Source organism: Coenobita brevimanus, chromosome 52 (assembly GCF_032717465.1).
Source record: "Coenobita brevimanus isolate Jiangsu-jjx chromosome 52, ASM3271746v2, whole genome shotgun sequence".
Lineage (NCBI taxonomy): Eukaryota > Metazoa > Arthropoda > Malacostraca > Decapoda > Coenobitidae > Coenobita > Coenobita brevimanus.
Window position 1 is genome coordinate 2,324,246 of NC_137005.1, and position 72,089 is coordinate 2,396,334.

Sequence of the window (72,089 nt, forward strand, 5' to 3'; positions counted from 1 at the left end):
CCTCCATCCATTTATAACTTCCTTACTACTCGAACGTTCTAGGTACTCTTAGTAGCAACAGTTCTGAATCAGAGATATCCAAAATACTCCAGAGATTTCATACATTAGATAGCACTCTAAATGCTTTCGCATACGAACTGAAATTAAATCTGAATATTACATAATTTAAGAATCATCAAAGTAAAACATTATAGAAGAAAAAATTAAAATTAACACAACTTTAAAAAATACCTCCTCTCACAGCAGTAGGCTATCTGGCAACTCCGACTAGCAACTAAAAATCCGAGAATTATCCGTAATTTTCCACTCCCACCTGGATAGCATTCCTGCTTCTTAACAATTAATATAAACGGATCTCACCAGTACTTGATATGATTTGGGTAGAAATCGGCACATGCATTGTGTTTAGGTGTGGGGTGACATTCGGTTTGGTGTGCATTAAAAAATAGTCAAAGTGTTAGTTGGAATTCACTACTAAAGTTCCGACCAGGAGAGGATTAAGGAAGATAATCCATTTTTGCTAAGTCCCAGTCTTTCCATAGAGGGTGACTAGTTTTTCACTCCCCCAGATAAGCTGACCTACTGCTGCCAAATGATGTTCCTGTGTGTTCCTGAGAAGAAGGATGTGTAACGACGATAGGGATGTGTGCGTCGAATTATCATCATCATTCTGCTGCCGACAAATGTTGCTGAAAAGGATTAGTGACGATGGCGGTTGGGTTGTGTGTCACTGATCAGAATTTATCATCACTACCACCACAATCATCATCATCATCATCATCATTACTCATCTGTGTGTGCGGCTGTATGTGTCTGATCAGTGTTTATCATCACCATCATATTCTTCCTCCTCCTTATCATCATCACATCATATCATATTACATCATATTACAATATCATCACCATCAGTTATGAAATTAGATAGACCTACAGATCTGAGAAGTGAAAGGGAAATCAAAACAATACCAAGACAGTTACTAGACCTGCTGCTTCTGGAATTTGCGGAGTTAGCTCTAATAAGGTACATTATTCTTCAGCCTCTTAATGCTAAGTCATACTCTGTCACTCATCATCGACTCTAGTGCTGCTGGAGCCTCATCCAGTTCCTTGTTTATATCCACCGATGGGGAAACAACAGGACAAACCATCTTACTATCAGCCATGAGGATGCCCACTCTCACACAGTGCACCCGTCCCGTGCCTGAGTCCCACTTTTAATGATGGTTCACCATGAGTTTGCAATTGAACGACATGATGTTCTGGGCAGCAAGAAGACGAGCAGAGAACTATCACCCGACTTAACCTGTTACTCGAGACCAGCTTTTTCCAGAACAAATCCATCCATCCTCCACTTTCTGATCGGCTGCAGCTTGTCAGTCTGCAGCAGCTCGTCTGGCTGTTGTGAACGCTTGAATCATGAAGCCCTGACTAGTTACGGCTTGGTGAGCTGTGGGAGCTAGTTTGGTAGCAGTATTTCACTGATTCATGAAAACCCAGTTGAATCACTATCACTTCAGCATCCTGGCCTAGTACAGGCCTACTACCTACTGGACTACTGCATTTTTGCCAGGCACTGATTCCTTAGCACCTGCCATGGGTTCTGTCTTCACGGCAGAGGAGAAGTTACCACTCAGTTTTTTTCAAGTGGTTGCTAAGTCGAGATGCCCATCAGGCTGTAAGCGTGTTGTATATATATATATATATATATATATATATATATATATATATATATATATATATATATATATATATATATATATATATATATATATATATATATATATATATAGACCAGTCATGCAGTACATATATTCCTACACAGTACACTCACCCTCGGGAATTACTCACACCGACTTCCACCCCATTTTCTATGGCAGGACAGTGAAAAACACACACACACACACACACACACACACACACACACACACACACACACACACACACACACACACACACACACACACACACACACACACACACACACACACACACACACACACACACACACACACACACACACACACACACACACACACACACACACACACACACACACACACACACACACACACACACACACACACACACACACACACACACACACACACACACACACACACACACACACACACACACACACACACACACACACACACACACACACACACACACACACACACACACACACACACACACACACACACACACACACACACACACACACACACACACACACACACACACACACACACACACACACACACACACACACACACACACACACACACACACACACACACACACACACACACACACACACACACACACACACACACACACACACACACACACACACACACACACACACACACACACACACACACACACACACACACACACACACACACACACACACACACACACACACACACACACACACACACACACACACACACACACACACACACACACACACACACACACACACACACACACACACACACACACACACACACACACACACACACACACACACACTTCACACATACGAGTATTGGTCCCATCGCACTCGACGTTCAGGGAGTAATCAGTGAACGTGAGAGGTGATGCTGTTGGTTGGTAAGGACATCACTGAGAGAACTCTGGTAATTCCGTGTACAGAATTTAACCTTTGAAGGTCTCACCTGTCCTTGTGAAGTCACTTACTTTATATATCAGGAAACAGAGCGTATGTCTTCTACTTCAGTACCTGCAGTACTCTTCATCTGTCATCATTATCATCACCATTTTGTTGTTAACACTTTTTATTTCTGAGAACAAAGCAGGCTGACGATCTCTTGGCCATGTGTATGTCTAATCATCATCATCAAAATTTCTCCTTGTGCTCGGTTCATGTTTAGTATAGTTACCACATCTCCAGGTCTGGTATAATTTTAATTGTTTATCCACAGTATATGTGTGCAGTATTTTATATGTAGTATACACACTTGTAGATCCAGCTACAGTTGTTTTACGCAATTTATATACCCTAATTAAACGTGTCATTGTTTTCCTTCTCCCGACCATCATAATCATCATCATCATCACTCGAAATGGAGAAGGAACAAGAGTAAAATTGCTCTGGGACCTGCGGCGAGGCCTCATTGGGCTTAAATTACGCACTTTTACTTAAGCTGTGGCTAGATGGCGCCACCTCAGGTGTCAGCTGATGGCAGATTTGGATTCTTCACTTCAGATTACTTTATATGGTACCACTTTAATGTCTCCAAGGCCTCCTTTTAACAAATCCGCCAGAAGCAGAAAAAGAAGAATGCTGACCACTCATTGACCTGCTGGCTATCACCGCAGGTAAAAAACGAAAAAGCACAAACGTATTAGCTCAAAATTAGAGCGACTAACGAAAACCGACATCTACATTCAGTCATCATGCAAACCTTTTCCTAAATCCTTGGTTGACAAAGCCATCTAATAATTATGCCATAATCCCGTGTGTGTGTGTGTGTGTGTGTGTGTGTGTGTGTGTGTGTGTGTGTGTGTGTGTGTGTGTTACAGCCAAGACTAGAAAACGGATTATGATTAAACTTGGCAAAATGGGAGGAGTTGGATCCTAGAGAGACCAGTTTTAATTTCATGTCTGTTGATATTTTCTGGAAGGGTGTGTTGTCCCCTAATAAGTGTCCCCATTGGTGTTACAGGGCGTGTATGTGGGGGAGAGAGAGAGAGAGAGTAGGTCTACATCTACACTCTGATGTCTGTTACTTCATTGCTGCCACGAACATTTGATTTTATTCAGCAAAAATGGTGGTAGCTATGTTGATGATGGTGGTAGTGGTAGCTTTGGTGGAGATAGTGGTAGTTGTTATGGTGGGGGTTGTATCTGTTTTGGTGGTGGTGGTAGCTGTAGTGGTGATGGTGGTAGCTGTTATAGTGGTTGTAATTGTGGGGTGGTGGTGGTGTTGATGGCTTTACTGATGGTGGTGGTCTATGCGGTGGTGGTGGTGGTGTTCATGGTAGCTGTGATGATGATGGTGATGGTAGCTGTGATGGTGGTGGTTGTAGCAGTTCGGAAACGGCTCTCCTTTGGGCAGCAAATCACCTGCCCCAAAGAGAAACTTGGTTCAGAGACGGTTCTTGTTCTACCCATAAGTCGTTAGCGACACAAGGCTAGGATCAGCGAAAAAATGTAGGTTACCTTTCTTTTGTAAGCAATTTATGTTGATAAAGTTCAGTTTCATTTTAAATGGGTATTAAGCGTTAATAGCCTACTGTACATGAGTGATTTACTGCTGTTGTTGTTGGTGCTTAACCCCAGACTGTCTGGTCGAGTAAATCCGTCTATTGCAAGTTAGCAAGTATTTCTGTGGAGCCGTTCCACAGGTACTGTACAGTTTAGGGATCCGACTCCTCCTTATTGTAGCCTCACTAGGGTCAGACTAGTGTCCTTTCCGTGAGAAGGTGCAGGGAAATAAGAGGAAGTATGGCTCCCGGGTGGACGCCGTAGCTACTCCACCCAGGGTGCGCAGTCCACATCAGTGCAGGCCTGAGGAATAAGTAAACAATAACATTTGCCAAGTAGGTTACATTTGCACAGAGTTCTTGCATTTTGAACACAGATCTATCTGTGTGAGCTTATGGGCCGTGTTCATGTTGGCCCAGAAGCCTTCGTAATACCTCTCCCTCAAGGATTTATTTTGTATTTTTCAACCTTGACCCCTTCAATACGAGGATGTCTTTTCTGGATTATTTTCGTTTTCTCCAGTTGATTCCATCCTGTTTAGGAGATTTTTAGGACCAGAGGAGTTAGATGCAGCCTTCATTAACCCTTTCGCCACTAGATTGCCTTGTAACAGAAAATATATATATATAAATAAAAATAACTAAATAAATAAATCGTCTGACCGTAATAATAGTGAAGTAAATCTGATGTCCTTGAGCTGGAGAAGTATCCTGTTGAATGTTATCGATACAAGTTATGTTGCTATTAAAAACGTACAAATATCATATAAGTGAATGGTAAGACGTACTAAATAAATCGCTCAAGAAAAGATACTACGAAGCTTCTACTGCCAACGAGAATGCAGCCAATGAGAGATAAGACATACAGCATAAACGGCCTTTGTATCTTCTTCATTTCAGTATACAAATTGATAAACACACGGCGAGTTTAGCCTACTGTTCCTCTACGTCTGCTTTACATTTTAAGTTTAAGGCATGTCCGTCACTTCCCTCCCTGGCACATCATACAAAGGTAATCGTCAATGGACACAGAAACATACCAGAGCTGTCTGATGTTAGGCATGTTAGTCAGCAGAGGAAAGTGAGAAGCAAAGGAGGTTAAGTATAGGGTGGTCCATATATTATAACCCCCCCTCTTCCTCTCCGCGCGATTTTCTGTGCGTTGTGAGAACTGCTTAATCAATGTCTATCCTGCATTATTTATTCATTTCCTGCTCCCACTGGCACACTCACGTCCACACCTGCAGACTGAGCGCCAGGAGAGTCTGTAGTAGAGCGCTGTTTATGAATCGCCTTACGTGCCCGAGTGTACTATCGAGCACTCTCCTGCTTAAATTATATCCTAAGACTTGATAATGACAGAAACGATCACTGCCAACTGATTCTGCAGCTCAGAAATATTGCACATGTGTTTACAACCTTCGCATTTGGTGCTGGAGAGGGGTACCTTCACGTGGTGGCACCGATGTAATTAGGTGATTAGCTACCCGGTTACACAAACATCCCTCAGCCACATATTTATCCCCCTGAAGAAAGATGGAGAGTTAAAAGAGAGGAACAACTTCAACCTGCAGTCCAACTGGTTCACGTTCCAGATGAACCTGGGGCTGCTACTACAACTACTGCCACTATTCCTCCTCCTCCTCCTCCTCCTCCTCCTACCACCACCACCACCACTACCACTGCTACTGTAACTACTATTCTTTCATTCCCTTCTACCTCTTCTCGCCGATGACGTATTTTTAGATTATTCTTGCTACCATCAAACGATTTTTGTCAACCTTCAAGGACCTCTGCTAGTAAGAGTGCTAACCGGCCCGGTTCAAAAAGCTTCGTCTAAGCAAATAAACACCTCTGAAAGTAGCAAGAAAAAAAAAAAAAAAGGATTTTGTATAAAGGAATTAAGATCATCTAATGCAGTGACCCCATAAAAAATACAAAAAAGAAAAAAAACGAAAAAAGAAAAACCAAAAAAATAGGCCATAATCTATATCTCTCACCTGACAGCTGTCCTTCACTGGTATCAAATTAGTTTATCTACCCCGACACAACCATGTAGATTTTGGCAGTACGTATTCTCTCCCTCTTTTATTTTTGACTTTCCTGATAAACTTATTCTTTTTATAACGACACTTGCATTTCTAAGGATGGAACTCATTATCAGCAGGTCAGTCATCCCCCATTTTATTTTCCATTGAAGGGCATTTCTTACAATGGCCTTGGGTGTACAAGTAACTGTATTCTCCCTCAACTCTGTAGTACTATTAGTCTGAAAACCAAAATGTCTCTCACTGGATATCCCCCAATTTTCCTGGTTCTACGTGAGAGTTTAATCACTTGTCGGAACACATAAGTAGGGAAAACAAGCGTAATTATTTCAGTATTTTTATTTGCTTTCAGTTCAGGCAAATATAGATTCACATTTCAAAAGACGAGTGAGGTGTATAAAGCATTACATTTCAGGGGAGAAGTGACGTGAGATCTAGTTTTAACGTAAAGGAAAATTTCAGATGAGTGAGACTGGAACGATTTGCATTGCATGAGCGTAGTGCAGCCTCAACTTAAAGCCACACAGATGAAAATGATAAGGTGTGGTGAAGCTTTATATATACAGTCACATATCATATGAATAAAATATAATCATGCCTTATTATAAAGCCTCATTTTAGTAAATGGGAGAAATATGAAAAGCCTAATTACTGCATTATCAGGAGATGAGTGAGGTGTGCCTTAGCCTTAGCGAACATAGAACTGCAGTTTAAGTCTTATTTCTGCAGATGAGAGATGTGATTCGGCCTCAGTGTATGTTAAGTCACATTTCACAGGATGGGTGAGGTGTGGTCCAGCTACTGTATTAATTCAGATTACGAGATAAGTGAGCTTTGTCCAGGTCATAAAAAAACGTCATATATAAGACGATGAGTAGCCCATTGTTGATTCGTATTTCAACGTAAATCACATAACGGGACCTTAAACCATATTTCGGAAGACTACCGTGATATGTTCAAGCCTGCGCCTCGGCCTCCTGGTCCCTGTGCGTAACTGTGGTGCGGCTATCATGAAAAGCCACAACACGAAGCTGATGATGATGTGATTAAGCCTGTGCCGTGGCCTCCTGTTCCCTATGCGTGGCTGCGATGCGCTTGTCGTGAGCCACAGCGGCCGGCATGAAGAGCCACAACACGAAGCTGACGATGATGAGCCCAGCCAACACCCACATGCTGATGGCGTAACTGTCACTCACGTCACGGATCACGCCTGTACCAGCACATACAAGGATTAGCTTAGTAACATGACGATAATGATGAAGATGATGATGATGATGAGCCCTGCCAACACCCACAAGCTTAAGATGCAGCTGCCCCTCACGTCACGGATCACAGCTGCACCAATACACACGAGGATTAGCTTAGTCACTTACCCTCCTTGAGATATTTTCACTCCTTCAGTCTCGTGACGTATCCTAAAACGCTTTTATTGAACATAGGAGCTATTATGATGGTAGGCCTAAATAAAAGTTATAGCTAACCTCTCCAATTCGAAAAAACTATCCAAAGGCAAAATAAATGCGTCCGTAAGTAGCAAGATAAAAATAGGAAGTAAAGTAGAAAGAATAAAGTAAGAAAGGGTTAATTATGTAAATTATCATTTGAGAATTAGCCCGTAGATGCACTAATGGATATGGAAATGAAATGAATCAAAACAGTGTTAAATAAATCTTTTTACCATATTTTGGATGGCTGTCGGCTGGAAAGCGAGGCATTTCAAGAAAAGTATCTGTTTAAATATTATAGTACCATATACCTGTTCCAGGCACGTTTAAAATGATCTATCTATCTATCTATATCTATCTGTCTATCTATCTATCTATAGCCAGACGCCATAATCCCGTAAGGGGTGTCCGTTTGTGTTTGAGTTAGTTGTTTTACGGGGAGGGGCACCAGCTCTCCGCCAACCCAGTTGTTGACACGTAGGGAACACGTGTAGGTTGGTTATATGGTTACCACACAGCATTGTGTATGATTTTCTGGCTTACAGGAAACCATCAGGCTTGTCACGCAATGTAAAGCCACCTGAAAAGGAAAAAAGGGTAATAAAAAGTGACAGGAAAGGTGGGAGAAATAGGAAGAGAGGAGGGCAGACAGAAAAAAAATGATAAAGGTGAAGGAAGAAGTAGGCAGCACTACAAGTTTGAAATGAGCTCCATGAAAATCAGTCCTTGGGTCAGTGTGTTTTTGAAGTTAGGTAGGTTAGTTTTCCTTATACTTCCAAACTTTATTGTCAACTTTTTGTTTGCTTATGATGTTCTCATTTTATCAGCTTGTCTCATTCCAGTGCAGGACGAACACATCTCCCAACCGTCTCCACTCTGGCCTATGTGTTGTTAGTGTGTGATATTCCAGTTGTCCTTTCTCGTTCTTTGATTACTTCCTCTCATTCCATCTCTAGGTTCCCATTCTGTTATCAAGGTCTCATCAGATATTCTCATCACATAAGTAAGCCTCTGACATATCGGACTAACACAGAGGAGGGGCTGACGATATAGCTGATAATTCTATATAGCTGATGCTCGTTAGAGGCGACCATAACGACCCCAGGTTCAATTTACACTACATTTTGTTAGGTGGATATGTAAAGGAATATTACGAGTTCACGGTTTTATTTCAATTTTGTATGGATTTATACAGCGTATCTTGACGCTGTATATATAAATATTATCCATCCATCCATCTACCATCCCATCCTATGTTGCCCCATGAGGAGCGTAGGAGCCCGGGGCTGACATTTATGATGAGAGTGACGAGCCTCACTCATCCCTAAGTGGTATTACATTTTCAATCACTGATATACAACAGAACCGAAAAACAAATAAATTACTCTTCTGTCTAGCGGCCATCACCTCGATATGTAGACTTTTTGTTCGATGAATATATTGTTAGGTATGCTCACAAAGGTTGACATGGAAGAATTTTTGATTAACGAAAATCGATATAATGATGCCTTACTGTAAATCATTAACTCCTAAAATATTGGAGGCCGATCCCAAACTGAATAAAATAGGCAAACAGCAATAATTAGCAACATACTTAAGCCATGTTGAATGCTACTGAGGGGCAAATGATCCGCAGGGTGGAGGAATACAACTGTTTTTCACTACGGTGGAGAGTGAACCATCCCCAGTCCTTGTAAATGCACAGCTAATGAAGTGTAGAGTGAGGATTGGAAGTACGTGTTGCTGTGGCGGCTGTCTGTATGCCTGAGTGACAGAGTGTGGATGGAACCTTCAGTCATGTAGGAAATCTTGACAGGGTGCAAACCTTTGAGATCATATGCCCCTGAATGGAACCGAACCCATGTTAGAAGCAGTGGTAGACGCACACTCTAACCTTAAAACGAAGACCCCTTTTTGCCTCTAATACTTTGAAATAAACTGGAGAATGAGGAGGGAGGAAAAGAATTTGAGGAATTGTGGAACACTTATTCTGTATGTCCTACTTCAGTACTCATCTGTTGTTTTCTGATACGTTACTTATTATACTATGAGAGTGGACTGATTCTGTAGTTATTTAAAAATTGCTAGACATACCAGAACTTAAGGGGAGACATCACTCAGGAGCAATGTAAGCAAACCAGTGGCTAATAACTGATTTTGATTTTTCTGTGACACACACACTCCTTGGCTAGTCTGACTCAGGTTTGTGCAGTGGCCTACCAACTGCAGGGGTTCGATTCCCCGAGAAGTAATGACTGGATGTTTTTCGATCATATAATGCCATCAAGGGGAGTGAAATAGTCATCTAGGCTTTCTTATATTGGACTCTGAATACCCTAGTCATAAGCCCCTACACCCTGACGGTGTAATATGAAACTGACCATTCTTATTTACTATTATTAATTCATTTAGCTATTTTTTCGACGTTTTCTATTCCCATCTGTACTTATAAAACTCGAATTGGCATGAAATATTTCGTTACTGATCAGGGAGTAACTTTTGACCCTGAGTTTACAATAATTCCTCTGGACTTACCAACAAAAGGCCCGATGGAGAAGAACCCGAGGGCGACGAGGAAGTTTTTGGCGCTGTAGATGGAGGTGAGGCGGTCCAGGCCGATGATCCTGGGGAAATGGTCGTAGCATCGCAATCAGGTCTCACAGTAACACGTCTCCAAACAAATAATTTACCTTTGTCATAATTCTCTACTTTGGTGGCCATTCTAGATCACCAGCAAAATCTGTTTCATTAGCCAGTCACTCGTTCAGTCGAGAGATCATCCATTTTCAACTGGGCAGATATTTTCCTTGATACTGAGAGAATACGACAATAAGGCTCTGCTCTACATCCTTCCATAGCATACCATAACTAGCACCATAGTCTTGTGTTAAGCTCCTGTTACAGCCCAGCATTCAAGATGGCGCGATGCTAATTTTAAGCTTAAAGTGAATTGACCATAGCTTGACTGAGACGTTTGTAGATGCAGAGTGACGAATTAGTAGTCTTACATATAGTTTAAGCTTGAGAGAGAATTAGCAAGCTTACATATGGTTTAAGCTTAAGATGGAACGAGCAATCTTACATGTAGTTTAACCTTAAGATGGAATAGCAATCTTACACCTAGTTTAAGCTTAAGATGGAATAGCAATCTTACACCTAGTTTAAGCTTAAGATGGAATAGCAATCTTACAACTAGTTTAAGCTTAAGATGGAATAGCAATCTTACAACTAGTTTAAGCTTAAGATGGAATAGCAATCTCACAACTAGTTTAAGCTTAAGAGGGAATTAGCAATCTTACAACTAGTCTAAGCTTAAGATGGAATAGCAATCACACAACTAGTTTAAGGTTAAGATGGAATTAGCAAGCTTACATATAGTTCAAGCTTAAGATGGAATTAGCAAGCTTTCATATAGTTTAAGCTTGAGAGGGAATTAGCAATCTTGCCTTTAATTTAATATGAGGGTTCGTGCATACACTACCTGGTCATGAGCAGGTTATTGAGGCCGTAAAAGGTACCCAGCGCCACCCCCCACACCCCCATCACACCTGCCTGCCACACAGCGCTCGTCTGGAAGGTAAACACTGACACACAGTTATCTTGTACACGGTGTTGTGGTCACTGGTGGAGAGTTGCAGGGGTCTTGTTTACATGTAGGGCCTCGAAAGAAGAGAAGGTGTGTGTGTGTGTGTGTGTGTGTGTGTGTGTGTGTGTGTGTGTGTGTGTGTGTGTAATTCACCTGGTCGGTCAGGATCACGTGATGGTTTTGTGATCATCGGCATTTTACCCTCCCGGAAGAGAGCTCATATAGTCCGATCTAAGGGCAAAGCCTTGACCTTCACACATGCACACACCCATCCTCTTGCTCAAGGAGGACAGTGACCACCCGCTTTGTCAGTGAAACTTTTTCGCATCCCGAGCAAGGCGCGAGCCCCCGTCTTAGCAGATGCTAGGCGAGAGCGTTCTGTGTGTGTGTGTGTGTGTGTGTGTGTGTGTGTGTGTGTGTGTTTAAGGAGACTGAAATAATACAGAAACAGTATTTTTGGAATTTTAGTAGGCAGTGTAAAAAGGAAGGGAAGAGAAAACTTAATATAACTTAATAAATAGAAAATCTGGTAGTCAGTAATGCTATGTCTCTTGACTGGTTCGTTTTACCTGCATGGAAAATAAAATCCTGATTCGCTTTAACTGCTACTAGACATTGGCATAAGTGAATTATCTTTATTTTTTCACAGGCGGTAACTGATTTATATATCCTGCTCTTAATTTACTGAATTTTGAAACTTATACGCCATACATTAATGGTGAAACTTCAGTAAATGTTAGGTGGTCCTGCTGCCAACGAAATGAACACTGAAGTCGCCATTGCTCGGCTTAGTCTCCAGTCACTACTACTACTAATAATAATAATAATAATTAAATTTTGGACAAGCATACATCTTAAAACATAATACAATGCGTAGTGGTTTTGCGGATTGGTAATCATCGAACACTGCTAATTTTCAGGTCACGACGACATTATTGCAGTGGCGACTTTTAGTTTTGCTTACGTTGCGGAATACAAAATATCCACGTTATATGTCACTTTCTCTGACCCTAGTGTTTGTTTTTAGGTCCATCATATTTTACAGAAGAATTGCCTATCAAAGTTCAGTTGCCACCTTTAATGCTGATTAGCCAGATTTCCCCATTTTACAGTACTAGTTGCGTGTATAAGGCTGTCATAGTTGCATCACATCGCTGACATATGACAAGGGATCAGCACTTGTGTTTATCATTTATCAGATTCAACTAACTGATTTTGCTGAGTTTTAGCTGGAGCTGCTTGAGCGAAAGATCTTAGGCATAGGCAGATATGAAAAGGGCCAATACTTCTACCATTACAGTCTTATATCAGTGTGGAAATGTGCCCCGCCTATGATACGATGCAGACGATCGTGGTACCATTACAATAAGAGTGTGGAAGTGTGATCCCACCTATAATGGAGACGCCCATGGTGGCAATGGCGGCCATGTAGCAGAGACGCATGTTGAACCAGGGCATGTCGGACATGGGCGACACCAGGAGGCGGGAGCAGAAGCTGCAGATGCCTGCCACTGACACACACCACGCCGCCGTCTGTAGGGAGTGACCGGCAGCCTGTATGGCGAAAGGCACCATCACCGTGAAGTTGGCCTCACCGTTGACGATTAATGTGGAGCCCAGAGCGATGATGAGGCAGGAGGGGCGTCTCAGGATGGCCATGTCACTAACCACTGAACGAACAACGCGCATGGCGGTGCGACACAGACCCACACCACAGGGTTCAAATCTGTCATTTATCACGAGTGTGGTCTCACCGTCACTGTGCAGGAGCTGTTTGTCTGTTAGTGTGGCTTGACAAGTGGCACTGCACATATCGTCACTGGCACTCGGAGAAAAAGATGATGTAGATTTATCACACTCCTTGTATGACAGTGAGTCATCACTAGCATCACTGTTGCTGTCATTACTATGTTGAGTCCTCTCTTGCACATTTACTCTCACATTGTCACTTTTCGTGTCTCTGGCACATACTTCAGCATACTTCTCTTGCGATAGGAGAGATGACGTAGCGTCTTTACCAGACCTGACGTGTTTGTTGTGCCACTCAACTGGGTGGAAGACAGTTGCGCCCAAGAATCCGTGTAATATAATGGCGCCGACGATGATGATGGCGCCCTGCAGGCCGTACTGGTCCTGCAGGCAGCGAATGAGGAGAGGGCTGAAAAAGTGGCCCATCCCTGCACCGGCCATGAGCCAGGCGTTGGCCAGGCCGCGGCGCCGGTGAAAGTACTGGGCCAGGATGAGGTAACCCACGCACGACAGCCCGCTGCCCAATCCTGCAACACAACAAAAATATACAATTACAAGAATATCATGGCATCATCTTATTCTTTATATGGTTGAATTTTCGGCAAGGTCATTTACCATCCTCAAAGTCTGTATAGCAAAAAAGCCAACATTGTAAAAAAAAAAAAATACTTTCAGAGCTTAAAAGACTGCACATAATTATCAAAGACGAAGTCGAACACCTTGGCCAGTCGATACCAGAACGAGAATTTTCCGTCTGTCCGTTCGTCTGTTAGTTCGTTCGTGCTTTGCTGGTCACAAAGAAAGACCGAGTTTGATACTACGAGTAAAGGTGTCAGATGAATCCTCTTCAGCTGAGGGTGTGCCCTAGTCTGAGTAGTCAGCATCCTCGGTCAACTCCAAGGTTACAGCGATCAAATGAGGGTTCAAGGCTAGAAAGCAAGTTCTTTTATTTTAAAAAGTATATACATACTACTGGCATCAGTGGAGAGGGCATTTAAATTGCAGCAATTTACGCACCCATATTACTACCTCGTTAGTTGATGTGGGAAAACAACCGGCGCAGGTTATATCTTTTTAAGCCATAGGATTAACTTGCATCTTTATTGGTTACCTCCTGGTGAATGTACTACACAGTCTAACACGGTGGTTTGAAAAGCTGGGATGAATGCATAGTAAAGGCTTCGTCATCGGGATCCCGGCATAGTAATACACAGCTGGTATTATAACCCAGTACCCAATTCCAGAAAACGAAATCAAGTGCCTTGGGAGGCTAAGCCGGAATGGGAGTTTCCTGACTGGCCGTTCGTTCGTGTGCACTCTACAGGCCAAATTTATGGTTCGATTTTGATGCTTGAAGTATCAAACGAATCCTCTCCAGCTGAAGGTGTACCCTTGCCTAAGTGGTCGACACACTTAGGTCAACCTTAAGGTAGCAGCGACCTAAAAAGCTCTGGGTCACCGAGAAAACTTCTATATGAACATGAGTAGTAGTAGTAGTAGTAGCAGTAGCAGTAGTAGTAGTAGTAGTACTAGCATGATATCAGTCTGGCTGGCAGAGCAGACCCATCAACCGCAGCAAGCAATCACCCCTGCAGGGCTGTCCCGTGCGATGAACCGATGTTTGCTTGCGGCAGACAGCACTTCATCGCAGTGAAACGCAGAGAAGAGTATGGAGGTGTAGTTTCTTGATGGACGCTGCAGTTGCGTTTCTCCACCCAGTTACCGTGGTAGGCTCCACATCACATCATTATTTGGCTATAACGGTTACCACCCAAGAATGTAAATGGTTTCCCGGGTTATAGGCAGCACTACACTGAGTGAATGGATGATGGGCTTCTCCACCTACCACTGTACAGGAATATATGCATGAAACTGTTGTCACTGGATAGCATATTTAAATTTAAGTAATTTATGCCTTCACCACAACTTTGATACAGCCCACTGGAAATTGGCAGACTACAAGATCTTAAAATATGCCCTTGTGTCACTGTCTTGCTAAGTGTTGTGGAAAGCAACAAGAAGTAGTGGGTAGTCATTTATATCCTAAAGAATAAACCTGCATCTTCATACCTCCAGGTAAAATAATCGCATAATCTAACATAAGGGGTGTAAAACCAGAGACCAGTGCATAATTGTTTGATATCTCTCGTACATGTGATGCTGAGTTAGCCTCAAGGAAGTGTGCATATTCGATCATACTAACGAACATTCATTTTTTGAGCTCCGATCGATTTCGTAAACAATACGTTATCCTCTTCCCGCATTCTGGAATTCTCACCATAATTTATGTTCTCAACCCTCACAGGTGTTCTTACCTGTGGGCTCAGTTTGTATTGACTTATATAAGCTAAGCAGTTTCAATGCAGTGTTTGGAATCGACTGAGTTGGGTGCAGAGTCAATATTTGAAAAGAATCATACAAAACGTCGTCTTTGGAGCCCTAGCGTGGCAACACAGCTAATATTAATCATATAGCCCTAGAAAGCAACAGTAACTTGTATTCCCTGAAGATAATATAGTGAGTGAAATGAATAAAATAATCACAAGTACATGTCTTCCTTAAGCTAAATGAGTCCCATGGGAGTAACGAGAAGAGACTAAAGATTATAAAATTATTTTCGTCTAGTGCCTTCCACTTCTCTCCAACATTCTATACCGTCCGTATCCATTTTCTTTACATTGCTACGTCTTCAACGCAATCTAACCTTCTCAGCTTCCAAAACATTTTCTTGTCTGATTCACAGCCCTCTCGAACCTTCGTCACTTCCATCCTAAACATCTTTATTCTCCTGCACAATCTAGCCTTTTCATTTCCGTCCAATGCATCTTTTTAATCAAGCATTTTGTTTTTACAGTCCCGTAAATGGTTCAGTGGAAGAATTATACGTCATTTGTGGCCGAGACTACTATATCTTTCCAAGAAAGAACACGTCCCTAAGTGAGTAATTATTCTGTCTGCTTTATGTTGTTCCTTCATTTATTGGTCAGCTGTCTCCCAAATCAATGCATCCATTCTGAGCTTTCTGTAGTCCTTTCAGTACAGTGTTCGAAGTGAGCCTTTACTTATAACACTAATTCTACAGTACATGAAAACTATTGAGTGAGGCAGTGTGGGAAGTGTGAATGAGCGACCTAATGAATAAAGATGAAAACATAGATTTATGCCTGCCGATTGTACAAGGGTCATTAAGACAGAGAGTCAGTAAATGAGTGAATGAGTATGTACGAGCAGTGGGGGAGCTGGATGAGTTGGTGGGTGAAGAAGAAATTAGGTAAAGCTCATGCCTATCGACTTAAAGAGAGTCATTATAGGTGAAGTCAATCAGTGAGTGAGTACGGGGAGGGATGTTTGAGTGAGTGGTGGCTGGAGAAAGTAGGAGTTCATACACACGCACAGTTTTAACTATCAATCCCATTGGGCAGTGTGGTGTGTTCAGTCTGGATGTGTGCCTCATTTTAAGTTGGCGTGTATCCTCAATAACCTAAAGTTATTTCTCCGCTTTCTGAAGGAGAGTTCAACCTCTATTTGTTATGTAATGTATTTTTAGATAAACAAAAAAGGGAAGATGCAACTGTAAGAGAAGGAATAAACAGTGGTTGCGCATCACCAAAGGCGTTTTTTGTAGCACTCGGAAAGTCAAAGGGGTTTGAGATTCCGCTGTTGGAAAGTCAAACTCCTCACCGAGGAGTTTGCCTCTGCAGTGGTGCATACCCAAACTACCAATCAGCGTGTTGTGTAGCGGAGTTTAGCCAGTTAGGGAGTTTAGCATGATGTTTAATTCGCAATACCAGAAGATAACTATTCATTTTTTATATTATAATGCATAACAAATAATCATGTTAATGACTATATGACAATAAGGAGTTCTAACAATGTACTTTATTACGAAAATCAATCAATTTAAATGTTCCGTCTCGCACCAGCTCGCACCTCCAGCCTCAAAATGGCCGACGCGTCCAATGAATTGACTGTGGTTTTGGCTTCGTTCTAACGAAAGTACAAAATTACAAAATTCTTATGTAATGTCTCAGTCAGTCGTAAATATTTTCATGTTATGTGTTTTTTGAGGGATACAGATGCATTTCCGAACCGTGAAATGTGCTTGGATCCCAAAACTTTCCAGTTTATCATACGTCTTACCGCAGGAACTGCAGCCATTGAAACAAGTTTACAAATCCACCGCGAGGTTGGGCTTACTTGTAAAGAATAGGAGAGTAAATGGTTTCTACTGGCCTTAATTTCTGCTTCGGAATGGAACGAAAATTGTAAGTAATGCTCCTACGTTTATCTTAGGAACATAAAATGTCATTATGAAAAAGTTGTCATCTCATTTCCTTGCTGACTGGCTATGTACGACAGTTCTTCCAGGGCTCATAGTGCTCGTTCGTCTGGCTGTGCTATTGCTTAGCGTTCTGTAAACTCCAACAGCGGAAACCCAAACCCTTTTGACTTTCCGAGGTGCTACAAAAAACGCCTCAAGTCTGTTCTCGCAAACAGATCACTCGACTCAACGCACCATGAAACCGAACACCCACGCGCTCGAACCGGTGTGCTCGAGCCAGTTTCCGCGGTTGGGCTGGCAGTTGAATATACGTGTGTGAGAGGGTGACGCCACTAACCACAGCCTTAAACGAGAAGAAAAAGAGGATAGTGGGAGATACACAGTACATAGGACGGAAAGGATGTGTTGTGTGAGTGAATGTGGTGAAGAGTAAACATAGACCGTAAGGGAGTGATACCATTAACAAGGCAGACGAGGAAGACACAAAGAAGAAGGTGGGCGATACAGCAATGACGGAGTGTGTTATCCAGGGACGTGAATTAGTGTGAGAGTGAGATATTGAGTAATTAAGATGACAGGGTAATAACACGAACCGCAGCCAAGCGAGAAAGACCTAGAGGGAAAGCTGGGCGATACAACAGAAACTGTAAGACAAAGGGACGTGAGTGAGTGAGTGAATGAGTGTCGGTAAAAACTGCGGTGAGTGAGTGAGCGTGCCGATAAGGAAACAACATTAATTACATCTAAGAGAGAAAGACACGAAGAGGAAGTGGGTGGTGCAGCTGAGGCAAAGATCGTGAGTAGGGAGGAGTGAATGTGAGTGAAAGTGAACGTAACTGTGCGAAGCGAATGAAAAATGAATGAGTGTAGTGGTACGGTAACACAGAATTCAAGAAATTAACACAACTAACTATATCCAAGCGAGAGATGAACAGGAAGTTAGGTAATGCAGTTTGGGCGGAAAGTATGAGACAGAGGGCAGTGAGTGATTGTGGAGAGATTAGAGGGGGAGTGAGTGAGTGTGGCAGTAGGGGTGAGTGAATGAATGAACGAAGAGACAGGAGTGATACCACTAACCGCATCCAAGCGAGAAGGAGACTAATAAAAATGTGGGCGACGCAGCTAGAGCGGAGAGTGTGAGACAGAGTGCAGTGAGCAGTGTCCCCGTCATGGCCACCTTCCGATACCCAAACTCCCTGGTGAGGCTGCCCAGCATGACGCCCGTCACCCGCCACACCACCATGAAGGCATTATACACCACGGCCACGGTGGTGGACGACGCACGCCACTCCAGCAGCTGCCGCGAGAACAGGATGCCGAAGGACGGCGACAGCATCGGTACCACCAGCTGTTGGGGTAAGGTGTGTTACTTAGTTACACACACACACACGCACACTCACACTCACACACAGCGCGCGCGCGCACGCAGACAGACAGACAGACAGACACACACACACACACACACACACACACACACACACACACAAATCGTGCACGCAGACACATTTACAAGTATACTCAATGCACATAAACAACTCTTAAGTGTTCCCTTCATAAAGATACATGTAGGTTCATATACGCATAGCTAAACCTGAGATCGCGAGGGTGCATGCAAATATCCAGTTTCTGATATTTCACTTACGGAACAGAAGTCAAGATCAGAGGCACTGTAGTTCGTCAGCAACAAGGTTAATTTCAAGAGTAGTTCAACATTAAGAAATAAGGTGGTAAAGATAAAATACACTGTTGCCTGCACTTACCAAGGTTCCTACAAATTACAGTGGAATACTAGGTGCTTTCCTACACCACCAGAATCCCTGTTATAATAATACAGCCGAATATTTCAGAGTATATAAGCTTCCCCACATTCACTGATGCAATAATCTCGGTATTATGCTTGAATTATGAGGAGATCCAGCGGCTGGGATCGTTGGAGGAACACTTTTACGATAGCATATTGATCGATTTCACCATTTTAACGACGGCTACGTAAATGAGACTCTGATAGCTGAAATTTTTACCTTAGAAACTAGTTGCAAGAGAAGTTTGTAGAAAAAAAGGTGTTTATGGTATTAGACGAATGATATAACTACGATATCTTTGAAGGTATTGGCCTAAATATTTCCAGCGAAGATTATCAAGACAATTCGGCACAGCTAAAAGGAAGTCCCCATGCCCCAAAGGTTTAATGATGCTCACATAATATTGATAAAGTTAGAGTTCACTGATACAAGCGTTCTCTAACTGCTGTACGTAAAAACTGGTAGTAACTTTGAGACGGTGCCGTTATTTTATTCCTTCCTCCTTGTACCAGATGTTTTACCCATATTAGGAGACCACTTAATTAATGAAATCGTATGGAGGTAGCAAGAATAAACTCGAAAAATAATTAAAAAAAAATTTATTCAAACAGTTACTGAAACGCCTGCAAGCGAACCTAAGAATCTGGAAAGTAAGCGTCGTGGTGGGTTCCTTACTGCAGTGAGGAAGTAATGGGATCAGGTGAGTGAGCGAAATAGGAGGTTCTGTCTTGCTCGTTGTGAATCTTCCGTAACACTCCTTTCTAAGCTATTTATTTATTCTGTTGCACTCTTGTATACTACTGATACAAACTGTGCTAACAATAAAAACTCATAAATTACGTGGAAGAGAATAATAAAGTTGAAATACCTAAGACAAATAGCCAATGAAAAAGTGTTCCGAAGTCTGCCATGGCAACGGGAACAGAAAGCCTGATGTGTGCGAGGCAGTGACTGTGATGGTATGGGAATCATGTTTTTTTTTTTTTCTATGTTAACGTTGTGAGTTTTGCTCCATACTGTCATAATGGCACCTTGACCCCCTATACCACTGGAGACATTTATTTGTTCATTAAAATAGAGACATTGGATGATTCTGCCCTCGCCTTTCCTAGTCCCTCACGTAATAAATAAGTGAATGAATAAATAAAAATAAATAGAATAGCCTTACTGGAGAAAACTCATCGTAAATTTGTAACTCTCAGGCTCGGACCCAGCCTGCCAGTCATAACGTCTTGCTATAATCTGCTAATGGCCCAGAAACACGGGTGGAGGGACAGTGTACGGTATCATAAGTGAAGCTGGTTATAACTGGTCACCACCTGAATTATAAAGATGTGTTGGGAAATGTGTAAGAAAAACCAGGTTATTCTTGGCTGATGTTGATAAGGACACACCCAGTATATATACTGGTATATATATATATATATATATATATATATATATATATATATATATATATATATATATATATATATATATATATGTAACTTGCAATACTTTGGTAATAGAAACTCAGTGTACAAACAGCTAGATAAGGAGTTTATTACAAGCTCACAGTAAAATAGTCTGCCCGTCTCGGCTGTCTGCTATCAACTGATGCAATAACGCCGTCTTCAGGCGTGGGAAAGCATGCTGACCTAGCAAGTTTAGTGGGGGCATGTATGCATTGGGGAGGGACATATATACATCGGGGGTAGACATAATGTGGAGGGGGTACACTACTCCCCCGGGTAGCTGAGACGGTGTCTCCGGACACCGGGAGTTATACGGGGTTTGATTATAGTAGTAAGGCAGGACCGGGAGGTTTGTACAAGGGATAAGTATGATACAGGGGCAGTAGGGGAGATATATATATATATATATATATATATATATATATATATATATATATATATATATATATATATATATATATATATATATATATATGGGCAAATACTTGCAGTAGGTACTGGCTGTGTCCTTATATTTGTCAGGTTCCGATGACCTAAGTGACTGTCGCATGTAAACAATAAATGCAACTCTTCATTTTCACATGCACCGCTCTCACCACAGATGCTTCCTCACGATTTATCCTTGTCAGAATGAATGGGTTAAATTCAGATTATCTCCCTCCCTCAGCGAAGTGTCATGCAGTGGACTAGACTACATACAGACTGAAACAGACACTCCAGTTATGTCCGTCATCAACTGTCTGCTTGTTTACTCCTTTGCCCTCATACACTGTAGGTCTATCTAAAACTTCACCCCTTTCGTTTTAAGAACACAAACGTTACACTTACAGCAACGACAAACACCCTCGGCAGCCACCAGCCCACCGCCGTCAGGAGCCTGTCTATTGTCTCTCATCTTTTTCATCACTGCTGCCTCCGGACGATTCCAGTGACCATGAGAAAGACCACACGTATGAAAGGTGTTCATAAAGGTTATATCTAAATCGTTTAAGCTACCTGGAAAAGTCTCGCCAAAGATAAATAAAACCGTCTGGCAGTAAGAATAAAGTATAAGGCGAGTCGTCCTAATGAAGTGTTTGATAATGCTGACAACATTTGCCGCAGTAAGGAACACCTCCGCAGCCATCACCCATCCCCAGCCGCCGTCATGCCTTTCCTTTTTGCTTCCTCCAGACAGTTTTATTCAGCTTAGGGTATCCTTCTCGTTTTATAGGTTGAAAGAAGGCTGTTTCTAACTCCCCCAGTTCGAAAAAGCCACACGTTAACAAAACATAAGCGTCTGGAAGGATGAACACGAAATTAACAAATAAGTGTCCTAGTAATGCCGACACAACACTTACCGCAATAAGGAACACGCCAGCAGCCACCACCCAGCCCCAGCCGCCGTCAGGAGCCTGGCTATCCTTGTCTGTGTCATCCTCTTCCTTCTTGCTCTTCGCCATCTTCACTCCGCGGCGAGACCAACACCCCCTCACCTCCCTTCTACCTGCAGCCGCCTTCCTTCCTTCCTTCCTTTCAATCCCTAATTTGTTTTCATGGCCGGTTTCTTTGGGATGAGGCTCGCAAACAAACTTTCGATCATGCTCTTGTGGCTACAATTGTTTTTGCAGGATGTGAAGGGAAGCCAAGTGCAGAATCTGTTTTGTTTTTCCTATAAAGAGAAGTCATGGTTACTACAGGGAATTGATTTTAAGTTTGTAGGTCTCAGTTCTGGTCTTCCTCCTATTTCTCACTTTCTCGGTTCAGCACATCGAGCTTCTGTGAATATGATTTAGCAGAAGAAAATTATTGCGTCTCTCTCTCTCTCTCTCTCTCTCTCTCTCTCTCTCTCTCTCTCTCTCTCTCTCTCTCTCTCTCTCTCTCTCTCTCTCTCTGTGCCCCACTTCTTTATTATTATTTTTTTTTTTGGGGGGGGGGCTTCCTTTATTGGTCTCTCCCCCATCACATGCTCTGATCGCTCACTCCCACAATTATGGGGTCGGTTCAACACGCCCAGTCTCTGAAAAGTTGATTTAGAGAAAATCAATACACTTTCCTTTCTTTGGTTTGTTTTGTTGACCTGTCCACTCGTTTCCACCTTCCTTGTCCACTAGCCCTCCTGCTTCATTCCTCCGGTCCACACACTCTGAAGGAGGGGCAGAGTAATGCCTATCGGTTTCATGGAAGTCATCGGGGCAGATAATTGAAATCAGTCCTTATTAAGACCCGCAACAGCCGATTTTGCATCCAAGCTTCTAATCGTACTACTTGGGCAAGGGGGAAGCATGCTTTCCCTAACAGTCTGACCGGCAAACTCTTGTATCATGCCCTTCTATTGCAACAGTCACACAATAGGAAGTCTGGGTAGAGTGTTTGAGCGAGTGGTGGTGACGCACAGTCGGGGACAAAATTTCTCTCAATATTTTATCTCTACTTCGTAATGTCTCTGCTGGCTTATAGGTATGTAATATTCCTATACTGAGAGAGGCATGGTGTGTTTCTTGTCCCATAAATACGAAAGAACCTGTAGTATTTTGCTTTTTTGTGTGTCACTTCTCTTTGCCGGCTAATATTTCTGTTATGAGAGCTAGGCCTGGTATGTTCCTTTGTCCAAAAGATAAAAAAAAAAATTACTTAATGATAATCACTTCTGTTTGTCAGTTTCCTCTACTTGCTAATATCCCTATAGCAAGAAAGGCTTAGTATGTTTTTTTTTTACCCTTGATTTACAAGAATTCGCCTAGTATTTCGCCTTCTCTGCTCGTCACTTTCCTCTGCTGCCTAATACTCCTAAAGTGAGAGAGGCTTGATATAATCTTCTGCCCAAAGGTACAGGAGGTCTACTAATTTTCTCGTCCTCTGCTTGTCACTTTCCTCTGCTGGCCATTTATTCCAAGGCCGAGAGAGGATTGATATACTTCTCTACCCATATTCAGCTCTCTTTTATATAATGTGTGAGGGAGGTAAGTGACAGCCATACCCCGAGTGAGACGTACACAGGAACAGTATACGGACTTAACCACTTAACCTTGACCGTGTAAATAAAAGTGCATTCTTATTTTCAGAGGCAGTTATCATTGTTCGTATTTTTTCACATCCATATCAATCCACTTCGTAACGATAAATGACATATAAAATTCTGTAATCTGCAATGCTATCTCTCGAGCCTTACACACTTTTCAGATGATGTAGGAGTTTGATAATTGTTCTACGTACGTGACACGATAATGATGTTCGCAGCTGCACACCATAACAGGCCTTCATTATTATATATATATTTTTTTTACTTTAACCCCTTGAGCCCGAGGATATGTTCTGCATTTCATTCCTGCTGCCTCCACACACTTCGTTTTCAATTAGGGAGGACTTGAAGCTACAGGGATCAAATGTTGCCTTCATAAATCCTTCGCTTTAGGAGGCTCTTGTAAGATTAATAAAACTGTCTGAATAAAAAAATAATAATAATAATAACCTAGCGCTAATCTCTTCTTGTAACCGAGTATTCAAGATGAAGAGGAGGTAATTTTAGGCCAAGGTAGAGTTAGGTATGGGAAGAATATAATCACGTGTTATGGCATTTTTTCTATCTATCTATCTATTGCCAGACGCCTTAATCCCTTTTACGGGGTGGCCACAAACAAATCGCCTCCACGTCAGCCTGTCCCCCTCCATTTCACTGCCCTGCTCCCAATTCACCCCCCCCTCTCTCTCATATACCCCTCCACTCCATCCCTCCATCTAAAAATTTCCTCTTGCCTTTAGTTCGTACCACAGAAACAACTCGTAAGCCACAAGAGGGAAACGGCCTTAAATGTTTGAGGTCATTCACTGAGCTATAAGGGAGGGGGTGGTGGTGGGGGGAGGGGAGGAATGGGAGAGGAGCTGGTAGAGAGGGAAGTGACACCCACACTAGTTTTTTCTCTCTCTCTCTCTCTCTCTCTCTCTCCATGATATCTGTGGAGCTGACATTGAAGCAACACAACCCCTTCACCAAGATGACGCATTCTCTAGTTACATTCCATCCTCCAGACGATTTTATACGACCAAGGAGAGGCCCCCCCCTCCCCAAACAGTGGAGTGGATGAAGTTAGATTTAACCCCTCCAGTTTCCAAATCGTTCCTAAGCTGAATAAAATCGTCTGGTGGTGCAAGAATATATCAGAAGTCATTGGATCCTAGGTAATGGCCCCTTCGTTACAACAGAGTCTGTTTTATTCGCCTTCCCTCCAGACGATTTTATGCAGCTTAGGATGACTTTTCGAGAAGGCGGCTGAAAAAGCCTTCGCCATTTGCTACGATGGGTGTCTTCTTAGGCCGAAATAAAATCATTTGGCGATGGTAAGAACAAGGGACTTACTGGGAGGGGAGGCCTTACCGTGGCGACACAGATACAGCGCGTGACTCCACTGCTCTGATATAAGAGTACCTACGTCCCCTAACACCCACCCACTCCCCTTTAGCCTGCAGTCCACCGGGTTCACTTTTCACACGAACATGGGGCCACAACAGTATCAAGGGCAAGAATAAGAGCCATATTCTGTAAGGGCTAAGGAGAGTTTATAATGCAAGTATCCCTTCCTTTTATATTTATTTTATCGCTTATCTTAACGCCTCTTGTCTCTTTACTGATCCAATCTGTGCAGGTATTTTAAGTGATCATGATAACGTAAAAGGGAATATGAAAGTGGACAATGCAAAATAATTCGGTAAAGAAGAAATGCTACGGTCTCCTGTGCCAGCGACAATACAGATCTAAATTCTGTTGTAGTTGTCCTCCCAGGCTGATCAGAAACGCAAACTCGGTGAACTGCAGGCTGAAGTTGACCTTTCGTATTCTACCACCCTCCTTTCGGGGGATAGGGAGGGGGTTAAAGGAACGTTTATCTAACCTAGCAATGAAGAAACTAGGTCATATCAGTGCCACACGCCATGACATCCTTCGCCAGCACCGACCTAAATTTAAAATGTCATTGTGTTGATGGGATGAAACTCGCTGCTGTTCAGACACCATATTGACGTGTGTAAGATTGGTTTTGCTTGTAATTTGTGTGTGTGTGTGTGTGTGTGTGTGTGTGTGTGTGTGTGTGTGTGTGTGTGTGTGTGTGTGTGTGTGTGTGTGTGTGTGTGTGTGTGTGTGTGTGTGTGTGTGTGTGTGTGTGTGTGTGTGCGTGCGTGCGTGCGTGCGTGCGTGTGCGCGCGCGCGCGTTAAAAAAAAAACATGGGATGATCAGCTTGTCCCATCCTTGTTATTTTGGTACGTCCCGTAAACTATTATTAATATTATTATTATGTTGTTGTTGTTGTTCATGAATTCATTCCTTTTTCTGAGGGAGTATTTGTGTACGTTTATTTTAGCTAGGGATTTCTACTTCACTGTTTCTATAATAATTATATATAATTTGTATTTGATTTATTATCTTGCAAGAGTAAAACGAATTATTTGGCTTAATGACCTTGGCTTTTATACCTCTGGTCGGTAGCCAAATATCCAACAAGCCAAAAAAAAAAAAAAAGAAAAAAAAAAAGCATCCTCTGTCTTTCCTGTAAATACACATCTCAGCTACGACAGGAAATTGACTTTAAATTTGTAAATCCACGTCGAAGGTTCGCATTCACAAGACACACTATTCACCAACAAGATTATTTTTTTAATAGGAACGACAAGAGAAAAGAAGTGTTCAGAATCTACCTATGTTCTGTTCATCCTGCAAAATTAAATCGCAGTTAAGACATAGAACTTGACTTTTTTTTTTAATTTACGTTCAGATTTCAGACTCGTTTTGGTTGGCGTGGACTGTCTCGCTTGCCGGGGCTGAGAGTATATACCGTTGTCCTCGGAGGGCTTAAGAGTGATGTTATAAAAGATAAGCGTGGTCCATATTGCGCATCCCAGTCTTGTGTGTTGTGGGGACGGCTCAGGTACAAGTGTCTATCCTGCATAATATTCTACTACACATTAACCATCTTTTTTGTGACATCCTTTTACTTCAATTTGCTTATATTTTTCTCCATATATCTACCCAAATTCTATCTACATTCATCTCGCCTTTATTTCGAGTCTGGGCACAGGCTTAATAGTCAGTTGTCTGAGTTCCAGCATTTTCTTCAACGTGCCATTTACCTACACATGTCACCACTTCGGCAGTATTACTCATATCTCTAGCCACACAAACACAACCTCCCCCCCCCTCAATCACCACCTCTCTGTAATCACCACCTGTCTATCTACCTGCCTGATTCTACCTAACATACAGCATCTCCTCTACTAACATCTATCAGTGTCTACTAGTCTCTGCTTCTATCTATCAAGTGCTAACTATCCCAACCAGTTACTATCAGTCTCTCTCAGTATCTACATTTATAAGTGTCGTCAATCACACCGCCCCCACCACCCACCACTCATCCGGATGTGGCCAATTAGGAGAGGGGAACAGGTGGGGGGGACGGGGAGAGGAGGGAGGAGGGGGGAAGGGGAGGAGGGCAAGGGGAGAGCAAGGGAGGGGAGGCAAGAAGGGTAGGGGTCGGGGGCAAGGGAGATGGGAGCAAGGAGGAGAGGGGAGAGGGTAAAGGGGAGGGAGGTGGATAAGTTGGATAGGAGAGAGAGAGCATGTGGGAGGGCATGGAGGAAGGGAGGAGGGGTGGGGGGAAGAGCCGGAGTAGGGGAGGAAGAGAATTGGCACCGTGGGAGGGGAGGGAGCAAAGGGGAGAGAGGAGGGGGTAAGGGCCGTAGGGAGGGGGGAAAGTGGGGTGGGGGAGGAGAGCAAAGGAGACGAGGGGGCAAAGATGAGGCCAGGGGAGGGGAGGCAAAAAGGAAAGGTAGGAGGTAAGGGAGGAGGAGGAAGGGGAGAAGGAGAGGGGAATGGGGGGAGGGGGAGGAAGAGAGGGGAGAGTAGGGTGGGGGCTCCTCATTGCTACCGATTAAATCTCTCCTCATAACTGGATACATTTTTATAAGTTGTTTCGAGTATGTGTCAGAAAACAATATATGTGTATGTAAGCGTGGGGTTGCATATGGTGTGTGTGTGTGTGTGTGTGTTTGTGTGTGTGTGTGTGTGTGTGTGTGTGTGTGTGTGTGTGTGTGTCTTTGTATATGTATGCCTCTGTATTTTCGCATGTCCACACACACACACACACACACACACACACACACACACACACACACACACACACACACACACACACACACACACACATACATCTAGCTGAATAACATCGACTATTAGTTAGAATACAATATTAATGTTGTATGAAAATTTTTAACCCCCTATACTCATTCTTAGCTAGTTGAGAGAGAGAGAGAGAGAGAGAGAGAGAGAGAGAGAGAGAGAGAGAGAGAGAAATGAAAAACGAAAAACCGTGTGACGTTAATCATAATACAACAGACTGTGCACCATAACTGATGTGCAGCGATAAAACCCTCTTAACCTTCAATACATCAGTGGTACATAATTAAATATTCTTGCTCAGGCAGTCCTCTTACTGATTAAAAAAAAAAAAAAAAAAAAAAACTCAAGACTAAACATATATATTTTCGTTCCTAGTTGACGGATCCCTAAATGTGGTTAACCCCTACCGAGCGGTGACTTATTTAATTGGGTTACTTTATTTTTGCTACCTTCAGACGATTGTATTTATATTATGGGAGATTTCCTGTAGTGATGGATTTAATGAAGGCTATAGCTAACCCCTCCAGTCTAAAAAACCTCTCCACTGCTGAATAAAACCGTCTAGAAAAACAAGCGCGGAGTCTAAGATACGTCATGACACTGTAGAGATTAAGACCCTTGAATCTAATGCGTTAATAAAATAAATGAATAAATAAATAAATATAATGATTCACATGATTTTACAATACGATAAGTACCCTATCCCCTCCATTAAACTTAATTTTGTTATCAGTAGATCTGATAATATTACGGCCATAAAACTTCTACGGGATTATGGCCCAACTTAATACAGCCTTAAGACGTCACTGCGGCTGGTAAGTATTCGCTATGGACGGTAAGAGCGCCTAAGTGGTGACATGTAAATTTTGTTGCCCGTAGGAGGACTTCTGGGCTTCAGGAAAGAGGCTGTCAAGTTCCAGCTAACATGCATTCAATACGGATAGGGAGTATTAGCGCCGAAGTGGTGGCATGTAAAGGTGTGTAGCACGGAGGACTACTGAACCTAAGGGAATAGGTTGTCAAGTCTATGCTAAAAGTCGGATATACAGTAAAAATATATAGTGCAGGTAGCTGAGGAGGAGGGGGCACTGATTCATGGCGCCAGTGTGTCATCCAAACGATAAAGATCTGGCTCAGTAACAGATCTGGCGCAGTAACAGATCTGGCGCAGGAACACTTATGATGGCACTTGACAGATAACGACAAGGCTGTGTGTCTGTGTCTGGCGGAGGGGTGGCAGCTTGAGGCATTGTGGATCCGGATTCACAAACAGAATTACGATCAGTTAATTGTCGTACCTCAGGAAACCACTTGCTATGTTGGGAGGTAATTGTGTTGTTGTTATTGTGGTGGTGGTGGTGGTGATCCTTACCCTGGTTGTTGTGGTGGTGGTGGCTATTTTGGCTGTTATTTTTGTTCTCGTTGTTGCTGTTGTTACTCCAGGCTTATCTCAGCGTGAACCCAGTAAACTGCAGGAAACCGATCACATCAACCAGGCTGTCCCAGAGATCTTGTGTTGAGGTTATGTTGATGGATTGTCGGTGTTGTGATACTATGATGCTTTCAGTGAGCAGGAGTTGTATGGTGTGGCGGACTGACTAGAGTGAGAGTAGAGTGGATTACTTGTGAACTATACAGTACTCGTATTTTTGTGTTGGTACCGACACAAGGAAGAGTCATGGCTACATCGCACTCTGGATAGGGTGTACACTCATGTCTCCAAGGGTAGGATAGTGAGTGAAGGACTTATGTCTTGTAGTACGCATGGCATGAAGGATGCTGTTTGACTGGAAGGTTTTGGATGGTTGTGGGGGTTGTTTGTTTGTGAAGTGTATTGTTGAATGTAAGAGGAAGGATGTAAATGAGCTGCGCATTTTTTTTTTTTTTTAAATGGTGGTGGTGTTGCTTTGGGTGCTACATATTTACAGTATTGCCTATAGGTGCATGGATCCTGTGCTGAAGTAATGAACTGTGTGCCTCTCATAATCATATAGTCCATGATTATGAATACTTTGTTTCTTAGTGCAAGTTATGGTCTTTGTTCAGCCCCTCAGAACTATGTCTCAGATTTTGGCACGCTTCTTTCTGGAATACTGGGGAAAATGACTGACATGTCTAGATAGTCACTGGATAGTCATGCTGGTACACTTGTCTCCTTTTCATACTTTCGGGTACATACATACATACATACATGCTAGGGAGGCGTAAATATATTAGCTATAAATCAGCCAGTTTAGTATATAACGGTGTCCTGGTATTCACAGTTTTATATTGTAGATTTTACTAGAATATCAATATATCGTATGATGGTTGAGTTACACACACTCAGTTTACGGTAACCGTTTCTGTTAGGAAGTACAATACCCATGCCATTTCCGTGATACTGCGCAAAACTGTAAAAACAGTAGTTGCTGTGGTGTTAAATGGTGCTGAACTCAGTACTGCAATGTCAGGAGCATTGGTGTTCAGTGATTTTGGTGTCATAGAAATAGCGTCGTCACTAGCCGGTTTTAAAGAACGTAGAGCGTCGCACATTCTATATCTCATGTTATCGTATCTCATTAAGTGGGACTTGCTACAGTACTTCATAAATGCCAATGGAACAGGCTGATGACATTAATTTCAAAGTTATTATTATTATTTTTAAACATTTTTGTTGTTGTTACTGTTGGTGGTGGTGGTGGTGGTGGTATTGTTAGTATTAGTATTCGTATTAGTATTAGTGTTAGTAATAATTGGGCTATAACTATACACCTCTCCATATGGTCTAAAGAAAAATTCAAGATAAATTAGACGTCTTAAGGATATTTCAGGTAGTATACTGTATCACTGTAACATCTCTCACACCACAGTTTCGACAACTTTCTACGTGTGTCGAGTCCATAAATGTTTTCCTCTTGACCTGAAGGATTTGATCAGGCTTTAAAAGTTTACAGATATCGTGATTAGTACATAAAATCTCAGAAAATATCCCCGTAGCAAATTGTACATAAACTTTAACGCCATAGTGGTGTAAATATAGTGTTTTTAATCTAACTTGGCCCAGATTTTCACTCTTTTTTCAGTTTATTTCACAGAGCTTAAAGGCAGAAAAAAAAAAAAACTGCTATAGCTTCACATTCTTTCCACAGCATCTCTTCTTGACGAGCCTCATACTTGAGTGATAATTTGATGTTGTAACTTTGCATTCAACGTGGAGAGATGGGATTTTTAGGCCAAGTTCTAGGAAAGAGGTATATGTGTCATTAATCACTATAGCTAACCATTCAGAAAGGCAGAACTGGTGGTATTCACGTTAACTAACCTCTTACAGTTTATGTCTCTCTCATCTGTCATTCCTCTTCCTATTGGACTCTAGGGCTGGGATAGTTCTCTCTCTCTCTCTCTCTCTCTCTCTCTCTCTCTCTCTCACTCACTTTCTCACCTTACTGCAGCCTACATCCCATTATCATTCTTATCTGTGACCTAAGGAGAGAGCCCATCATGATAAGGCACAAGTCAGTAGCTTTCCAACTTAAAAATGATTATACCTCTGAAATGGAGTCAGGATTCCGGGGGCTTGAATGATGAGTGGAGGGATCATAAGGTCATCTTCATTGGGCATGCAGTTGATAGGTGTCTCTGTCATGTTGTTCTTTTCTAGACTTTTTTTCACCCTGCCATTGGGAGGAGAGAGAGAGAGAGAGGGGGGGGGTCTGTTTGATGATGATGATGATGGTTTTAATATCTTCATGTGTAATGGTAAAGATACTGGAGCATATTAACCCCTTGAAGCAAAACACACAATATTTATTTTTATTTTATTTACTAATGCTACTACCAGACGATTATATTCAACTACGCAAAATACCCTTATCGGTAAAGAGGCTGACGAGGGCTTCATCTAAACCGACTGAAAAGCCTCCCTAAAGCTGAATAAAATCGTCCGGGGATAGCGTGAATAGAGTTTTAAAAAAATGTTATCAGATTCCAAAGGTTGTGTAAATAGGCAATACACAGCGATAAGGAAGATAAGGAGGATGCCACGAAGCCTCCTGTGTGTGTGTGTGTGTGTGTGTCCTTTACGTGATGTGGAATGAAAAATTAAATTTATTTTGACTTCCATGATATGATGTTTATCTGCGCTGAGAAATTGGCCGTGACATAATGAGAGAGAGAGAGAGAGAGAGAGAGAGAGAGAGAGAGAGAGAGAGAGAGAGAGAGAGAGAGAGAGAGAGAGAGACGAAAAAACGAAACGCAGCCAAAAATTAAATTCTTTAGCCACATTAAGTATTTATTTTATTTTATTTTATTTATTTATTTATTTATTTTTGCTGCTTGAAGACTTTTTTTCAGCCTCTCGTACTGAAGGGGTTAATAAAGTCTATGGCCCGTATTCTCGCAGGGTGAAGGAGGCTCCCTAACACCCCTTCCTAGGCGATTAATGTTGCTGATTACTCCTTACTCTCCTCTTCCATTTAAATCATTCAAATACCATCACACGCATCGTAACATACCGATTGATAGTAACCCTAGCACCTCCTCCAAAGCGATTTATTTTGCTGATTACTCCTTACTATCCTTTTTCATTTAAATCGTTCAAATACCACCACACTCGGCATAAATAACATACAAATTGATATTAACCCTAACACCTGTTCTTAAGCGATTGATTTTGCTGATTGTTGCTTACCGTCTTCTTTCCTTTAAATCATTCATATACCACATACTCAGCATAAATAACAAAAGTTTATAGTAACCGGCCATATCCGAAAATAAATCGCTAAAGAAGAGGTGTTAGGAAAGAGAATAAGGACCCTTATCTCACCCCTCCATTTGGAACTGACTCTCCAAAACTCAGATAAAAAACGTTTGGAGGCAGCAGGAATAAATGAATAATCTATCGTAATGAAAAAGTTAAGGAATATCATTATTATAAGCTCCTCAAAGTAGGAAATTTTCGATGTAGCAGCCGTACTTGGTCTCATAATAATAATAATAATAATGTGATAATAATCTATCTATCTATCTATAGCCCGACGCCCTAATCCCGCAAAGGGTGGCCGCAGACAAAACGCCTCCAAGTCACTCTGTCACCCACCATTTGATTACCCTCCCCCCAACTCACCCCCCCCTCTCTCATATACCTCTCAACTCCATCCCTCCACCTCATCCTCGGTCTACCCCTCCCTCTCCCTCCCTCCACCTCACCTACGTACACCCTCTTAGTCAGTCTTTCATTCTCCATTCTCTCCACATGTAATAATAATAATAATAATAATAGATAATAATAATGATGATGATGATAATAATAATGGTAATAGTGATAATAATAATTAATAATAAAAATAAAAATGTTTAGGCTACAAAAACATCCGGTATTTCTGTCGGACCGTTCTGAAATAAACTCAAGTCGGCGTCGTTAGTCAGTTGGTTTTCACTTGACAGAGCTGGGCCAGTCCTGCAACTAGCTTACTACCTCGTCGTTGCATCAAAATCTTTAAATATTGTCGTGGGGTAAGAATCAGTCTCCTTGGGACCTGCATTTCTAACCTGACAATGCTGGGCCTCTCCCATGACTTGAATACTAATTTTGTGGTTGCACGGAATATGGTGAGCCTTAATTTTGAACTAGAAAAAAGCCGACTGGTCGCTGTAGTCTTTTGATCTCGCATAACAGAACTGCGCCGCTACCTCGACCTGATTACAAATTTGTTGCTGCATGAAATTCGACGAGCCTGAGATTTAAAGAAAAGAAAAAGCCTCCTTCGATACCAGACAAATCAGCCCTCCAATCTGACTACACCTGTCCATCAACTGAACTGAAAAGGGGTTACAGGTCTAGGTTAGGGAATGAAGCCCTATATTCAGATCAACCCTCCAGTCTGACAATTTTTGAGCAGCAGCAGCGTTGCCGTTTAGTGAAACTTCGTCTGCTAATGTGGAAAAACAAATGAACGAAGACAGAACAAAGACAGACGGACATCATTCCACGCTAGTGTGGAATTTTTTTTTCCATATTACTCGTTCACGTTATTTTTCAGGAATAAGGGGGATGTTATCATGGTTGAGAGACATTAACATGTTTTGTTACTGAGACTCTTCACAGTTAACTAATTAATATGCAGTGTTTGTCTGTCATACTGTCATTTAAAACAGGGAAGAAAACGTCGTAAAACAGCGTCTACCTTCACCCACCCAGCGGTATCATTACTTCTTGCTGAAAAAAAATACCGTACATAATTATTTACAAGATAGGCCTACTTGTCAACCATCAGCAGTCCACACTTGCACTGTAGTAGTAAAGAACTACCGAAACAATGTTGTGAATCATTTAGAACTGTTGATCTGCTAAAAAATTTGGATGTGGATAAACGTACTTGTCTCTTGATTGGATATTAATCAGCATTTGCCGAATTATTAACAAACTTAATCGTTTAACTTCCATTCACTTAAATCATAATAGGTTTGACATCATTATTAATACTCTCTTTACGTGTACTCACAGTATACCAAATTTTATGTTAGTTGTACCAGCAACACATCCTCTGTCATCCTGCTGGCCGCTAAACGAGAACGTATGGAATAATGACGTCAAGATCAGTGTGGAATTCACGGCAACTCTGACCACCAGCTGGATTGAAACAAGCTAGAAGTATTAGAAAGTTAAACAGAACAAACGCACTATGATCAAATCGACCCGCCAGTCTGACTTGGCCTGGTCATCAACTGAGCTGATAAAGGTAAAGGATTCTTCTTCAGGTTAGAGCAAAACGCACCATAACTGATTCGACGTAGACTCCGAGCTCCTTTACTGTTCCCACGCCAAAACTCACTGTATGCAGCCTTTTTCCAGGGAGGAGAAAGTGAAGGAAATATTTATGATCGAGACCAATGCCAAACAATCGTCACAGATAAGGTTTTGGTCCAAGTACGGTATTATATGCAGAGAACGTGGCTAACTATAATATTCGCATTTGTTTTTATATAATATCGTGTTTCCTTCCTGAGTTTCTAACTGTACTCATTTTGACAATTTTTTACCCCATGTATGCATTAAATGTCTCCCTTTGCTTTCCTGTACCCTTCCTGCTTGGCCTTTATCGACAGCGTTCCCCATAGTGTGTGGTTCGTACTTAATGGTAAATAATCTAAATCAGTAAAAAAAATCAGACTCTTGGTTTCGTGGAGTCTGCTGCAGTGGTGTGGGACTTTACATTTTTTGAGCATTTGTTCTGGCAGTAAGTTCTCAGTGGTATATGTAAGATAGCGTGACCTCCTTTACTTGTAACACATGTGATCTCATAACTGCTGCTGTACTCATGTTGTGCTAGATCTTAACATCTTATCGAGGTCCGAATTTATAACATCTCCGAAACTATTCATCCTAAGTTTTTGGGCCCATTCTCCTTTTATCTTCACTCACGTTGCCGCCAAAATTTCACGGTCAGACTAGAATATTAAAGTGAGAAGTATGCTTAAAGAAGAGAAAGAAACACCTGTGATAATGGTAAACTGCTCTGAAGACTTGCGTACAGGTAATTTATAAACTGGTTAATATCCTTTGTAAATAGATCCCTTCATAACCAAAATTTTCCATCTCTGAGCAACATGTGAAGGCTTGTAGAATTGACGAGAACTGCTGGGCTTCAGGAAATACACTACTAAGCATTTGCAAAGGGACATAGTAAATCAAAAATGCTTATAACGACAGTGTATGAATTACGAGACAAATGGACTCCCGGTGATCTAGTGGATTTAGGCGCCCCGACCGTGCGTGTCCCATAATATCTGACATCGAAGGAATGGTTGGGGTTTAATGTTCACTTATGCCACTCAGGGAACAGCAACTGGTCACTCAACTCCTTCATTTCAATGATATGTATTGTAGTGTATTTTTGCTATCTCTAGATGATTTTATTTTAGTTTAGCAGAGACTTTTCGTGTTGTTGGGGTTGGATATGGTCTTCATTAACCTTTTCACTACTGGACTTATCCCTTATCATGAGTGAAATCGTTTGATGGATACCTAATTATAAGGGAAAATGCGTCATGGGACTCAAGAGGTTAAATGTCAAGGAGTTCAGGCGATACCGCGACCACAAGACTAAAATTAAGTCGACCCCATATGACCTTGAATTTTGACCCCTTGACCTTGCTGACCTAATTATTTCATTATCTCCTCATACTGCATCACTAAAAAGGGTTTGGTGGAAATCCGTCAATGGGTTCAGGAGATATCGCGCCCACAAAAGTGTTACGGACGCATGCACGCACCCACGGACGGACAGACCAATCACTTAATGCACCCTCCATAATAGGTAGGCGGAGGCATGATAAAGGACTGAATGATTGATAGGTACTATGGTGTGTATGCAGTGAAGTCATAGATAATTATATTAATATGGCCAGACAAACGTTTAATACAGAACTTCGCACGGATCTCATTATATAATTACTGTGTGTACGTAGTTATTCAGGATATTGATGTCGAAATGCTTTCATGTTAGGAGATGCTTCAGTGTGTGTGTGTATGTGTGTGTGTGTGTGTGTGTGTGTGTGTGTGTGTGTGTGTGTGTAGGCTACTTATCATTGTGGAAAAAAAGTATTGCAAACTAATGTGTATGAGTGTGTAGGGGAGGGAAGAATCTGTCGATATAAGAGCTATTTCCTAGAGTGAGGCGTAAACACACACACACACACACACACACACACACACACACACACACACACACACACACACATCACCCTAGCCCACTCACTACCCCATACTAATACTCACTCTGGTGCTGGAGAGGGACGCCTTCATGTGGTGGCACTGATATTACAAGGCGGCTCAACTGCTTGGTTATGCAAACTTCCTTCATCTACCACCCTATCCCCCAAAGGAAGGATCGTGGATTGCTGGAGGGGGACTACTACTACTACTACTACTACTACTACTACTACTACTACTACTACTACTACTGTTACTATTACTACTGCTACTACTACTGTTACTATTACTACTACTACTACTACTATTACTACTACTATACTATTCAAAATGATCCTTTTTCTATGTCCAGATTAATTTTAAATTGACGGGATTCAAAGAAAATCAGGATCGACGGCGCGACTTCTGTGGATGAATGTGCACAAAATATGAGATGTAGGTAGATGGCCGCAGACGGTGCTCACAAGGGCTTACCACGAGACGCAATAGAAGGGGTGAAGGGCTGAGTACGGTTTGAGCGTAGGAAATGACTGATATTTAACAAATTTTCTCACACTCCATACGATCAGTTTAGGTCACAAGATTTACAGCCGTCACTAATTCACTGCATTCACCGTTCTCCCAACACTGTGGCTGAATTCTGTCACTTTTATGTTTTCTTCGTGCTTCTACGTAATCCTCCAGCGACCTGCCTTAATGTCCAAGGTAGGCCTATACAGTCTCTGAAGGCCGAACAGAAGTGGCACAGGGCAGGTTAGAAGGGGATGTGAATTGGATTGGCTAATGTCTGTCACTGGCCACGCAGAGTGAGGCGGGTACGCAGCCCTAGCACAAACACACTCATACGCTGGCTGCACTACGACTGAGGTGGGGTCGGCCAGAGAGACACGATCACACCATCTAAATGTGCTGAGACGTACATTAGTGTGTGTGTGTGTGTGTGTGTGTGTGTGTGTTAGCGATGTGACGACGTGTGAGAGTAGGGAACACACGTGGACTCCCTGGCCAGGGGTGTGGGGGTGTTGGCAGTGAGAAACAGAACATGAGGGCACTGAGGCCTTGGTGGGATGGGGGCAGGGGGAGACACTTAGAGAATGGAGAGGATGGGATGACTAAAATACAAACTTGTGAAATGAGAGAACGTAATGAGTAACTGAAATAATGTGCAAGTGTCGTTTTCAAGGTATATAGACAATACTTACTGTGATATGTTTCAGCAAAAATGCGAAATAAAATTGAGTCTCACTGATTGCTAATTGATATGCTGATGCAAATTGTGGAATCCAAATTTGCGGGATCCATGAATGCCAAATCTAACATACGAGTAGAATATAATACAGACGGACGGAGCATCACGCCTGTTTCCAAATTCATAATTATAATACCTGGATATGAAATGATATACTACAGAGTCCCCTCTTGTAACGTCATATTTACCAATCTTACGCCATGACCCAATCTATCTATCTATTACCAGACGCTTTAATCCCGTAAGGGGAGGCCACAAACAAATCGACTCCATGTCTCCCTATCTCCTGCCATTTCACTGCCTCGCTCCCAGCTCACACACCCCTTTCTCATAAACCTCTCCACTCAATCCCTCTATCTCATCCTTGGCCTCCCCCCTCCTCGCCCCCTTCCACCTCACTCACTCACACTCTCCTCGTTAGTCTCTTGCTCTCCATCCTCTCCACATGTCCAAACCACCTCTATGTATTTCTCCTAATGTTTTGTATCACATCTCTATCCACACCAAAATGCTCCTTCACTTCCTCATTTGACAGATTGTCTCCATGTAATTGCCCACGCTTCTCTCAAATAACTCATTTTCACTGCTCTCACTCTTGACTTGTGTCCTTCCAACAGGGTCCAAGCTTCACTTCCATACGTTAGAGTTGGTATCGATATTCTGTTATGCAGCGACATTTTTACATCCAAGCTTACTTCCCTACTTTTTATCACTGCTTTCAAAGAACCAGCAGCTTTCCTTCCTTGTTGTACCCTGTCAACCACATCCTCCTCCTAACTTCCATCGTTACTCATCACACTACCGAAGTACTTAAATGCACACACATTTTCCATTTCCTCCTCATCCAGCTTCACTGTACATCCAGTGACTTCTTTTCTCTAGCAGACCATAACTTTACACTTCCCTACATTCACCTTTAGATTCCCTTTCCTACACACTCTTCCAAACACATTCTCCAGGTCTTACAGTTCCCCTTTTCATCATCACTTACCATTACGGTATCATCTGCAAACAACAGTACAGGGAGTTTCCAAACGCTACCCTTTCTCATTAGGGCCGCTCCAGCATCCACCACCCTACCTTGTATCTCTTTTATAACCCCATCCATATACAGACTGAACAACCATGGAGACATGACACGTCCCTCTTTCAATCTAACATGCAAATAGAAAAATTCATTCAGTTCACTTCCCACACTCACTGCAGCCTTAGCATCCTCATACATACTCTTCACGGCATTCAACAGCTTCTCATTTATTCCATATATTCTTAATATTTTCCACGTTCTTTGTCGATCCACTCCGTCACATACTTTCTCCAAATCCATGAAGGCTGCATACAACTTCTTTCCCCTCTCTAAAATCTTTTCCACTAAACACCTAAGAATGAATATCTGATCTACACAACCTCTTCCCTTCCTAAAACCTCCCTGTTCTTCTCCAACTAATTCTTCTCTTATTTCCTTAACTCTGTTAATAAGTATCCAACCATATATTTTCCAATCACAATTAGAAGACAAACTCCCCAATGATTACCACACACTTCTTTTTGCCCCTTTCTTTGTACAGAGGACTTATTATACCTGACTTCCAATCCTCCGGGACTCTACCTTCCTCCCAGGCCAATCTGCACATCTTCCACATCCATTCTACTGCTGTCTCTCCCCCATGCTTCGGCATTTCACCACACACTCCGTCAATTCCCAGGACTTCCAAATTCCTCATCCACTCTCTTCTTACTCTCTCTTACTAATCTCTTCACCACTCTTCCTCTCTACATATAACTCTCTTCCATCTCTCTACATCCTCCTCGTCTCTGCTTCCCATCCACTTACTATATGCTTTCTTCTTTTGCGCCACAGCTTGTCTCATCTCTTCATTCCCCCATGCTGTTCCTTACACCCCATTTTGTCTTCTCTTCTCCCCACACACCACCTCACATGATGCACAGATTTCTTTTGTGAATATTTGCACACACCTTCCACCTACCCCATCTGCCCCAAATCATATTTACCCAATCGCTCCTCCACTTCTCTCCTATATTCTGCCTTTTTTCCATCCTCTTGCAACCTTTCAACCCACCTTGTGTGAACTACCTTCTCCTGTCCTACCCTCCTTCAATTCCTCCATCGCATTTGAATCTTAACATTCACCACCACCAAGTGGTGATCAGAAAGTCCACTCCCCCAACCTCTGTATGCTCTTGCATCCATTACACACCTTCTCATTCTGACATCCTCACACACATAATTAGTCATTGCCTTCCGTTCATTCAGTTCATTACCCACCCTTCTCATCACTCGCTACGTATACCTGTGGATCACTTTGTGTCTAAAGAGGGTGTATCAGCAGCTCCCTCCCTGCATAAATATCCACTAGAGCACTGCCATTCTCACCCACTTCTTCATGCACACCCCCACTCACCAACTGTTCCATCCACCTTCACATTCCCTACTTTCCAATTTAAAAAAAAACACACACAATCATTATGACTAAGAATACAGGCAAATTTTATAATCTAATGGAAGAGCAGAACGAGGCAATGCTACAGCTCCACATACTTTCCATAGCACTTCTTCATGATTAGCGTCGTATTCCATTCTTAATCTCTTGCTACAACAGAGCATTCACTGTGGAAAGATAACAAATTTAGGCCAAGTTGAAGTCAGAAGAGTATAGAGGTATGCGTAGATGTTATAACCTCTTTAATATTCTATTTCTGTTACCACCGGACACAATTACTCAGTCTAGAAGTGAAAAGGAGGGAAGGAGTAACAAATAAAAAAACTTCATATCGCTTGGACATAGGCTCCTGGTAGTTATGGTGCTAATGAGGGCTTGATCTTACTCCCCTACTTCAAAAAGTCTCTCTACCTAAGCAAGATCATCGGGGCACAGCAAAAAATAAGTAAATAGACAGACAGACAGATAGACATATAGAAAGATAGATAGATAGACAGATGGGGATAAGAACTCAAAGCGCGGAAAGTAAAAAGCCGAAGAGAAGACGCGCGATGACACACACATAAAATCCCTGGCCATGGAGGGTCACGTACTTCATATGATGTAATATATGGTATCCCTTCTGCCCGAGGACGTCTTTCTAAATTCTGAAAACTGCAAGACGATTTCTCTCAATTTTCAGGAGGCTGTTACAGGAGACTTTTTTTTTTTTTTTCCTTCGTACTGCTGGGTGATAAATTTTCCGCCGTACACTACAGGTCGCCGATAGTCCTAAGTTAGCATTGAGTCCTGCCTTCCTCATGTCACACTCCTCCCTAAACGGCTTCGAGTATCCTTCCTTCTCATGCCTTTTTGCTGTGTGTGTGTGTGTGTGTGTGTGTGTGTGTGTGTGTGTGTGTGTGTTTGTGTGTTTGTTTGTGTGTGTGTAATTCACCGGGTCGGTCAGGATCACCTGATGGTCGTGATCGTCAGCTTTTACCCTCCCGGAAGGGAGCTGAGAGCTCATATAGTCCGATCTAAGGGCAAGGCTGTGTGTGTGTGTGTGTGTGTGTTGTTACGGAACAGAGAAAGATAACGTACACTCTAAGTGAGAATACTAGGAGTCACTACTGTCCCGTAAAGTTCCAGGTTCAAAACAAAAGAGTTAGGTAAAATTACAAGTTAAAGTTTAATGCACAAACTAACAAAACATTCAGGACTCATAAGGATAATGTAATGGCAAATAAACAGGTTAAATATATGGTTAACTGCAATAGCCTCTATTAACACGAAATTAGCAAGAATAAATTTACCTAAGTCAGCCCTGATAAAATGAGATACCAGATAATACTCAGTGAATGCCAGATAAATAATTACAGATACAAACTATTATCAAAAATGACTGACATAAAGAACCCCACACGAATTACAAAAACTTCACTAGGCCTACAAATTAAACTTATGCTATACAGTACAAGAAAAAATGCAACAACAGTTATACTCAAATTACACACAGCTGCTAGATGGTTGGAGATTTCTTGAGCACTCACAATAATAATATCTGTACAGGGGAGGAGAGAGATGTGAACAAAATGAGGAGCAGATCTAAGTGGCAATGATGCAGAGACTGAGCTCATTATATAGGGGCCAGCAGAGCCTGATACAACTTGTAATAAGGACGCGCAAATGAAGCGATGGGGACAAACGGTCGACAATCCCGCACTGAATAACAGAAAGGACGACTTACTCTACTATAACGGTAGAAGGGGGGGACTGAGGCAGAACACGCTCGTGATCAAACATGCAGCATACTGTGCGTTAAAATTACACAAAGGATGATGAAATCATAGGCTATGTAACAGTGTGTGTGTGTGTGTGTGTGTGTGTGTGTGTGAACTTTTGCTCATGGCTGTAACCTTAATAACTCCTTCACTGTTGGATTTTCTTCCCAAGCTGAATATAATCGTCTGTGGCAGAAATAAGCAAGTAAATAAATAAACAGATATGCCGCTCTGTCAGGGAAGGGCCTTACATGATAAACACAGCTGGAGATAACTGGTTCCTATTGATAAGCTGCTAAGAATGAGTGAAAGGGAAAAAAATAGAAAATGTGAGGAACTGAAGCAACTTTCTGTTCAGCACTTTCCTGAAGCAGAAAGAAGGGGATAAAAATAAAAGGAGTGGAGCAATTTTCTGTTCAGCGCTCACCTGAAATATGTTAAACAGGTAATATTAATAACCTGAAATAAAGGACAAAACTGAAGCAATTTCCTGTTCAGCACTTTACTGAAATAAAATAAGGGTAAAAATAAAGAACTGAGAATTTTCTGGTAAGCATTTTCCCGTTTTTTCCCTCCCACACATTCGTACTCACTGCTTAAGATTTCCGACCTCATTTCAGCTGCTGGGAAGAGAGTGATAGTGAGAAAAGGTTAGGTAGGAGGCGGATCTTTGGTGCTAGTAGTAGTAGCAGAAGTAATAGCAGAAGTTGTGGCAGTAGTAGCAGTAGTAGTAGTAGTAGTAGCAGAACTAATAGCAGCAATAGTGGTAATAGTAGTAGTAATAGTTGTAGTTGTTGTAGTTGTTGTTGTTGTTGTAGCCTCGGGTTCATCTGAAACGTGAACCCTGTGAACTGCAGGGTTAAGTTGATCCGCAGTTCACCATCTTTCTATACGGGGATGGAGAAGCACTGGGGGACATTTGTATAACCAGGCACTCGAGGGACTTGGTCATATCAGTGCCACCACATGAAGGCGTCCCACAGCAACAGGCGGACCATTGCAAAACACATAAAATCCGCTACTATGGGTGGGCACGTGAGGTGTGTCGCAGCATCGAGAGACACCCCGTGGATCGTTTTTTTCAAGGTCTTAAACTCTAGAGGTCGTTGGGTGAAACCTTGAATCGCAAAACAGAGTGCTAAACCCTATTTTTTTTTTTTTTAATGGTCTTCTATGGAACGCCTGTGGTTATTGTGTGGTTAGCCTGCATCCCATATTACAGAATGCAGTCAGCAGCTACACACGAAGGCCAGGTATGTCTCATCTTTGTCAGGTACTTCAAAAATCATCGTCAAAATTTTGGGGTCTGCTTCCCACTTCTCGGACCTCCTTTTTCGTTGGCTAAAACGACTACGTAACATCTTATCTATAGCGATTTATTTTCCTTATCACACCGTAGTCCTTTCTGTATTATCCAAGTTACTCTTATTTCGATATACTATGCATAAATGACGTGCAGGGAGGTACTGTCTCTCAGCTACTTCCCTATCCCCCAAAAGGAGGATGGAGGACTGCAGGAGAAAGGCAGTTTAATTCTACGGTCCTTTGGCATCACGTTTCAGATGGGCCTGTAACAACAGCAGCAGCAAGATGTGATAAGATTGATAAACAGCTATGGAAAAGGTGTTAAGACGTCTCCCGTGTCATTAAGAATACGGCCTTTAAGCTTGAGAAGGTTTATAAATGTGGAGCCTGAGTAAGAGACGCTGTTTGAGATTTTTCGGTAAGGTAGGAGGATATAAGATGTGTTTTTGAAGTTTCTCTCTCTCTCTCTCTCTCTCTCTCTCTCTCTCTCTCTCTCTCTCTCTCTCTCTCTCTCTCTCTCTCTCTCTCTCTCTCTCTCTCACTCCCTCCCTGGTAAACAACGAATGTGGGATAATCGGGATCCAATTTTCCTGCCACAACAAACTACACCATGCCCCTACATTAATGTCGAGACGCGATGAGTGGTGTGAAGTTGATATGACGCTGATGGTGATGATGATGATGATGATGATGTTGATGTTGATGTTGATGATGATGATAGTAGTAGCAGTAATAGCTATAATAACAAGTGAAGAGTTGAAAGAAAGGATGGGACTGGAATGTATTGGTGTTACGATGAGGAGGTGTAGATTGAAATGGTTTGGACATGTTGAGAGCATGAAGGATGACACCTGGGCGCGGAAGATCAGAAGTGTGAACGTCGAGGACAGGATTGCGAGAGGCAGACCGAAAAAGACCTTGGACGAGGTCATAGTGTGTGACCTCATGGTTAGGGGACTGAATAGGGAGGCTGCCAGAGATCGAGCAGTTTCGAGAGGCATTTGGTCGTAAGTCTTGGCGAATTTGGGACTAGGTGTGACCCACAGAACGCGAGTCATATGCCCTCACGTTAACAGGAGGCTCCACATCACCTCTTCCTCATCAGTTTAAATCAGCATAGGGTGCGTTTACTAATATATCCAAAATTTATTATCTTTATGTGAAATATGTCGATAGAAGAATGATTTAAGCAACACAGAAAACGAGAGTAAGGTATGATACGCACACTATAAGGTGGTCCATACATACCGCTCCTCTTTCACTCTGCCGGGAGATTGGTCGTGTATTGTGGGCTTAGTCAGCGTTATGAATGTCTGTCCTGCATCAGCTATTTATTTCCTGCTCCCACTGCCTCACTCACGCCCACACCAGCAGATGGAGCCGTCCCTGCAACACATAAGATACAGCAATTTACGTACCACTTTGTATTGCCTTAAGGGAGAGGTGCAAAAAAGCCTCAACGCAACTACAGTATGGCCCAAAAAGACCGTATTCTCGTTATATTAAATGACTCCCTGTTCGTATACGATTTATTTTGCACACTGTGCCTAAATACTCTCCTGCATGGCGCTGGAGAGGTAGGCCTTCACGTGGTGGCACTGATATGACCGTGCGGTGGAGTTACTCGGTCTCTCAGGCCCCTCCCTATCCCCAGAAGAAGGATGGTGGACTACTGAAAATGGACAATATCAGTCTGCAGTCCACCGAGTTCATATGCTACTACTACTACTACTACTACTACTACTACTACTACTATAATCGCGGCGCACGGCTCAGGTTGTCATTTTCGTACCCTGGCAACCTACCAATCAAAAGTGCGTCCGATTTCGTATCATATTACAGTACACACGAATCATATTATTATGCACAAACATATTATACACGAATATTATCATACACGAACATATTATAAAGGAACATATTATACACGAATCACATGTCTCATATTATACACGAAATCAGACACGTTTTTGAATGGTAGGTTGCCAGGGCATGATAATAACAACCTCAGAGTCGTGCGCCGCGACTATCCTGCTACTACTGCTACACCAGCTAATAATAATAGTAAATATAATAATAATTAGAGTCATGCTCACACAGTATGTAATGAACCAGAGGGGAAATTAATGAGTGAACGTCTCTCTCTCTCTCTCTCTCTCTCTCTCTCTCTCTCTCTCTCTCTCTCTCTCTCTCTCTCTCTCTCTCTTATTCCCGGACACTGAGGTTTTCTACATGTTAATTATTTCTTACAGTATATAGTGAGTTTACAAAAGAAAATACCACAGGAGAAAAAAGTGATTTGTGCTGATAATAGCAACCTAATTAAGATTTATTTTTTTTGTTTTGTAAGTTCACAAAAAAATATCTAAAACTTCTTTGTAATGGTGACTTATTTATCGTCATTTTTTTCCTCGATATTTTTTGAGAGCCTACGAGGAAGATAACACCAGTGGTTCAGCGAAGTGAAGACTGTGGACTTTCTTAGCGATTTGTGTGTGTGTGTAATTCACCGGGTCGGTCAGGATCACTTGATGGTCGTGATCGTCATCTTTTACCCTCCCGGAAGGGAGCTGAGAGCTCATATAGTCCGATCTAAGGGCAAGGCTGTGACCTTCACACACGCACACACCCGTCCCCTTGCTCAAGGGGGACAGTGACCACCCACTTCGTCAGTGAAACTTTTCGCAACCTGAGCGAGGCGCGAACTTCCGTCTACCAGATGGCAAGCGAGAACGCTACCACTGCGTGTGTGTGTGGGTGTGGGTGTGAGTGTGAAAGATCCTTTAGTACATTTTTTGTGCAGAGTATAGCGATATTGGAAGGAATTCTGGGACACAGCAGAGGACAGTAAGATGTAAAGAACAAAATAAATCGCCTGGAAAAACGTGTTAGGGAACTTCCTCTACCGACGAGAATACCGGCCTTGTTTATCGCAAATGTTGGTCAGGATCCTATATAACTACTTCCTCGGTCTCCCCCTCTCCCCGGCCTCACCTAAGCAATGATGTACAGCTTCCCCACTTCAAGAGAAAGGGTGCAAATCTTTCTCTCCTTCTTCGATATTATCTGATTATTTACCAGATATACTCCTCCTCGTGATGGCTCTCGTGATGCTGTGACGGACGGATAAGATTTCAGAGTCATACCTTATCAAACTGTTATCTTAGGGGAAGCAGTGAGGTGCACACTAGGAGTAAACGTGATAGAAACGTGACGGTGGCATCTAATCAAGCAACTATCTCGGGAACGATGGCAATGAAGTTCCTATCAGAGAGAAGTTAACATGGACACAAATAATGCAAGTGTTGATCTCGATAATGATGATGATGATGATGATGATGATTGAGGAGAAGCAGGAGTAGTAGTAGTAGTAGTAGTAGTAGTAGTAGTAGGAGGAGGAGGAGGAGGAGGAAGGGAGAGAGGATAGAAGAAGGTGACTGTGGATAAGAAGGCGGGGTAGAGTCTTGTGCACCTGACGGAGGCTGGGGCTGGCTGGTGGTCCTCGGGAAGTATCTCATTAAACCTTGGTCCTCGGCAGCTTCACCACCATGGAAGGTTATACAGTCCGTTGCCGCAGTTCACCTAACGTCTCCACTCCGATCACGTCCCTTTTAATTTATTCTTACTATCTCCGACAATTTTTTCAACCTAGGAGACCCCAAAGGTATTAAAGAGGTTAAGGAAGGCTGTAACTAACCTCTCCAGTTTGAAAAAAAATGATCCTAATCTGAATAAAATCGTCTTGAGATGGCAGGGATAAAAAAAAAAAAAATCAAAGTACTAAAGAGCTTAAATTTTGGACAGAGTGCGGCAATGACGGCGAATAAATAAAATACAAGACGATACTGAAGCGCAATGTACAGAATAAATCGTAAAGGAAGAGGTGATACGAAGCCTCCTGTGCCCCCCAGAGTACAACTTCTAGTCCACCACAAACTGTCCGATCGCAGAAGTCGGGATAAATGTTGGAAGAAGAGCATGAGGTTCCAATGGGCCGCTGTCTGGATATTCTGCTTCTCATTGCCAGACTTAATGTAGGTGAAATCAGACACAATGCAGGTGAAATCAGACATAATGTAGGTGAAAGACAAGTATAATAAGCCATAATGCAGGTGAAAGAAGCCTAAGTGACACCAGACATTGTGGGTAAAAACAGACATAAATTAGGTGAAATAAGACCTAATATGGGTGAAATCAGACAAATTTTGAAATCAGACATAATGTAGGTGAAATCAGTCAGTGTCGCTAGACGAGGCCTTGAACACACAGTCATAAGATTTTAGGTGCTGGAGAGGGACGCCTTCATGTAGTGGCACCGATATCACTGAGCAACTCCTCTGCTTTGTTATGCAAACGTCCCTCATCTCCCTCCCCATCCCCCGAATGGATCATGCGTAACTCCAGGGTGAGGGCGCCTTCAGCCTGCAGTCCACCGGGTCTGGGGTTGCAACTGTTATTACTACTAGTGCTAGTGTTCCTACTGCTACAGCTACAGCTACCTCTACTACTACTACTACTACTACTACTACTTCTACTGCTACATCTACTTCTACTTCTACTACTACTACTACTACTACTACCTGGGGTTAATATTACTACCTGGGGTTAATACTACTACTGCTACTACTACTACTGCTACTATTACTACTACTGCTGCTACTGCGTGCTGTTACTACTACTACTACTACTACTACTACTACTACTACTACTGCTGCTGCTGCTGCTACTACTACTGCTGCTACTGCGTGGGGTTACTACTACTACTACTACTACTACAGTACTAAAACTGCAAAACACTCGTCTGCTCGTGCCCGCGCCAGCCTGCATGTGGTGTAAAGGCGCACTCACCATGGGTTGAGGCATGCCACCCTAAACACAAGCAATGTATTTTCCTGGAGTATAATATCTCACATTTTTTATAAAGTTATTTTGACGGAACGACAAAAGTTTACTGAATAAGATACCTACTTACGCGAATAGAAAGTTTGAAGTTGATATATGAAAAAGAAAGATGGGAAAAAAAATTATTTGATAAAATCGCTTGAAATTTTTTCCTAAACTTAAATTGCCAAAGCTGAGGAGTATTCAATAATATGATAATTTTTTAAGCTACCAGCACTAAATTTGTTCATATACAAATAAAATTTATGGTATTTTTTTTTGTGTTGTAGTAAATTTTCATGAAAATTGGTTAGTAATATTCATATGTACTCAAAATATAGCCCACTGCCTCGCAAATTGGTTGACCTAGTGTCGGTATTATCAATGTTGGTCAGCAAAGACGCCAATCAATTAAACCACTTGCGAGTTTAGGGCCACAAGGAAGATGAAAATACCAACAGTAAATTGTGTAGTATTTGCACAAATCGCCTTAAACATAGGAAAATATTGTGTGAAAATAACTTTGGCATAATATCAGATGTTGCTAACTAATTTTATGTTTCGACGTAGCCGTAAATTATGAAAGTACAATATCGAAGACCATCCAACTGTTCAGTGCTTGAGAAGTTGCTTGTTAGTCTCCTTATTTATGGCAAAACTGAAGCATAACATTTTTCATCAAGTACTTTCTATTATATCAAAACTATTTTCACACGATAGTTATTTCTTTTAAACGTGACATATGCTGATGCTTCGAGATTATCAGTGTCGAAATTTTCAACTTCCTTGTAGACCAAAACTTGCAGGTGGTCATGTTTTCCACACAATAAATCGCCTTCGCTAACCAGATATTTACTACTTAACTAAAATTACATAGGCTACTGACCAAACAGATATAAGTTGTGGTTAAAAATGAATGGACGACGCTGTCGTTAGATGCGAAGTCTTGGTGTCTCAGGTCCACAGCGCCAAAATTAATGTCCGTCAACTATGTGGTATGCGGACGTGTGAACCGGTGGAAAGCCTTCGGCGACAGAGCATGTGTTACTGTTTGTGTGTGTGGTGTTTCTCCGTGAGCTGCCTAATTATGCAGGATATTTACGTGCTGTGACCATTAGTTTGTGTCCATTTCAGCTGTGTGCGTTGCTGGACTCGCTGTGAAGCTGGAGGGGCAACGGGGTGTCTGATGGAAGCTTACGATAGTGGTAAGGTAAGGAGAGAGATCATGTTTGAGGAGGCCCGTGCTCAGGATTGAGCGGAAAGTTAAGTGCCTTTCATCCCCTCTCCCTCTTTCCTGATAACTTTACTTGAAGCACCGTCACACAGTAACTTCATCACTTGAATAGATATGAGTATGAAACACACACTGCATTTTTTTTTTTAATCGTATATATGAATCTACTACAGCTGTCATCCACTTAAGCCCCTTATATCTAAAATTTTAATTTTTGTAAGTTGCCTAAAGTACATTAATATATTGTACTGGAGTGATAATACGATTGATAATCTGATAATGAGTGAAAGTAGATGCCGTCTATGGAGGTGGGAGTGCACATACACCCCCTTCCCTGCCCTCCCTCCTCCCCTTCCTCTTGTGTACGGGCCTGCTCATGTTATCGTTATCACAGTATAGTATATATTTAACTTCATTGTTTTGTTTTTGTATACAGGTACTCACATATTTGTTTAAAGTTCTGCCCTTTGTTTTTTATGTCCATATATATTGCTGTCTTTCACGTTGTCGGTATAACAAGGCCTCAATGCACTGTGATACTTATCTGGGCTGAGATACATGTTCGGCCTTTGCTGATAGCAAACACAGCTTAGAAGTTTCAAAGAGATAGCAAACATAGCTTAGAAGTTTCAAAGTTTCGACCTCAAACTACGAACTCATGATGGGCTTTTCCGTCCTCTCAGCCCTCTCTGGATCGTTGCTTAAGGCGTCGTATTTCGAAAGTAAAACAGTGACGGATTATTTTATTTAGTATTTTTGTCGTTTTTATATGCATATTCTAGAAACCTGCCCTTCAACGTACGAGTAATGTTAGTTCATTCCTAGTACAACTGAGAATTTTTTTTTCCCACTTCGGCGAAAGTATGGAAGATAAAGTCACGATGTGTCAAAAATCCCTAATCGTGGGTATTCGTCATCAAAATCTTGTCCATTCGTGGCATGGCGCCGATACGTCGCACGAGGTGGAAATTTGTCGTGGGGGACCACGACGTTTTCATGCTGCATGAAAACGTCGTGGCCCTCCACGATTTTGTAAAATTTCGCAGATTAGTCGTAAACAACAAGGCGACGCCTCGGCAATGTCGGCGATTACCCTGCGTATAAACCGCGTATGATCGCCGACATCGGCGAGGCGTCGGCGGTGAAAAGAAACGTTGAGATGTCATGCGGTCATACGGCGAAGCGTCGGCAGTGTATCGGCGATGCATCGGCAATGTATCGGCGATGCATTGGTGAGGTTAATACGACATAGCCTACGTAAACGGTACGATATGTACCGGGTTGTGCGACAGTAATATTTCATCTTATGAATGTCGGTGATATATCGCCGACATTTCGCGGATGAACCGTCGATTAATCGCCTTAAATACGCCGATGACGGCTAGGCACCTGCGATGGCCTCGGCGTTTTGTCTGCGAGGTGCGAGCGATGCATTCGCCGACACATCGACGATACTTCGTCGACAGCACGCCGCCGTTGTACCTTTATCGCCATTGAGTCGCCATAAAAAAAAAACGTTAAAATTTGAATTTAGAATAATGCTTGAGCATTACGCCGACATATCAGCGATATGTCGGCTACTAGTCGCCAGTTATATCGTATACTCCGCCGAGGTTTCGGCGTTTTATCGTACTGGTGTCGCCGGTATTACGCCGACACCACGATTCTTGGTCAGAATCGTCGACACATCACCGACTTCAGCCACGATTTTCATCGTGGCTTCATCGCGCCTATTAACGCCGAAGTGGGAAAGGGCCTTTAGACTATATTTCTGTTCCTTAAAAGTGAGTCCCTGTTTCGTTGTTTCACTGGCTGCTCGATCTTTTTTTTTTTTTTTTTCTTAGGTGAACGAAACATTTTTTTCGTTATTATTGTTTTGTCCTATTGTTGCTGTTATTGTGGCCCCATCTTCTGAAGCGGGAACACGGTGGGCGGCAGACTTGGCATCCTCGTCTCTTCCTCGTCTCATGCAGTCTACCATTCTCCTACTGGGGGACAGGTACGAAGCTCAGGGACGTCTACTCGAACCACTCAGTTGAGCCGCCAGTTTATATATATGCCACCACATGAAGGGGTCCCTCTTCAGCACCATTCTTTTCCTTCATCACTGGGAAGCAGTTTAGAGTGATATGTGTACGCCTTACCGAGCAGGGTTGGCGGTTAATAACATTCTGGTACGGTCCAGGATTCGACCCAGGGTTCCTCTCATTCCTAGTCTCGAGTTCTGACCACAGCAGGCAAAGGCAACGTGTCTGATATAACCAATGTGAAGGAAAAACAGACCACCTAATTAATACTTTTGTGATTCATTCATAGTAGATGGCGATTTTTGTTTTTTACCGACTAACTTCTCGTAGGTCAGTGGGAGAGAGACACGATACGAGTACGATGGCACTACGTTCTTTACACAGCCTTTTTTTTTTTTTCACGACTTGCATCATACCTCAGTGTTAATATCTTGTCCTAGCCCAGCATTCAAGATCGAGAGATGACAGTTTTACGCCCAGTTAAAGGGAATAGATATAGTTACATAAGTTTGTGTTGTCAGTCGTCCGTATGAGTGTCTTTCGTCTGCTCAGTTTGCTGTTGTGGGCGTGGAAGAGAGAGTAGGTCATGAATAAATGATGCGGGTAGGCACTGATAACGCTGACAGCCGTACCGTACACACACGAAAAATTCACATCTCCTCCTAATCCTCCTCTTCTCTCCCTCATCCTCCTCTTTCCTCCCTCATCCTCCTCTTTCCTCCCTCATCCTCCTCTTCCCTCCCTCATCCTCCTCTTCACTCTCTGATCCTCATTTTCTCCCCCCAGTCCTCCTCTTCTCCCCCCAATCCTCCTCTTCTCCCCCCAATCCTCCTCTTCTCCCCCCAATCCTCCTCTTCTCCCCCTCATCCTCCTCTTCTCCCCATCCTCCTCCTCTTCTCCCCCTCATCCTCATCTTTTCCCTCTCATTCTCATCTTCTCCCCCTGATTCTCACCTTCTCCCTCTCATTCTCATGTCCTCCCCCTCATCCTCGTCTTCTCATCCTCATCTGCTCCCCCTCATCCTCATCTTCTCCCCCTCATCCTCATCTTCTTCCCTTCATCCTCATCTTCTTCCCTTCATCCTTATCTTCTCCCCCTCATCCTCATCTTCTCCCCCTCATCCTCATCTTCTCCCCCTCATCCTCATCTTCTTCCCCTAATCCTCATCTTCTCCCCCTCATCCTCATCTTCTCCCCCTCATCCTCATCTTCTTCCCTTCATCCTCATCTTCTTCCCTTCATCCTCATCTTCTTCCCTTCATCCTCATCTTCTTCCCTTCATCCTTATCTTCTCCCCCTCATCCTCATCTTCTTCCCCTCATCCTCATCTTCTCCCCCTCATCCTCATCTTCTCCCCCTCATCCTCATCTTCTCCCCCTCATCCTCATCTTCTCCCCCTCATCCTCATCTTCTCCCCCTCATCCTCATCTTCTCCCCCTCATCCTCATCTTCTCCCCCTCATCCTCATCTTCTTCCCTTCATCCTCATCTTCTTCCCTTCATCCTCATCTTCTTCCCTTCATCCTTATCTTCTCCCCCTCATCCTCATCTTCTCCCCCTCATCCTCATCTTCTCCCCCTCATCCTCATCTTCTCCCCCTAATCCTCATCTTCTCCCCCTCATCCTCATCTTCTCCCCCTCATCCTCATCTTCTCCCCCTCATCCTCATCTTCTCCCCCTCATCCTCATATTCACCCCACCTCCCCTCTTCAGCCCCACGCTTCTCACCCTTGACCTTCCATCCTGTGAACTCTCACCCCATCCTCTTCTCCCCCTTTTCCTCTCCACAACTTGTGTGTGTGTGTGTGTGTGTGTGTGTGTGTGTGTGTGTGTGTGTGTGTGTGTGTGTGTGTTTGTTTGTTTGTTTGTTTGTTTGTTTTCGACCATGAACATAGACTTGGTGGACAGTTCCCAAAGACCAAGCAGTTCCAGTACGTGACACATAACTTCATGTGTTACCACTTCGGTGCTGATACTTACCGGGTGTGATGGAGGAGGCGATTGTGGCGGTGGTGGTGCCGGTGGCGATGGCAGCGGCGGCGGTGGCGGTGGTGCAAGCAACGGGTGGTGATGGCAAGGTGGCAGTATCGATCCCACACACGCACATCCTCAAGCCAAGTGGGTCGCTAGGCCGTCTGGGGAACTGGGTCACTAAATTTAACTCTTTGGCGAGCTGGTTGGATTCCTGGAAGCGGCTGAATGAAACACAATGGCGGCGATGTTTACCCTTTTAATGCAATACGTCATTTAGTGGTTTACATACACTCTGAGGGCTCTCCAGTTCGAATTATTTTATCCTAAACTGGAAAAAAAATCAGGTGGGAGCAGGCATAAAATAAGAATGATGTCTACTTGCACAGGAGGATAATTCTTGGCGTGAACTTAACCCCTTCTCTGTGGCGGCTTTGTTTCGGTCTTATTCTTGCTTCTGGTAGATGATTTTAGATCAGAATGACCTCTGGCACACAGGGAGGCTAAAAAAAAACTGACCTCCCTTGGCTCCTTCCCTGTGAATAAAATCGTGTGGGGGTGATAAAAATAATAAGGCTGCATCATGGTACTAAAGAGGTCGGATCATTAGGAAATCGTCTTTCTTCTGCAGGTTTTTCAGTTGAGTGAAAGTCTACTGGGAAAAAAAAAAATCACCGTCCCTGTATACTGTAATACTATATATACAGTATATATATATATTACAATATATGAAAGTGGTGTCCCTTGACTTTTTCGGGTGCGTTGAGTGTCTGGAGTGGATAAGATATAGATTTATAAATAAATTAGATAAATAATTTAATAGGTTAATCAATAAACGAAGTGGCTAATTGATAAACGCTGCTAAACACTTATACATTAGTTGTGTTCAGTTGTGTTCTTATTACAGATGTCAATAATCTTTTGGCACACGAAATTGCAGGAAGGCCGAGTACTTTATTATGATTTGGTGCTTCGTTCGTGTCTGTGACCTTTCAGTGACCTTAATAACCTATCCAGATTTTTTTTTTTTCTGCGAATGCTTTATTTTTTGTGCGTCCGGAATTGTGGTTGATTCTTACGAGCTGCTGTTTCCTTCGCGTCTTAGAATGGTTTGCTTGTGCCTTGTAATACACTTAATACCTTATACGTTTGTTCAAGTAATAATAAGGACAGAAGATGGCTAGTTTAATATTTTTGTAGGACTAATAAAGATCTAATTAGGTATGGCATGGATCTCACAGTCCGATATGCATCACCTTAATTCCCCAGACTTACAGAATCCAAGTTACAAACACTGATGAGTATGTTACCCTTGCAATTACCGCCCACAGCAACCTTAGCCCTTTGTGAGTCTAATGGCACTATCTTTCTCATAATCAAAACATGGCACTGACCCCGGAGTGACTCGAACACCCAGCCTTCTGATCTGGAGTCAGACGCGCTACCATTGCGCCACGGGGCCCCACAAGATGCTAACGGGGCTGTCCTGGTGTGACGGCGCGGGTGGCAGGCCAGTGACACGGGGTGGGAATTGACAGGTGTGGGTACAGTGTCGCCCTCCCTCTTTGAATCGTATTGTTGTTGCCTTGGGAGCTTTCGTTACATATCTTCCAAAGCTATTTTTACAGTTTACTCCTTAACATTATCTATGTGTCATTGATGCAAACTGTATACGAGCATATATTAAAAAGATAAGAAAGCACACAAGAGGACATGAAGTAATATGCAAATAAATTTCTTAGGAAGAAGGTTTACGAAGTCTCCCATGCCAAGGAGAATAAGTACTTGATTGAATGATAAGGAAACCACAAACATCCCACCCTGACTACTACACGCAACCCTAGAATTACGTCCCCGTTTTAGGTCTAGTCGGCTTTAGAGCTTTCGTAACACCTCTGCCTCATTGAATTATTTTGCACATTGCACTTTACTAATATTCTTCGTTATTGATGAAAACTGTGTCGACAATACATAGATGTACACCACATAACAGATGAAGTAAGGTGATAAGATGAAAATTAGGTGGCTTAGGAGGAGGCACTACAAAGTATCCTGTGTCTGTTAGAATACGGCCAGCCCGATTCTCCTCCCCCTTGAGACAGAGCAGCATCTTTCATCTCCCCTTTCATTCCCTACTCCAAATTCTCCCTTCACAGCCTTGGTCCCTCCTTGCTCTTTTTCCTCTCCATCTACCGTTTCGTATGGCACACTGGCATCTTCCATCCTCTGTTTCTTTCTTAACTCTACACTCTCAGTCTACAGTCTTTCTCCCTGCAACCTTCCTTATGTGGAGAGATTTTGCACATTCCTAGCATGGTGTGGTTGAAAATAAGTCAGGAGTAAGAGCAGTGGAAATAGGAATATGTTTCGGGTGCGGAGCGTGGACAGGGGAAGGAATGATGTGATGCCTGAAAGTTGTGGTGTAAGGAGCGTGTGTTTAGATGGTACGGAGATGTGGAGAGAAATAGTGTAAATATGTGGTGAAACGTGTGTATTTGAATGAGTCTGACAGTGGGACGAGGCGTGGTAAACAAAAATGGTAAATACTGCAGATAATATGGTAAATGTGTGAGAAAGCGAGGCATGGAGGCTGAGGAGGCAGGAGGTGGAGCTGGTTGGAACAAGTTTGCACAGAGGAGCGTGTGACGACGGATTTATTTATTTATTTTTTTTTTTTCCCGTAGCCGCCATATTGACTTTAACTGACAGGATATGTGAAGGGCGCTAAGTATGGATGTTTATGCCCGTGAGGTAGAGTCAGGATTCCGGGGGCTTGAACGGTGAGTAATGAATGTAGCCCATTTAACTGAGCATGCTGTTGATTAGTTCTCCCACTGTTATTCATTTTTTTTTTTTTTTTATGCTTATTGGACTCTCGCTCTCCATTTCCTCGGCTGGGAAGAAGAGATCGGGATTTTTTTTTTTTCCACGAATGTAGGGAATTATTCGTTTCTTTGTGAATTGGTGTCTTGTATTGGTGCAGGAACAAGAGTATCGTTAATGAAGATGGCGAGGGGCGTTTATTCTTGATGGCCTTACTTTCGACTGACATACTGACGCCTTTTTATTAAATTATAGCACATGATTTGATATGTTTACAAAAGGATTCCCTGGGGTGAAATCTGGGCGAGTTTTTGCGAAATTGGAAATGAATTCAGTGTATACTCTACTTGTTTAAATTGTCAAATATGTTGGCTCGTTACTTAGGTCACAGTACCTGGAAGAAATAGTTACTTGACCATTATAAACCAAAAAACTCCATAACATCATTTCGTGTTAGCTTGTATATGTAAATTTTATGAAGTTCTATTTAGTCCTGGTTGTAATGATGCTTGGTGAGAAGTACACCTTTTCACCTTCTGAATGCTTGATATTTTAGGCATTTAAATTACTTATCCCATTGTTAAAGAAAACGATAACATACGTTCTCTTTAGCAGGGTTTAAGGGAGAGCTATCGTAAATGTAATCGGCTTCTGTGCCCTGTGATACCGATTTTGTTTTCCTCATGCACCCCTGCCTGCTTGGCCTTCAGGGACAGTGGTCCCCAGAGTGTTGGGGCTTGTACTGAATGGTAAATAAAGAACCAAAAAAAAAAAAAAAAAAAAAAAAAAAACAGCGAAACTCTGGAATACTTTCCCTAGATTAGCAGTCTTCTACCACTTAACAAAAGTAGTAAAACATGTTCACGACGAATGCAGAAGAATGTGCTAAGTACTAAAATATCACGCATGAATTTTGGTAACAAGTTGCATATAGACAATTTCCATCTTGAATTCTCCACAGTTCGTACCTGAAAGATGTTACTGATTGCCTTAAGCTGAAGCACATACAGGTTTCACCACTGAGCCTGTACTGTAGAGGATAAAGTTCGTCTTTTTGTACTATTACATTCACCACTTTCTTAACCTGCATGGCGAGAGGGAATTGAGGACAAGGCTGGAGAAACAGATTTGGAGGTCTCGGCACACATCCATACACACCTCTGAACAGCCATTACCCATTAGCCTTCCCAAATATCATCCTTATCTTTTACTTCCCTCTTGCCAGGGGATAAAAGAAACTAGTGATCATAACAGTAAGCTTAGTAACGTAAACATGCGAGCAGCTAATTTTGCAACTGATTTTATGTTCCTATATCGGCAGAGCTGCTTTTGGGTAAAAAATATTAATCATAGCCCAGAAAATTCTTCGCCAGTTATACAAAAAACTGCAAACAGTCTCGTCGAAATATCTTTTCAGTCTTTGTTAATGGTTCTTTAATAACCAAAGTATCACACATTCCCACCAAGATTAATGTTATCTTAATTGTGGTGAACTTTGTTTTGAGGGTTATTCTTACGTACCTTCACTGACTACTACTTACTACGATGTTCTTTCGTATTCATACCGTAAAGAACACTTTATCTCAAGTAATCTGAAACTCACGCTTCATTATAGATACCTTTTAAAGAATATAGTTTTAAAAAATACTAGCATGTCTGCCCGGGTGTCCAGTTCATTATAGTTTCATATAATTATGACCTTCCCTTTCAAGCTTGTCAGTTCTTGAGTCTGCTTGGGATAACAAGTGGAGTGCATCACTGCTCTAAGAAGTAAGAAATGACGCGACGGTCAGCGAGTTTACCAGTTTTAGCATTCTGTGTTTGGGGTTGTGAACATCTTTTATCAACAGATAATCATGCTGGCGCTTACTACTTCGTGAAAAGTAGCAACAAACGTCTCTCAAGTATGACTCTAGATGAGAAGGTAACTTGGGCATCTATAGCTACAGTAAACTCAGAACGAACAAGGAGAACTCAAGAGTTCAGTACCCTCGTTCTACACACGGTTTAAGGCCAAATCTTTGAACCTGCGCTGTACTCCTGACCTATGATTATTTTTTTTTTTTTTTTTTTTTTTTTGTGACCGACTCTGGGCATAGGCTTCACAGCCTGCTTTCAAGGCCCAGTAGTCCTCCTACGTACCGCACACCTCTACATGTCACCACTTCGGCGCTAACACCCACCGTCCATACTGAATACATGCTAGGGCTGTCTCATACAGGACTGGTGTATTGGTATTAGCGGGGGTATTTTTACGACATGTCGACGGGCCTTCTGGTAGATCAGTAAAGTCTGATTTTTCTGAAATTCAAATCCTTAAACTGTTCCCTGCCTCAGCGGGATTTGAACCCGGGTCCGTCAGGACTTTGCTCTGAAAATCGAATTACTTCATCTTTTCCTGACCATCAACCCATCCACAGAGTTTGACCCTTACCATGTAACCTTGACCTTTGACCTATTATTCAGAAAAATTGTTCATCCTTAGCTTCCCTTAAACCCCTCCACCAAGTGTGGTCCAAATCGAATACAAATTGTTTGAGTTAAAGGGCTGAAACTTTGACCCTCCCCTCTGACCTTACCCTACCCTATGATCTTTTACCCTCTCCCACTGTTAGTCTTAAGGGGAGAGAGAACCCCGTGGCACTGGAACAGGAAGTGGCTGTTAAAATCCCCCCAAACACACCCGGTAATGCCAGTATGGTCTAACCCTAATGGCGGTGAGGTATGATGCTGCCGTGACTCCCATCTAACAGTCCAAAATTCGGTCCCCGGCACATTACACGTGGTTTGATGCTATACTCCATTTAACTTGGCCTAAAATTGCCATCTCTCCAGCTTGAAAGATGAGTTTGAAAAGTAGAATATGTTCCCAGTCACAAAGAAATGCTATGTAAAGTAAATTGAGCCTTAACAATGCCTTTTTCTGCCATTAGCTACATGAAACAAGCTACAAAATGAAACTCGAAGCCAAGTTACTGTAAAAAAGGGTATAGTCATCTCCAGATTCTTTATTCATGGTAAGAGAGGCTTCGAACTGGAGGGAGTGGATATAACCTTTATAAATTGTTTCACTACGAGACGTCCTTACGGTCCATCCTTAGCGGAACAGTCAGTAAGAAGCTGAAAAGAAAAATCGTCGTCGTGTAAGTGATAGTAATAGACCATTAAAAACAAAAAATCAACCCTTTATGATAAGCAGGTGCAGAGGTGAGCTAAAGTATTTATTTTCTGAAAAATACGTACCAGAGCAAAGGAGACTTTTTTTGTTTTTTGTTTTTTTGAGTAAAAGGATGAAATTTTAAAGCTTTTCTTTTTTCTTTTTTCTTTTCTTTTGGTGCAGGTACTTTTCTGCCAAACTTCAACTAGGTACAAAAAATATGTACGACAATATTAGCTTTTATTACTTGTGGCCAGCCTGAAAAGCTGGCTGTTCTAAGGAAGTTAGTTTTACCGTTGCGTCTCATCCACCTAATCTTATTTTATCCAGAATTTGTGTCAAAATTTGTTGCTTAGAACTCCAGTGGCCCATTATACAAATATTGCAAAACCAACCCATCTGTGGGTGTTAAGGCATGTGGCTCGCGGCATCTACTGGCTTGGCTAATGTTTTAGTGCACCTTCGGACCTTTTAATGGAAAATGTGTAGTGTCTTTAGTGGTGACCAGTGCTTTGTTTTCTTTACTGTTTTTATGTCCTTTATCCATTTTATTATCACATTATGTATTTACCTTCCATCTTCTACTTCACTTCCTTCAGATTTGTTAGTTTCCCCTCCCCATTTCCCTGTATATGACGTCATTCTAAAAGACATGCCACTAATTTGGTGAGTCCAGTGTAAATACCTGGATTCAGGTCCGTACGCTAGGTTCAGGATTACAAAAATGAGAGGCAGGAATGATATTGACTATAAACAAATAAGTGAATGCAGCCATAAGCACTGAACATGTAAATGATTGTGGATATGTAAATTACAGTATAATTATGTACAGATGGAGATATACACTGAAATACTAACGCTTTAATATAAACCTGTTAACGAGAATGACAGAGCTGTCAGCCCCAAACAACTGTGAGTGCGTGAGACACAGTGTGTGTGACACTGTGTGCATGCGAGAATAGTGGAACTGCTGTGGAGTGACTCCACTCGCTGCATGTGAAGGAGTTTGGGTGGGCCTACTCTTCAGTCTGAAATTAAAGATGAAGCCGATTGCGTACATATGGCTGTTGCGATACTCATTCGCATATATGAGAGAAAATTGTGTTAGTGGGTATTCCCTATAATATCACAAAGTACAGTGGTGTGAGAAAACGAGCTTGCTTCGTCGGAGGCTTGGGTAGGCAGAACTGAGAATAAAGAATAATCAAGACAGGGAAGAAGAGCGATGGCGCGTAGATGGAGGGGGATAAGGCACCTCTTAAATGTGGATAAGGCACCTCTTGATTGTAACAGTCGATACAGAACAGTACGTTTATGGTATGATGTGGGAATAAGTAAAGACGACGAGAGAATCGACGAATGTTATAGGATATTATGCTATCCTTGGATGATGTAAGTTAACACAAAATGCTGCAGTTAGAAAACAACACAAAACTCAAAACTGCGCGAGTCACGTGAATACTTCCAGGGACAATGCTGCCCCGACACTGGTAATGACACTGGTAAACAAGGGAGACGCAGTTATAACGTGACTTTAATAAGGCTAAAATGAATGGGATTACTAGGTGAAGTTAATCCAAACGTGGAGTTCTTGGAGTGAGTTACAGGTATGCAAGTACTTACCAGACCTGCCACCTGGCAACTCGTTTGCTTTCAGGAGGTAGCTACTCCCTCCGTGAGTAAGATTCAACAACGTTATCGCACTGGATATTACTGCCTTGTGCAACTAAAATGGTGAACGTGTGACTGGCTTAGCAAGCAGAACTGAAGGAAGTGTTATTTCACCCACAACTGACATGCCGTTGTATATGGGGGCGACACGAAAAAAAAAAAGGGGGGGGGGGAAGGTGGATGATGATTGATGCACATGCTTGTGAGGGCATTGCTAATGGTAGTCAGTCAGTGGTGAGTCTCACACACAGTGAATGTGCGATGCAGGAGCATACTGTATTCAGGGGCTACAGCAAAGATGTGATGCCTGGCGGAACACGAAAAATTGCAGACAAGGAGTGACTACATGGAAGGATTATGAATGTAGGTGGAAAGAAAAAGGTCCTCACTTGGTTAGCTGATGCAGTACAATCATTTTAGCATCAGCAAGCAGATTCTTTTCGCCAATTCAGGTAGGATGATTAACACCGATCATGAAGTCGGAGGTGAAGGAGTGCATGGAGAAGGATGGAAGTTAGTTGTTGCAGCATGCGCATGGGAGGAGGGTGAAGACGTAATGGAACAGCGTGGCAGTGGGAGGCGAAAGAGTAAATAAGTGGAGCGTCAGTGGTATGAGTAATGAGGGAGGAGGTTGGTGGAACAAATCAGAGAGCAGCAAAAATACTAAAAGCAGTGTGGGCATCAAGGAGAGGCTGGGGTACTTCGAGGTTATTGCACTGTGACAAACTGCTGGTTTCAGAGGAGAAAGGTCATCCTCAAACTGTTTTAATCCCACTCCAAAGCGTATGCGAGGAGTGGAACATGGCACACCGTCTTTCGACAGGGAAGAGAGGAGAAAATTCGGAGAGAAAGCGTTCCATAGAAACGGGAGCATCCAATTACAGAATATTGCTTTAGGCATTTCTTGGGTATTCTTACGGAATTCTTGAGAGCTACCTGTGGTATCAAATGCGTTTGCTGTGAGCCTCAAGGTTTCTTAGAGTCAGCTGCTGTTGAGTGGTGCTGCAGAGTTATGTTGTGCTTGTTGATGGCGGCCCAGCGTCCTTATATGCTGATCTGTGGGTGTGGAGGCTGAACATCCCGCTCACAGATATTATGTTCCTGCTCGCCCTTACTGTTGGGTGTTGGGTCAGTGTGTTAAGCCACGAGGATGGCTGGGCCTTGACAAGATGAACACACGTGGACTTTCTAGCTACATAACAGTTTACGGTATTACGCGTTAATCATGATCCCTTTCCTCCAGAACTGAACAGGATAATGTGACAAGCATTATGCGTCAATTAGTAGCAGAAAACAACAACAAGATCTTCCAGTACCATGAGCTCTCACACCGTCACATAATCAAACAAGTGTAAGCAGCTGGCTTTTCAGACAGGGCTGAAGGTTGCAAAGGTCTAGCTTTTTTCACCGCTACTTCTAATACAGACTTTTAGTGAATGCATTATGTGATCGACAGGGAAATGATCATCCTCTTATTGGCAAAGAATCGTCTACATTGCCAGTGAACATGACGCTACACGTACCATGGCCTCGAAAATGTGAAGACAAACTAAACGTAGCTACCCAGACTCAACCCAGTGAACCTAATCAGCCTGTTAGCATCTTCAGTCCAGTGACATGTTTTACCAATTTATTCTTGCTGCCTCCATAAGCTTTTATTCAGCTTGGATAGACCTCGAGTTGGGAGGGAATAAATGAAGATTATATCCAACCTTCCCAGCCCGAAAAAATAAAGTCTCCAGAGCTAAATATCTTGCCTGGAAGAAGCATGAATAAAATGAAGAAAACGTCTATGGATGGAGGAGTTTTTAATGTAACTATGACCCAACCCCACTGGAACCATGGTACCAAAATTATGACCTAATACGATACCTCAACCTGACAGAACTGTGAACTAATGGCCCTGTTAGCCTGTTTTTACCACCATGTTATAAATTTCCTCGTGTTGTGAGAAACTGTGTACATATCCATCAAGGGGTTTCAGTAGAGTTGGGTCAGCATTATATCTCCTGGCGAGGTTAGATCATGATGCTGAGGAGGAACGCCTTCACGTCGTGGTGCTGGTGTAATCCAGACTGTTCTTTTGCCTGGTTATACAAACATCCCTCAGCTTCCTCGCAATCCCACCAAAGGAGGTTGGTGGACTGCAGAAGGAGGCAACTTTAGCCTGCAGTCCATTGGGTTCACTTCCAAATGAGCGTGGGGTCACAGCAATAAGAACAACGGCTGGTTAGGTCCATTTAATTGGTTTGGGGTGCCTCTTACCACCTGCAGCAGGCACCGTGGCCAGGTATGTTTCCGGTGTCACATGGACGAAGCTCGTGTATGTATAAAGTACCCAGTGCACAAAGTTCCCTGTATGGGGATATGGTATATGGTAATTTGTGCATCAAGTTCGTACATGCATAAAGTACCTTACGCACAACGTAATCTGTACCACACCCCTATCTTCTGGCATGCACTATTAAATAGGCGACTTCCTTTGACGGACAAAGAGACAACGTGTGTGCTAAAATCAAATCATCCCTCTGTCTATTGTAGGAAATAACCAAATTTAGGCTATAAGCCCAACGACCAGAGATGTGGTACGGAGTACATTACTGCATAGGGTACTTTGTGAATGCACAAACTTAGTACATGTGGCACCAGTACAACCACGAGCAAAATTCCGCGACAATCCACGACCAGCATTGTGTCCTGCCGTCCACGTTTCTCATTCCTTCCCAAGCAGCTGAGAACATCCCTACTTCCGATGCTCCTGTGTTGTGCGCTTGTTGCTGTCACATAAAAATACTTCCATTGCCACAGCCGGCAGAGAAATGTCGGCGAACATGTGCTCATGGCTGTACCTTACTTTCTAGCTGAGAAAGAACGACTTTTAAAATTACAGAAAACTACAAAGACGATAACTATACAGACAGTCGATTACATGTACAGTACAGGTATTTGCCACACCGATGAACTCCTTAAATCTGGTGGTACTTTTTAATCTATTCTCGCTACATCAAGACAGCAGCTTATATTTTCATCTGGTTGGGTTACATCAAGCCTTCATTAACCTCTTGCACTCTGAGTTCCGTCCTAACTTGAATAAAATCGTTCTGTAGTAGCCTGAGTGTGGTGGATGTGCCGTCAGGAAAAGTTACGGATTCTTAAGCACGGCGCAGTCTGTATCGAAAGACCCGTCGCCTCCCCTGCTTCTGTCTCCACTGACTTCGAAAAATCAGTCAAGGAAGTCCGCAGCGACCGACACTGATGAATATATTTGGCTTTGGATCAGTGTCATTAGTGCAGATGGCTGTGGTTTTACGAGCCTCGTTTTCCAAGTCCGTGGAGAAAGAGGTAGGAAAGGTGATAGGATTTTTAGTGCTAATTTTAAATCACTAGGTACAAAAAAGTCTCCGAAGCTGATGAGAGAACGGCCCGCAAGAAAAATTCCTCAGCTGATGACAAGTCGGTGCTCTCAGTGGTGTGGTGTAGGCGGCATCAGGAGGCTGAAGTCTTAGGTGTTCTCCGGCATAGTGCAGTTGACTTCCGTTTGCTGAGGTGTTTCTGACAACCCAAACTGAAGGGCGATCACCAAGTACGTCACCACGGAACTCGCAACCTGAAAAGGGAGGACGTTAATAAGCATTTCATCCCTCCCCCATACAAACAGACAGACAAACAAGCCAACAAACGAGCACATAAACATCTCAGACACACACAAACGATCTTTAACCCACTGTTCCGAAAATATAATTTCATCCATGGTTAACCTTAAACCCTTCCAATAAATTTGATCCAGATCGAGTCAAACGTATTTGAGGTAAAGCACCGAACCTTTGACCTTACCCTGTGACCTTTGCCTTTGACCTACTGTTCTTAAAATCACCTCATACTCTTCATACTTTCCAATGCCTCAAACCTTCCACCATCTTTTTCGACCAAGACTCAAGCACCTGTTCCTCTGATGACCCTTCACTCCTTATACCATACTTGTTAAAGTTCCACTCAGTATTTTTTTTACGAACTAAAGGACGACGGGTAGATGAATTAGACCATGCATATACTGTAACCTCTTAGTGCTTTTGCTGGACGGTGTAAAAATCCTCTGTTCGGTGCTAGCCAACAACCTGTCTCTATTACTTCCTTATTTTCAGCAGGCAGCCAAGGTAATAATACGGTATTCCTCTTGTACTTCCCCACCTGTAACACTAATTGACGAGGTGCAGGCGTAGACGTTTCCTATGATAGCTAATTGATAAAACTAATTGACGAGGGGAGTGTGGGGTCGTTTATTGTATCTTGTGGGGTATTGATTATCATGACAATTACCGCCACGGGAGCTACGGGTAACGGGTAGGGGCGTCAGTCATCACACAATACACCTGTCTGTTGCATAAAACTACTGTACTGGTGGTTGAAAAATGACGATGTACTGCAGACTTATCAAACACGCCAATCTTTTTTCTTGAGTTTAATTATGGTCTGTATTCCCGCTAGTTTAGAAAATTTCGTAACACCTCTCCTTCACCCATTTTTTTTTCTCCTGCTAGGCCTTAACCCCATCACCCAGGTTACTTATTTTGCATTTATTGTTGCTATGACCAATTTTTCAGTTCTGAGGGGGATTAGCGAAGTGGAGAGGTGAGTTATAGCATTCTTTTACTCCTTCCTTGCTAGATATCATTCCAGATTTAATAAAATCATATGGAGATAGCAAATATAAACCAAAGCAACTGTGTACATCGCCTACCTGACCTGCGTCGCGCCATGAAACCGTCAAAGAAGAGCAATGAAACAAATAGTGAAACTAAATGGGTGACAAGACTGGAACTTTTGTGAGTGGTAGGGTTGGGCAGGAAAGTATGCCCTATGAAAATGGGTGGTTTGAGTGCAATGAATATTATTTCAGCTTATCCTTCAACGCTGCAAGTTTTATGGAAGTACAAAAATGGGCATAAGGAAAAAAGAAATGAGTGGAGTGACCTGAATTTTGGTGGGGGTGGATGGTGAGGGTCCATGCGAGTATCTCCAGTGAAAATGGGTGTTGTAGAATTTAAGGTTTGAGTGTAGTGAGGGTTTATTTCAAAATTTTCTTCCATAACAATGAGGACGAAGTCAGCTCGCACGGCTCTGATATACCTGGTGTTTTGTGAGGCAGGTAATAACGCGATATCACAGCGAAAAGGTCAGAATCCTGTGTTTCCGATGCAGTCTGTGTTGATAAAGACATAAACAGTGTGCAGGAAAGGTGTCATATACAGGTAGTGTGTCAGATAAAAAGTAAATAACTGAGAACGTGTTGTTACGGAAATCTCGTTTGCCAATAAGAATACGACTCTGAGAAATAACTCTGAATAAACAACTGGATTGTAAGTTATTGTAAGTTACCACTGAGAAATTGGCCTGAAAAGTACTAGACATTATAAAAGAATAGCGATTTAACTCTTCTCTTACCAGTTGGAAACTCGGCTATGACAGGATTTTGAAAATATTAAAGTTTTACCCATCAGAAACGACTACTAACCCTCTCACGGTCGGGGTAACTCTTAATATTTTACTTCCAGCTAACGATAGACAGTTTCAGTCAGCTGAGAGCGAGGCACAAGACTGATAACACAAGCCCTCTCATGGTCGGGAGAACATTAGGAGTCTGTTCCAGTTAATTATAGCTTTTTTTTTTTTTTTTTTTTTTTTTTTTTTTTTTTTAAGGTAGGTCAGATATAGTCCTTGAGGGTACTAAAGTAGGAAAAAAAATGATGAAAACACTTATCTTGACCCTGGGGAAAGGACTACTAAAGAAACCAGTAAATAAATAAATAGAAATAAATAGTTCTTCCACCAGGTAATAGATGTTGAGTGTTATGGTGTGGAAAGTCATGGAGCGAGCGGAACGTATTCAAGTGGAGTAAATTTAGACGGAAATGTGTAAAGCATAATATTCTTCAGAGTCACCACTTTCCACCATAGTTTTACCTTTTGCTTTGCGTGTAGTGTTTATTGTTTTGTTGTTTGCTTTCCACAGATATCAAAGAGGCAAACTGGGACTTGCTACTTGCGCCAAAGCCCTAATTCGCGCCCCTTACGTGTGACGACAGAGGTACCATGCATCACAAAAAAAATAATGATAATAATAATAATAATAATAATCGGTCACACACATTCATAAAACTTATTTCTGAACCAATTTTAATCTTTTCGGTGGCAAATGATCCAAATCCTATCAAATCCTATGTTTTTAAAAATCCCCAATCAACTACACTAGGCAAAGCAGAAATCCTTGCTTCAGTAAATCCACCGCTATGACAGTTTTCATAATGCTTTTGGCTGATGAATTTTAGTGAATTTTACAGAAGATATATTTCATTTGGCCATATTTTTTCATGGGATTTTAAAAAATGTAGAGTTTATACATGTAAGTTCAAACACACACACACACACACACACACACACACACACACACACACACACACACACACACACACACACACACACACACACACACACACGATTCGAGGCTGTCTCACTTTAATCCCCACTCCCTCGCTCGTTTCGCTCGCTCGCTGGAACTGTCACCACTGAAACTCTTATGTGCCGTATTTTCGCTGACGCTGAAAGGCTCGTAACACTTCTTACTTAGCGACTTATTTTACATATTACACACACTACTATCCCCTCAAGTGTCGTGTATATTAATTTCAGTATAGTTATGGTCGCCATGTCTTATCACTGAGCCGCCATATTTAGTGAAGTTAAGGAAGTAATGAGAATCTTGAAAAACTGAAAATTTCTGTCGAGGGTGAATAGAATGAACACTGCCTCCGAAAAATTACCCTTACTTTCTAAATCCTGAAGACGATTTTATACTCCTTTTGGCAGACTTTTGAAACTAGGGGGATTAGTTGTACATTAGATTAACCCTTCCATTACTAGACTTCCTCCCTAGATTAATTTAACTCCTGTGATGGTGTACTAATAAAATAAATATAATATCTACTACTACTACTGCCAGACGCCATAATCCCATAAGGAGGGGCCATTTGACTTTGAGTTATTTATTTTACGGGGAGGGGCACTAACCCTCCACCAACCCACTTGTTGACATGTAGGAAACATCTATTGTTTGGTTATATGGTTATCACCCAGCGTTGTAAATGGTTTCTTGGCTTACAGGAAACCATTTGGCTTGTCACTCAATGTAAAGCCACCTGTAAAGGGAAGAAAAGTAATAAAGTGACAGGAAAGATGGGAGAAATAGGAAGAGAGGAGGGCAGGCACAGAAAAAGAATGATAAAGGCTAAGTAAGAAGTAGGTAGCACTACTTCAAGTGAGTGGATGATGGTCGCCACCACCTACCACAAAAAATAATATGAACATGATTAATAAGGCACTGAATGGAGGGATTATATGCCTTTTTATCACTACAAATTAAAGCTTCATCTTATCGGCATGGACTGACCTGAGGAAACTGCGGCCTCCCCTTCCCCTTTCAGTAATTTAGAGCTTCCTTCGCCTGCTAGAGAGTGGGGAGGGGTAGAGAGCAGGAGGTGAAGTGAGCAGGAAAAGGAAGAGTGAGAGAGAGAGGGAAATGAGAAGATAAACTGAGAGCGAGAAAGCAGAAAGATGTTAGAGAGACAGACAGACAGACAGACAGACAGAGACAGAGAGACAGACAGACAGACAGACAGAGACAGAGACAGACAGACAGACAGAGACAGAGACAGAGACAGACAGACAGACAGACAGACAGACAAAGCAAACAGAACGCAAACAAAAAAGTTCATCAAAGGCAAACATGTTAATATACAAAATCAGTCGCTGACGAAGAGGCCCTACGAAATCCCCAGAAACGCTCCGAACAATACCACTGAGATCTGGACCCACCGAGAGGATGATGTGCCTGTCGAGGGTGAAGAGTCGACACACCAGGAATTTGGCTCCAGTCGACAGGATCCTCTCCACGTCACGCAACCCAGTCTTGAGGGAGAGAGATGTCGAATTATAACTCAAGCTTACGATGATTGCCCTGTTGTAATTAAGCTTTGTACACTACTAAATGATGTAATTAAGCTTTGTACACTACTAAATGACGTAATTAAGCTTTGTACACTGCTATAATGACCTGTTGTAACTGAGCTTTTTCTAATGTAATGACTCGTAACTAAGCTTTGTACACTACCTTAATAATCTGTCGTAAGTCTCTCTCTCTCTCTCTCTCTCTCTCTCTCTCTCTCTCTCTCTCTCTCTATCTGGCACTCACCTCTGTGTGTGTGCACGTGTCATGTGAAGCCAGCATCCCCCTCACCAGACGTAGACACTTTTCACGCTGACAAAATAATAATAATAATAATAATAATAATAATAATAATAAGAGGACAAGGGATAAGTAAACTGGGAATCGGTATCGTAAAACATGTGAAAAGCACGTGAAGAGGGGAATCTACTTTTATATAGATTTTTATGTACCGAGAGAGAGAGAGAGAGAGAGAGAGAGAGAGAGAGAGAGAGAGAGAGAGAGAGAGAGGCTGATATATTAGGTATGTGAGAGACCAGCAGCTTTTCTGAGGGAAGGGATTTGTGGGGGAGGGACTTGTAGACAATGTATAATTTTATGAACCATGAGAAGGGCAAAGGATGAAAATTAAAGGTATGCATTTTGGTAGGTGTTGCTGATACTCGTACATGTGATAGATGGAAGGTTTTTGACGAGCTAAGTTTTTTTTTTTTTTTTTTTAACAGATGGGTAGGATATGCATGCAATGGGAAAGGAGAGTGAATGTTTTCAGGCGAAGGCAGGGTTAGAGGCATACAGCAGTTGTGCAGTATTCCCATGGCTCTTCAGTCTCTTCACACGGGTGCTGGTGTGAATGGCAGATGCTTAAGTAAGGGGGAGAGGGTTGAGAGCTAACCAAGACGTGCTAAGATGTTAAGGGCATACACAGGAAATGGGTGATGGGAAGGAGGCATGCTGAGTAGGAGGAGAGACATGAAGTGGGGAGGGGTGGATAGAAGGATGGAATGTGGGAGGCTTTATTCACGCCGTCTAGGATGAGGGAGACAAAACTTAAGTGGGTGGCAACACGTTAACATAACCTGCTTGTAAAGAGGATGTTGGAAATAGCGGATCTGACTATATATATATATTTAAATTAGCCTTGGTGTGGATCATTTATAAACGCATACTTAGAGAGTAGCTGTGTAATGCGTGCGCGAGTCTTTTCTATCCTGCTTTCCTTCACTACGTTACCGAGGTAGCCGTGTGTGTGTGTGTGTGTGTGTGTGTGTGTGTGTGTGTGTGTGTGTGTGTGTGTGTGTGTGTGTGTGTGTGTGGGTGGGTGTGTGTGTGGGTGTGGGGGTGGGTGGGGGTGGGTGTAAGCATGGAGGAAATATCACTACTTCAGAGGGGAAAGGGAAGGCGCTAGGTACCTTGTAAACATCTCCTTAGGGTAAAGAAATGTGGCCAAGCAAATCACATCATTACCAACTATGTGCCCAGTCATTGTTATGTGTACAGACTGTGTTGTTATGACTGTACTCACTCATTGTTAAGAATTACCACAGGGAAGCATCTGTGGACAGAGAACAGTAAGCCTTGTTTCAGATTAAGAATACTAGCCAGCAGGAGAGAGTGAGAAGTAGAAAGGATGAAAATTAGGCCAACTTATGCCCCCGACTGGATAATCCATTCTGGTACTTACCTGGGAGGAGAGACAGTCCGGGACAAAGGTAATCTGTATAACGCTGAGGATTTTTGTGGTGATGTAGGCGACGTAGTAGGTGTCCAACCGATGTGATCTGAAGAACAAAAAAGATGGGGTAGACGTGTTTTGACTGCACAAGGCTCATTAACCCTATCAGGCTCCCATAATTTACTCTCAGATTAATAAAATTGTCTTAACGTTATCTGAGTAAAATCGTCAACCCGAAGACACCATTTAAGTCTTGCTATCTCCACACGATTTATTTTCAGCTTTGGAGAGACTTGCCAAACTGGAAGGTTTAAATATAGCCTTCATTAAGCCACTGACTGCAAGAGGTCTGCCCTTAGTGAAACAGAATCGACTGATGACATAAAAAAAAAAAAAAAGGAAAGGAAAATGATGTTCTTGGGCTGAGGGTGTTAAGGCAGATTATTATTATTATTATTATTATTATTTTTGTCTTACTCATCCCTTAAAAGACAATCCCCAGGAATCGACGGTACAGCCAGCAACCATAACCCATTCACCGCTCATGCCTCTCGTTGCATTCACCCACACTTGAAATATGACGCACTAGACTAAGGAGCACGCTATCACTTGTCTGTGGGTTATTCTGCAGCTTTGTCCACTGTCTCATTCAGGCATCCGTGTCACTCCAGAAATGAGAAAAAGAGGCAGGACGGGTGAACGAACTTTTTATGTGACTGTACATCCAAGGACTATAGTAGCCGCAGCGAGAAATGAACGCTGTGGTGGGGCAGCCGGTCATCCGGGGATTCCCCCACTGTAGCCATGTCTACATGTCACCGACCATCGGCCACCGCTGCAGCCCCGCTCCATGATCCTTACCCTGTGTCTCTGGCTTTCCCTTTCTCTCTCGGTTTTTATATAAACTGGTGTATTTCCGAAACTAATTATGAAATTATTATGACTTTTGTTCCACACCACCTTTGAGGTAAAAATCAAGGAGAGTTTTCTGTATAAAGGTTTCCCCCCCCTCCTAAATGTGGCATATGAGCGGGGGAGTGCGGCCTTGCCGATACCTCCGCCTGACCTATAATTATACACTCGCCAGAACTGACCTGCCCTCAGACAAGGGGGGGGAAACCTTTATACAGAAAACTCTCCTTGATTTTTACCTCAGTGGTGGTGTGGAACAAAAGTCATAATAATTTCATAATTAGTTTCGGAAATACAGCAGTTTATATAGAAACTGAGAGAGAAAGAGAAAGCCAGAGACACAGGGTAAGGATCATGGAGCGGGGCTGCAGCGGTGGCCGATGGTCGGTGACATCCTACCTCTATGGTCGGTGACATGTAGATATGGCTACAGTGGGGGAATCCCCGGATGACCGGCTGCCCCACCACAGCGTTCATTTCTCGCTGCGGCTACTATAGGCACTTTGATCTTGGAAGGAGAGGC

The 72,089-nt window shown here is 42.5% G+C and overlaps 3 protein-coding genes and 1 non-coding gene across 4 annotated transcripts in view; 1 reads left to right on the plus strand and 3 right to left on the minus strand.

Annotated features, from left to right (window-relative positions):
- Positions 1-631, plus strand: part of LOC145400434 (Y+L amino acid transporter 2-like) — a 14,838-nt gene extending 14,207 nt beyond the window's left edge. Inside the window, exon 9 of the mRNA XM_080272947.1 lies at positions 570-631. Within this exon, the coding sequence (XP_080129073.1) occupies positions 570-631 (62 nt within the window). The remainder of the gene's footprint in view (positions 1-569) is intronic.
- A 5,994-nt stretch (positions 632-6,625) lies between these two features.
- On the minus strand, positions 6,626-36,935 carry LOC145400435 (monocarboxylate transporter 9-like). The gene is made up of 7 exons (XM_080272948.1): positions 36,917-36,935; positions 21,943-22,253; positions 18,424-18,694; positions 12,707-13,591; positions 11,211-11,313; positions 10,265-10,353; positions 6,626-7,494 (listed from the first exon to the last, which is right to left on the minus strand). Exons 2-7 carry the CDS (start codon positions 22,042-22,044, stop codon positions 7,331-7,333), a joined length of 1,614 nt encoding a protein of 537 aa, XP_080129074.1. The 5' UTR covers positions 22,045-22,253; positions 36,917-36,935; the 3' UTR covers positions 6,626-7,330.
- Positions 36,936-54,719: 17,784 nt separating this feature from the next.
- TRNAW-CCA (transfer RNA tryptophan (anticodon CCA)) lies at positions 54,720-54,791 on the minus strand. Its single transcript has one exon. It is a non-coding gene; the product is annotated as a tRNA-Trp (tRNA).
- A 9,691-nt stretch (positions 54,792-64,482) lies between these two features.
- The window catches only part of LOC145400436 (uncharacterized), a 13,806-nt gene continuing 6,199 nt past the window's right edge, over positions 64,483-72,089 (minus strand). Inside the window, exons 3-6 of the mRNA XM_080272949.1 lie at positions 70,664-70,760; positions 69,226-69,291; positions 68,850-68,942; positions 64,483-64,587 (exon numbers count right to left, since the gene is read on the minus strand). Coding sequence (XP_080129075.1) covers positions 64,483-64,587; positions 68,850-68,942; positions 69,226-69,291; positions 70,664-70,760 — 361 coding nt within the window. The remainder of the gene's footprint in view (positions 64,588-68,849; positions 68,943-69,225; positions 69,292-70,663; positions 70,761-72,089) is intronic.

Bases quoted from the DNA above. Each gene is read 5' to 3' on its own strand.
- LOC145400435 (XM_080272948.1), bottom strand. From the start codon at position 22,044: ATGGCGAAGAGCAAGAAGGAAGAGGATGACACAGACAAGGATAGCCAG. The intron at 18,695-21,942 runs GTAAGTGTTGTG...TTACCCCAACAG, and splicing joins CTGGCGTGTTCCTTATTGCG to CTGGTGGTACCGATGCTGTC. The intron at 13,592-18,423 runs GTTAGTGGTATC...GTTGTGTTGCAG, and splicing joins CTCCTTCTCGCTTGGATGCG to GATTGGGCAGCGGGCTGTCG.